Source organism: Crinia signifera, chromosome 9 (assembly GCF_055691185.1).
Source record: "Crinia signifera chromosome 9, ASM5569118v1, whole genome shotgun sequence".
Taxonomy (NCBI): Eukaryota; Metazoa; Chordata; class Amphibia; order Anura; family Myobatrachidae; genus Crinia; species Crinia signifera.
This window is the reverse complement of record NC_139225.1, coordinates 78,359,538-78,431,626: the sequence shown is the minus strand read 5'-3', so window position 1 is coordinate 78,431,626 and position 72,089 is coordinate 78,359,538. Positions and strand designations below refer to the sequence as shown.

At 43.0% G+C, this 72,089-nt stretch overlaps 2 protein-coding genes and 1 pseudogene across 2 annotated transcripts; all 3 read left to right on the top strand.

Annotated features, from left to right (window-relative positions):
* Window positions 1-23,956: 23,956 nt before the first annotated feature.
* On the top strand, window positions 23,957-35,126 carry LOC146036881 (homeobox protein CHOX-CAD-like). Its single transcript, XM_083160733.1, has 5 exons — window positions 23,957-24,001; window positions 26,046-26,072; window positions 26,549-26,957; window positions 33,366-33,511; window positions 34,830-35,126. The coding sequence occupies exons 1-5, from the start codon at window positions 23,957-23,959 to the stop codon at window positions 35,067-35,069; spliced, it is 867 nt and encodes a 288-aa protein (XP_083016859.1). The 3' UTR covers window positions 35,070-35,126.
* Window positions 25,297-25,432, top strand: LOC146039994 (U2 spliceosomal RNA; annotated as a pseudogene).
* Window positions 35,127-59,047: 23,921 nt separating the features above from the next.
* LOC146036880 (homeobox protein CDX-4-like) lies at window positions 59,048-67,366 on the top strand. Its single transcript, XM_083160732.1, has 3 exons — window positions 59,048-59,462; window positions 66,710-66,855; window positions 67,160-67,366. Exons 1-3 carry the CDS (start codon window positions 59,048-59,050, stop codon window positions 67,364-67,366), a joined length of 768 nt encoding a protein of 255 aa, XP_083016858.1.
* Window positions 67,367-72,089: the final 4,723 nt, after the last annotated feature.

Sequence of the window (72,089 nt, the reverse complement as noted above, 5' to 3'; positions counted from 1 at the left end):
GCACCCACCAAAATTCCACCAGAATCTGAGCTGCAAAATCCAAAAATCACTCCTTCCCTTCTGAGTCCTGCCATGCACCCAACTGGTATTTTTTGGTCACATGTGAGGCATTGCCGTACTTGGGAGAAATTGGGGCACATATTTTGGGGTGCTTTTTCTCCTTCATACCTTCTTAAAATGAAAAATTTTGAGCCAGAACTGCATTTTTGTGTAAAAAAATGTAATTTTTCATTTTCACTGCCCACTTGTATCAAAATTGGTGAAACCCCTGGGGGTTTGAAATGTACACTATACCCCTAGATGAATTCCCTGAGGGGTGTACTTTGCAAAATGGGGTGACTTGTGGGGGGGTTCCACTGTATTGGTGCAACATAGCACCCACCATTCATTCCACCAGAATCTGTGCTGCAAAATCCAAAAATCACTCCTTCCCTTCTGAGTCCTGCCATGCACCCAACTGGTATTTTTTGGTCACATGTGAGGCATTGCCGTACTCGGGAGAAATTGGGGCACAGATTTTGGGGTGCTTTTTCTCCTTCATACCTTCTGAAAATGAAAAATTTTGAGCCAGAACTGCATTTTTTTGTAAAAAAAATGTAATTTTTCATTTTCACTGCCCACTTGTATCAAAATTGGTGAAACCCCTGGGGGTTTGAAATGTACACTATACCCCTAGATGAATTCCCTGAGGGGTGTAGTTTGCAAAATGGGGTCACTTGTGGGGGGGTTCCACTGTATTGGTGCTTGGGGGGTCTTGCTAATGCGACATAGCACCCACCAAAATTCCACCAGAATCTGAGCCGCAAAATCCAAAAATCACTCCTTCCGTTCTGAGTCCTGCCATGCACCCAACTGGTATTTTTGGTCACATGTGAGGCATTGCCGTACTCGGGAGAAATTGGGGCACAGATTTTGGGGTGCTTTTTCTCCTTCATACCTTCTGAAAATGAAAAATTTTGAGCCAGAACTGCATTTTTGTGTAAAAAAATGTAATTTTTCATTTTCACTGCCCACTTGTATCAAAATTGGTGAAACCCCTGGGGGTTTGAAATGTACACTATACCCCTAGATGAATTCCCTGAGGGGTGTACTTTGCAAAATGGGGTGACTTGTGGGGGGGTTCCACTGTATTGGTGCAACATAGCACCCACCATTCATTCCACCAGAATCTGTGCTGCAAAATCCAAAAATCACTCCTTCCCTTCTGAGTCCTGCCATGCACCCAACTGGTATTTTTTGGTCACATGTGAGGCATTGCCGTACTCGGGAGAAATTGGGGCACAGATTTTGGGGTGCTTTTTCTCCTTCATACCTTCTGAAAATGAAAAATTTTGAGCCAGAACTGCATTTTTGTGTAAAAAAATGTAATTTTTCATTTTCACTGCCCACTTGTATCAAAATTGGTGAAACCCCTGGGGGTTTGAAATGTACACTATACCCCTAGATGAATTCCCTGAGGGTTTAGTTTGCAAAATGGGGTCACTTGTGGGGGGGTTCCACTGTATTGGTGCTTTGGGGGTCTTGCTAATGCGACATAGCACCCACCAAAATTCCACCAGAATCTGAGCTGCAAAATCCAAAAATCACTCCTTCCCTTCTGAGTCCTGCCATGCACCCAAATGGTATTTTTTGGTCACATGTGAGGCATTGCCGTACTCGGGAGAAATTGGGGCACAGATTTTGGGGTGCTTTGTCTCCTTCATACCTTCTGAAAATGACAAATTTGGAGCCAGAACTGCATTTTTGTGTAAAAAAAATAATTTTTCATTTTCACTGCCCAGTTGTACCACAATTGGTGAAACCCCTGGGGGTTTGAAATGTACACTATACCCCTAGATGAATTCCCTGAGGGGTGTAGTTTGCAAAATGGGGTCACTTGTGGGGGGGTTCCTAACTTTTAGCATCTTATGGTGCCTAGAAACCTACATGGTGCCTAAAAAATAATCTCATAAAAAGGAGGCTCCAAAATCAAGTAGGTGCTCCTTCTATTATGAAGCCTGTGGTTTGGTCACCGTGCACACTAGGGCCACATATAGGATATTTATGAAAACAAAAGAATTGGGGGAATCAATTTTCAGTCACATTTCTCTAGTAAAATGTACTGTGTTCCTTAGAAAAATGTATTAAAATTGCAAATCTGCAAAAAAAAAGAAATTTAGAAATTTCACCTACACTTTGTTTTAATTCCTGTGAAACACCTAAAGGGTTAACAAACTTCCAAAATGCTGTTTTGAATACTGTGAGGGGTGCAGTTTTTGAAATGGCATCATTTATGGGGGTGTCTCACATACAAGTCCCTCAAAGTCACATCAGAACTGAACTGGTCCCTAAAAAAATCAGTGTTTGAAATTTTCTTGAAAATTTGAGAATTTGCTATTCATATTGTAAGCCTCCTAGTGTCCCAAAAAATTAAAAGGAAGTTGAAATAATGATGTCAACATAAAGTAGACATATGGTCTATGTTAGTTATTAACTATTTTGAGTGGTATGATTATTTGTCTCACAAGCAGAAAATTTAACATTTTGCAAATTGCTAAATTTTCCATTTTTTTACGACATTTTGGTATTTTTCACAAAAAAACACAGACTGCATCGACCCAAATTTACCACTAACTTGAAGTACAATGTGTCACGAAAAAACAATCTCAAAATCACTGGGATAAGTAAAAGCAAAAAAAAGGGTACTTATGTAGTATCTGGGCTGCCGATTTTTTGATTGTATGCCTTAAGTTAAGGCATACAATCAGATGCGATGCGATGCGATATCGCATCGCATCGCATCCGATATCGCATCCGATATCGGATGCGATGACCCGATTTTTCCATAGGAATCAATGTTAAAATGATTCCTATGGAAAAATGGGTCCTTTTCATACCCCTACTATCCAAGTGGGCATGGAGTTGGATATAAACCTGTGGCGAGCGTAGCGAGCCACCGAGCCCGAAGCGTGGCGAGCGAAGCGAGCCCCGCGAGGGGACGGTATTCGTCCCCTCGCGGGGCTCGCTTCGCTCGCCACGCTTCGGGCTCGGTGGCTCGCTACGCTCGCCACAGGTTTATATCCAACTCCATGCCCACTTGGATAGTAGGGGTATGAAAAGGACCCATTTTTCCCATTGAATTCCATGTTAAAATGGACTCAGTCCATTTTAACATTGATTCCTATGGAAAAATCGGGTCATCGCATCGCATCGCATCGCATCGAATCGCATGGTCGCATGCGATGCGATGCGATCTCCCGATCCGACCCGATTTAGAAATCGGCAGCCCAGATACTACATAAGTACCAAAAAAAGTTATCCCCACTTAAGTGAGACATGTCAGATTTGAAAAAAAGGGCTCTGTCAGGAACGCAAAAACTGGCTCTGTCAGGAAGGGGTTAACAGCCCTTGCAGTAGAAAAAAAAAAAAAACACCTTCATTTTATTTTCATTAAAAAAAAGGGCAGCTCCCCTGGTCTGATATGGGACACATGGGGCACCCCTGGAATTATACGGCACACATGCGGGCACCCCAGGACTGATACAGGACACATGGGGGCACCCCTGGACAAATACAGCACACATGTGGGCACCCCTGGATGGATACAGCACACATGTGGGCACCCCTGGACTGATAGTACTGTTAGCCAGTGGAAACAGCAGATTGGAATTATATACTGCAATAAATACTGGTAGCCAGTGGCAACAGACTGGAATTATATACTGCGATAAATACTGGTAGCCAGTGGAAACAGCAGACTGGATTTTTATATACTGTGATAAATAATACTGGTAGCCAGCGGCAACAGCAGACTGGAATTATATACTGCGATAAATACTGGTAGCCAGTGGAAACAGCAGACTGGATTTTTATATACTGTGATAAATAATACTAGTAGCCAGCGGCAACAGCAGACTGGAATTATATACTGCGATAAATACTGGTAGCCAGTGGAAACAGCAGACTGGATTTTTATATACTGTGATAAATAATACTGGTAGCCAGCGGCAACAGCAGACTGGAATTATATACTGCGATAAATACTTGTAGCCAGTGGAAACAGCAGACTGGATTTATATACTGTGATAAATAATACTGGTAGCCAGCGGCAACAGCAGACTGGAATTATATACTGCGATAAATACTGGTAGCCAGTGGCAACAGCAGACTAGAATTATATACTGCAATAAATAAAATACTGGTAGCCACTGCCAGTGGCAACAGCAAACTGGAATTATATACTGTGATAGGTACTGATAGCCAGGGGCAACAGCACACTGGAATTATATACTGCAATAGGTACTGGTAGGCACTAGCCAGTGGCAACAGCAGAGAGCAGACTACAGCAGACACTAGGCAGTGCAGGGCAGGCAGTGGCACTAGCAGCACCAGTGGACTATCACACTGTGACTGACTATACAGGAGCAGACTCAGCAGAGGCAGGCCCCAGCGCAAAGGAGAGACAGAACACAGCACCAGTCATCCTTGCAATGGTGATGTCTTGATCACTGAGCAGAGACACAGTACACAGCAGCACGGGCCCCAGCAGGGACCACACACAGCAGCAGCACACCCTTCCCTACCCTTCTCCGAGATTGGAGTGAAGATGGCGGCGCGAGGTTGCGGAATTTAAGGGTTCCGTGATCTCGCGAGAATCCGACGCCGGGCGATGACGTTTTGCCTGTGCGCCCGGATTCGAGTAAGGCGGGAAGCGCCGAGCGCTGCTCGTATCCGGGCCCGGATTGATGACGTCCGTGCTGGCTCGGATCTGAGGAATCCGAGCCCGCACATCTCTAGTTTTTACCGCATTTTGATATGCAGCAAAACCTGCACGGCGGGTTTTTGCTGCGGGGGGGTATCACCAGCAAGATAATGTGACCCACGCTGCCCCGCACTGACCACTGCCGACTCGTGCCGACCCTCCCTCACCTGTGTCCGGGCAGCACAGCGCTGTGCTGCCCAGACCTGTGACCTCCTCCTCCCTGCACTGAAAATCATCTTCCGGGTGCAGGGAGAAGGAGAGCCCCCCCCCCCTGCAGCAGCAAAATTAGCCGGGTAAGGGAGGGAGGGGGAGCCGCCGGGACCCGCCGCGCATCGCCGGCTCACCGCAACGGACAGCTCTTAACGCAAGAGCTGTCTTTTGCCATAATTATCGCATATTTTAGTTAGAGTATATTTGATAATTATGTTAGCGGTAGCTGGCAATGTGCGGCGGTAAGGGGGCGCGGATGTTACAGCATCCCCCCATATTCTACAGCACTAAGGAGAACATTATGGGCAGGATGCACTAAACATTGCCAGTACATAGTGATCGCATAAAACATATGTGATTAGGGCAGCTCTTCCGATAAGAGCTGTCCTATGTAATGCTTGCCCATCATTGAACTTCCAGGTCTGTGGCTCATTCGTAAAGTGACACCAGCGGCTGTGGGGCTGAGAGGGATCCATGTTGGATCCTTTACCCAACACTGTGAAGAGAAGTCCATGGGCTTCTATGGGATAACACGAGCCACAGCAGCCATTACCCTTCGCAATGGAGCCCGACATGCAGGGTTTAGTGCATTCGAACACATACAAACAAAGGTTCTAGTTTTTTCCCCCCGTAGAACCCAATTAACCTACCAGTAGGCTTTTTTTTCTTTCTTTTATTTTTATAAGTAGGGGAAAAATATGGAGCACCCTGAGGAAACCCAGGCAAACATAGGAAAATATACAAACTCCACATTCAAGGGGGAATCCTATTCCCCGTGAACAGTTTGTCAGTGTGAGTATAGTGAGTGCACAGTACCATACTTGCCCCCACTCCCAGAACAGAGGGCTGCATGAAACTGGTGTTATCAGGAGTCACATCTCAATTTTTTTCCAATTTTGGACATGGGTAAGACCATGTTGCACAACTCTATATCACGGTGCAAAAATGAAGTTGCTCAGTATTTGTGTGCTACAATGAACACATTTACATTTGCAGACAGTATTTTTCCTGCATGTAAAAACAAGTTTGCATATTCATTGCCACTTTATTTGCTAAGGTAGGAATTTGCGGGTATGGGTAAACACCAGAACCGTCCGGACCACACAGGGAGGCTGTAATCTCCCCTTCCCCATGTCCCTGGTGACACAGCCCCCGGACAAGACACCAGACAAGATACCCCCAGACTGGACACCCCTGACTTAAAAGTGCAAATTCTAGCACTACAGATGGTGTAATGGTTAACATTACTGCCTCACAGCGCTGTGGTCATGGGTTCAAATCCCACCATGGCTCTAACTGTGGCAGAGTTTGTATATTCTCCCCGTGTTTGCGTGGGTTTCCTCTGGGTACTCCAATTTCCAACCCAAAAAAATACTGGTAGGCTAATTGGCTCCCAACAAAAATGAACCCTAGAATGTCTGTGTGTGCGTGTACATGTGGTAGGGAACATATATTGTAAGCTTCACTGGGGCACGGACTGCTGTGAATGATCAAATATTCTCTGTAAAGCGCTGCGGAATATGTATGCGCTATATAAGACACTGTTAATAAATAAATAAAATAAGTAAAAACTCTGTATATCCGGAGCTTGTAGTGTCCGGTGTTCCGGGGTCTTGTCCGGGTCCTGTTTTTACTTAGTGCCAGAATTTGCACTTCTTAATTGTATAGTATCCTAACTAATTAACCCTGCTGTCTTAAAGTGCACTATTATCTGTGTAGTAATCCAGTACACACAAATCCCACATGACTTTCTCCGGATATCTTAATTGTCCTTTCTACAGCACAGGATTATAGCAGCAATTCTGACTTCAGACCACAAGTTTCATACCACAGAGGCAGACATACTGCTGTGTCATACTTACTGTTATCAGTAATGTGGATGATTTACTTCAAGATTATCTATTTGACAGGTGAAGTAGTTCATTAATGAGGTCAACGTTATCGGAAGTGCAGTTGCTCACATGCACTTTGATCCCCAATTGAATCCCTGCTAATATTCAGACACACAAATCAAAGTGGAAGGCCATTTTCTAATTTATGAACAATTATCATCACTTCAGATGGATGTAAAGGCGTGCTAAAACACAATTTAGTTAAGCGAAAAGTGCCTTAAGATACGGTAGTTATGGTGATGAACTAGTCTACCTTTGTAATTATATCAAATGACACATATATAATTTATCTTTACAGCTTACTTTATCAAGTGTGTTTACAGAATCAGGATGTGCTCAGCTGTCATTTACTAAAACATCTAGAAGGAATGAGATATACCATATGTATATACTGTTTATATATATATATATATATATATATATATATATATATATATATATATATATATATATATATATAAGGAATAAACAGACTGGCACTCCGGGGTCTTTTTAACAAGCGTGTTGTCACAGCAAAGAAACCAACGTTTCGGGGGTGATCCCCCTTTGTCAAGGTGTACAGGTGAGATCACCTGTACACCTTGACAAAGGGGGATCACCCCCGAAATGTTGGTTTCTTTGCTGTGACAACACGCTTGTTAAAAAGACCCCGGAGTGCCAGTCTGTTTATTCCTTATCTACACCCCCCCGACGGGGCACCAGGGCAGCTGAGTGCTAGTGGAGAGTGCCGGGCCGACACCACCCCTATATATATATATATTTATATATATATATATAGACCACGGGGCGGACTGGCACTCAGTCCTACAAAGAGTATTTGCTGCGGTGCCTTCCAATTTAATTGGTAGATCTCTTATGGCGGCACTCGTAGGCTTTGTAAAAAAACTTTTTTTATATAAACATGCAAAGTGCAAAAGTAAAAATGCTTTTCTGTATGTGTCAAAGAGAAAGAGATGTAGTTCCTCTTGCTGCCAACAGATGCCAATGTTTCAGTTACACACATATATACCGTGTTTCCCCGATAATAAGACACTGTCTTATTTTTTTCAACCAACAAAAAACACCATAGGCCTTATTTTCAGGGGAGGTCTTATTTTAATACGGTACACATTGACAGCAATCCTCCTTTAAAACATGCCCCAGTGCTCCTTGTAAACATGCCCCCAGTCCTCCGTTAAAGAGAGGGAACGTACCGTAACAGCCTCCTTTACACACCTCTCCTCCTCTCTCAGTCTTAGCAACGCCAGCGCTCCGTGCTCTGCTGCAGCCGCTCTGCTGCAGCCGCGTGATGTGCGCGGCGACGTCACACCGCCTCCCGCAATGCATCCCTGGGACCGGGAGCAAAGCGGCATCTGTAGAAGCCGGTGGTCTCTAAATACCTCAGAGGTGACCGAAGATCACCTAGAGGTTAGCCGAGGTTTAAGGGGGCTAGTATTTATTGTTTGGAATCCATTGCTTAGAAAATTTAATCGGCCTCAGTTTCGGGGGAGGTCTTATTTTGGACACATGTCCAAAATCTGGGGTAGGTCTTATTTTCGGGGGGGAGGTCTAATTATCGGGGAAACACGGTATATATATATATATATATATATATATATATATATATATATATATATATATATATATATAATGTACAGATGGTTCCACTGGACAGCCGGGCAGCAGCCCAGGGGGGGAAAGCGGCGGCCCGGCCATGTGGGGTATAGTAGACAAATGTGGTCCGGCCCACCGGGAAATCGCCGATTTTGGTATATCCCATCAGCCCAATCCGCCCCTGGCGTTATGGAACCCTCTAGTGGAACCATCTGTATGTTGTACCTACTTAAGTGAAGACACCTGGGCTCCTGACTACTATATTTTTGAGTGTCAGCTTGCAGCACCAGTATATATATATATATATATATATATATATATATATATATATATGTATATATAGATATATATATATGTCTATATATATATGGGAAAAACAAAGAAAAAAGGTGCGCTCCATGGTGCACATAAATGACAGATTTATTTAGGTGACAAATAAACTCCAAATAAAAAGTATAAGCCCCACAGTCTGGGACATAGTGAAGGGGAAGGAGAGACGCGCTATGCGCTCCCCTCCCCACCCCTGGGAAGCAGCAGCAGCGGCGGGGGGACTGTCCCGGACTCTACTCTCCTCAGCAGCAGCAACGGTGAGTTGTGCTGCTGCTGGGATATATTCTGGCACTGTGGGGGCATATAGGTCTGGCACTGAGGGAGGCATATATGTGGCACTGTGGGGGCATATGTGTGGCACTGGGGGCATATGTGTAGCACTGTGGGGGCATATGTGTGGCACTGTGGGGGCATATCTGTGGCACTGTGGGGGCTTATTTGGCACTGTGGGGGCATATATGTGTGGCACTGTGGGGGCATAGCTGTCACTGTGGGGGCATATATGTGTGGCACTGTGGGGGCATATGTGTGCACTTTGGGGTCATATTTGCCACTGTAGGGGCATATTTGTGTGGCACTGTGGGGGCATATCTGGCACTGTGGGGGCATATTAGTCAACGTCATCAGTTGTGCGGCAGCGGCGCGTGGGGAATAATGTGTAATAGGCATTATGTTGTGGAGAGTATTGTGTAATTGCCACCGTAATATGGCGTAATATGTAATTGTCATCACAGTGTGAAGCATAATGTGTAATTGTCATCACAGTGTGCGGCGTAATGTGTAATTGGCATCACGGATAAAAAGTGTATAATGATTTAAGTAGCCTGTCATTGTTTGGCCTTGATCTGTGAGGCGTACTAGGTCACTGTGTGGCCTTCAGCCCGCCAACTTAAGTGCAGGAGGACAATGACAATACCTGCGGTAACCAATGTCTGGACATGCAGGTTGCAAAAGTGAGATATAAGGTAATTGTTTTCCTGCTAGACCACACCCCTTATATTAAGCCACACCCCCTTTTAAAATAAACCACACCCCCTATTTCCGCGCACAATTTCTTCTGTGTAATTTTATGTATTTGGGGGGGGAGGGGGGTGTTATTTCTTTGCCCTGGGACCTAAATTGTCTAGAAACGGCCCTGGGTGACACCACAAGATATTGTACATCCTCACTAATGCATCTGACAAATTTGGATGGAAGGTTGATACCTACAAGTTTCCGCTCATTACATATGCATGGTGCGGGGACCCGCTCATTAAATATTCACTGCACTGCACAGAACGGGTCCCTTTGTTACATATGCAGGGGGCAGGGACCCGCTCATTAAATATTCACTGCACTGCACAGAGCGGGTTTTTTCCAACTACTGTATTAAATGTAACTGCAATATAGTTAACTTCATCGGCATGATATTGTAAGTGAAACGGGTTCAATGTGAAAGGTGCAAAAACTGTAATTAAACTGTAATATACTGTTTACAACATGCTATGTGAAAGGGGTTTTACTTGCTCTGACGCGTTTTAAGGAACGTACTAAAATACAGGGTCTAAGCAGGTTTTGCAATGTGAAATCAGCATAAAATGCAATTTGACCCAATTTCATATAATGCTTCGATCAAAACATTAAAAACAGTAAACAGTAAAAAAAAAATTGTGTTATATAATTATAGAAGATTCTGATGTGAATGTAATATTTAAAATAAGAAGTGAAATCACATTTCCCTTAAGTCAGTCATGCAAAAGACAAAAGGAACTGTGATGTCATATGGGCATCAAACCACAAATAGCCAGCCCTGGCCAAACGGGTGGGGTCTGTTGAGGTCATAGTGATGCCCAGGGCAGCCGAGAGGGGGGGGAGCGGGTACTAATTACCCAGGCCCAGGCTTGCTGGAGGGGCCCTGCAGGGGCCCTGGTACGACCCCTCCCTTACCCCTCTGTCCCTCCCAGGTAGCAACAGCAGCACACTTCTACAGCATGTGCTGTGCTGACGGCAGACTCAGCATGAGTGTCTCACTGACAGTGTGAGAGGTCATGCTGAGCCTGCTGTCAGCACAGCACATGCAGTAGGTGTGTGCTGCTGCTGAGATTACAGTTTTTAGAGTTTTCTTTCACCCTCCTCTTAACATTTTGGGGGCGTGGCCTAAGTGCGGGAGGTGCCCACACCTCCCACACTTAGGGCACGCCCCCAAAATATTACCAGGGCCCAGCATTCCTCTCGGCTGCACTGGTGATGGCATAATGAGGACTGCCTAGATCAGGGCTGTACTGATGCTGTCTCACTCATTCACCTCATAGGACTTGGGCAGTGCGGCAGAAGGACATTCTGTACTCACATAAGGTTAGTGACTGGACAGAGATGAGGGCAGATTAGTGCAATGCGGCAGACTCAGAACACGACTACTGTAATATGTGATTGATCACCTGACCGACAGGACAGTATTGGATAAAAACAAAATCTCCCACCTAAGGGGGCAGTACCCAGGCACGGTGCATGGCACTGGAGCGCCTCAGGCAGGGAGGCGCCCCAGGCAGGGGGGGCACCCCAGCGCTCACCCGCTCCATGGGGGGGATGCGTCCGTTGGCGGGGGGGTGTTCGTGGTGGAAGATGCGGTGCGGGGGGGTTAGAGATGCGGCAAAGGCCCCAGCTCCGAGTGGGCTCCAGGAGGGTCAGACGCTGACAATGACCAGCACGGGGGCATGCGCCAGGCAGGGGCGGGGACGCGTAGGGGCGGCTCACTTACCTGCTCCCAGCTCCTTTTTTCCTGCTCTACAGTCCTCAGCTGGAGCTTTGCCACTGCTCACTACCGCCCTCAAGTGGCCAGCGCCCTAGACAAATGCCTAAAGCTGCCTAGTGGTGGCGCCGGCCCTGGCAGTACCGTACTAAGCAGCCACTAGGGCTGCACCTGGGACACCTAAGGGTGGTGTCTGGATGGGGCTGAATAAACCCTGTATGGAGCGGTTAGGACGTGTCACAAGGCACTAAGGTGTCCTACTATGCTGCATCAAGTCCCCATACTGATCCCTACTTATTAATGTGCGAAGGTGGGAGAGATGTATATTGTGCTTTACGTTACTTTGTTATTATCTGATACTGTTGTTATAGTTATATAATAGTTTGGGCTCCATGTAAGAGTGATACTAAATTCTGGCAGTGATTAGTGTCAGGGTGATACGCAGGAATATGCCGCTAGTATTTACCATCAAATACACTATCTGTCCGGCAAGGACCAGCGGTGTCCCCTCCTCCGCTGCGTCCTCTGCTGTGTTGCTGGCAGCCTAATACTGCTGGCAATAGGTTACTGACTGATGTACATACATGACAGCCGTCTGTGTATGTGTATAGAGCTCAGACCCGGTGGGGACATAGGAAACAGAGTTAGAGCTGCCATAAATATATATATATGTATATCATTGCAGTCCTAACCCCTTATAGAGACGAGTCCTAAAGGGATTCTGGCTGTTTCTTACATGGAGTCCTAATACCAAGTGCTAGGGTTCTCTCTTCCCCCTCTTTCCCTCTCGCTCCCTCTCTTTTCTCCCCCACTTCCACATATCTATCTATCTCATTTTCTCTCTCTCACTGTGGACATGTGCGTGCCCCCCAAACCCCCCCCCCCCCCCCCCCCCCAGTGCCTCAGGTGCGTTCTTAACTGTGTAAATGGTCAAAGTGCAGATTTAGGGTGACAGAAGGGATGACGGGTTATACAAGGTTAAAGGGTGGATGGTTTGAGCAGGGCAGCCGAGAGGAGTGCCGGGCCCCGGTAAAATTTTGGGGGCGTGGGCTAAGTGTGGGAGGTGTGGGCACCTCCCGCACTTAGGCCATGCCCCCAAAATGTTTAGAGGAGGGTGAAAGGAAACTCTAAAAACTGTAATCTCAGCAGCAGCACACACCTACAGCATGTGCTGTGCTGACAGCAGGCTCAGCATGACCTCTCACACTATCAGTGAGACACTCATGCTGAGCTGCTGTTGCTATCCGGGAGAGTGGAGGGAGGGGCCCCTCCAGCAAGCCTGGGCCGGGTAATTAGTACCTGCTCCCCCCCCCCCCCCCCCACACACACTCCTCTCGTCTGCCCTAGGTTTGGGCAAACTCTGCAAAGTCTTTTAAGAGACTAGAGAGACTGGCAGTCCGTCAGCCATGGGTCCCCAGAGGTTTCCCCCACAGGGGGTTTTCCCTTTCCTTAGTGCTGATGGATGACTCTACATGGGTCATGTGGCTTCCGCCATCATGTTCCTCTTCTAGGACAAGTGTGTAAGAGTTCTGGAACAATTCCCTATTTTATAATGCAGAGTGAAAATAATTAGGGATGTGCACCGGCCACTTTTTGGGTTTTGGGTTCTAAATACCTTGAGGTTTTGGGTTCTAATGGGTTTTGGCAAAACACCTCCTAAGTGTTTTGTGTTTGGATTTTTTGGGTTTGGTTCTGATTTTTTTGTTAAAAAAGCATAAAAACGGCTAAAATCACAAAATTTTTTTTTTTTTTGCTCCTACGCTATATTAACCTCAATAACATTCATTTTCACTCATTTCCAGTTCTGAACACCTCACAATATTGTTTTTAGGGCAAAAGGTTGCACCGAGGTGGCTGGATAACTATGCTAAGCCACACAAGAGAGCGGCACAAACACGTGGCTCATGTAAGAGTGGCATTGCAGCGGTAGATACGGCAGTACTAGGCACCAGACAGGTAGATACGGCAGTACCAGGCACCAGACAGGTAGATACGGCAGTACTAGGCACCAGACAGGTAGATAAGACAGTACTAGGCACAATACAGGTAGATACGTCAGCAATACAAGTATTGTGCACCAGCAGAATTTATAATAATTTATTTTATTATTAGGTACTGCTTGGCAGTGGCACTCAGTGGCACACGTCAGTGCACCAGCAGCATGGAATTATTTTTTACAGTCCCACACAGCACAAGTATTTTTTTTTTATTAAATTAGATATAGCAGCCTAGTATGTAGTTGTACTACTAGGTAGGTACACTTAGGCAGTAACACTGCCAGTGGCAACAGTGGACTGAGTAAATAATACTGGCAACCTCTATTCACAGTATTCAGTGCAGGCAGCACCAGTGGACTATATATAATCATACCCTCCAACAGTACCGAATTTGCCGGTACAGTACCGTTTTTAAACGGTCTGTACCGGCAAAATTCAAGTGTACCGAATGTACCGGTTTTTCTGCCCGGGCCCCGCAATGCACCCGTTCCCAAGGGTGCATTGTGGGTCAGACAGTCACAGAAGGAAACGCTTACCGTGCCGGAAACGTCACACCAATGAGTTTAGAAAATGATAGATTTTCTGTCACCGCTGAGCAGACATTTTCCCGAAGCCAGGAACACCAGTTGGCATAGCCTGTGGTCTTTAATAAAATGGCCAGTGCCATAGTGTCCGCATTGTGAATAGGAGACATTTCTAAGCAGTAGTTTTCATTCTAGTTTTTCTAGCATCATGTGACCGGTTTTTATCCAATCAGTAGCAGTGGATTCCTACTATAAACAACTCTGCTGCTTCCCAATCATGTTACCTGCTGCTGCCGCGATGCCTAAGCAACGGGCACGCACGCGCAGAGAACACATAACATTGCCATCGCGCACGCCACCCGGAGCCACCGTATATCCACAGTAACCAGAGTGCATACACAGTATGGAGGGAGCCCCCATGAGAGGCCGCCCGGACTTTGCCACGTTACTATGGCAACCAGTGCACTGACGCTACCACGCCGCAGTCACAGAGTGGCATCACATGCTCCCGGCCTCCTTGCACTGCCTATGTTACCTAGGTAACTCACACATGTTTTAATGACATCTTATTCACACGCCATATGTACATGCCTGCTAATATTAAGTAATATAGTACAGGCAATTGTGTGTGCTGTGCGGCTGATCTGGTAAGACAGTCATGTGGATACTGTAGTTACTTTCTCAGTCATACACAAGTTTTAATTAGCTTAAAACCTATTGTATATTTATATAAAGTGCATTCATATAACAATCAAGTTTTAAATAAAAATGAACTAGAAGACAAATAGTGTTCTGATAAATACCCTTTACAGGTGGCAAGAATTTCCTATATGACCCTGATGCACTATATATAAAATGGGGGGGTTTGATCGGAAAGGGGGCGTGGCCACACGCGTGCACACTTTCCCATTACCACGCCCCTTTTCGAATGTGTACTGATTTTTGCCCTTCATATGTTGGAGGGTATGTATAATTCAATTAATTATTAATAATATAGCAGCCTAGTAGGTAGAGAAAGTAAACTACTAGGTAGGTAGGCAGGCAGGCAGGCAGGCAGTAGCACTGCCAGTGGTCACCACAAAAGGTAGTTATATTACACACCACCAGAAGTTTTATGCAGTGCACCAGCAGAATTTATAATAATTAATTTTATTATTAGGTACTGCTTGGCAGTGGCACTCAGTGGCACACGTCAGTGCACCAGCAGCATGGAATTATTTTTTACAGTCCCACACAGCACAAGTATTATTTTTTAATTAAATTAGATATAGCAGCCTAGTATGTACTAGGTAGATACACTAGGTAGGCACAGCAGTAGCACTGCCAGTGGCAACAGTGGACTGAGTAACTAAATAATACTGGCAGATTCAGTGCAGGCAGCACCAGTGGACTATATAGAGCCGTCCCTAGCCTAAATGACGCCCTAGGCAAGATTTTGGCTGGTGCCCCCTAGCACCGCCACTAGTTCCGCCTCTGACCCTGCTCCCCTTTCCCAGCACCATCAACCCTCATCATAGCAGTCATCATTTTGGTGCTCCGACCCGCAATATTTTAAATAGAAACAGTGCACACATTCGGTGCGCAGCCCAAACAGGGGTGTGTTCTTGCTGGAAAGGGGTATGGCCACACAATAGTACCCCCAATTCAAATTATGCCACACAGTAGTGCAACTTTATTCACATTATATCATGCAATGATGTCCCTTATTCACGTTACATCACACAGTAGTACCACTTTACCTTATATACATTACACCTCACATTATACCCTTAGAAAAAAATCCTGAGAAAAAAATGTATTTTAAGCACCTCTATGGCCACACTGCAACCCAGCACAAAGCAGTGTGTGCTGGACAGAGGAGAAGAGCTGCAGCTGCTTCTGACACTTAAGGGGAGGGGCCCGGGGCCCCCACTGGACCCTTCCATCAGACTTTGGCCTGGGTAATTTGTACCCCCTACCCCTTTCTCTCTGCATCCCTGATAATACCACACAGTAATGCCCCTTACACATGGCACACATTATTAATGTCCTTATAAACATAATGCGATTTACACATTATGCCAACCTTTATTAATGCCCTTATACACATGACACACATAATGCCTGTTACACATATGTCGCTAACACTGTGACCTCTGCTTGGATACAGATGTTTCATCATACATCTTGCCTCAATAGGCCATGCAGCTCCTGGCCAGTTCTGCTAATGTTGGGTGCCTTTTTTTGCTGAAAAGTCATCTTATTTGCATTGTTATGTGACCAGGACACACAAGGAGCTTCCGGTGATTAAAATGATATGTGGCATGCCTATATTCTGTGTGCGACTATGGCTGTACCTGCATACGGAATGCTATGTTACAGTGATTTCCATGAATACATATGCAGATACAGCCTCACTCACACACATAATATAGGCATGCTGCATATCATTTTAATCATCAGAAGCTGCTGGTGCCCCTAGGCATTCCAAATGCCCTAGGCAATTGCCTAGTTTGCCTATGCCTAGGGCCGGCTCTGGCGACTATATATAATATAATTAATTATTCATATAATATATATTGCAGCACAGCACCAGAGGTAGGCCCCAGCACAGAGACAGTAGTACTACAGGTACACAGTTAGACTGTCCTCCTTGCTAGGGAGAGCCCACCCTAAGCAGAGAGGAGAACAAAGTACACAGCAGCACTGAGGGAGACAGCCCCAGCGAATAAAATCATTACAGCACAGCACACCAGAGGTAGACCGCATAGAGGAGACAGTAGTACTACAAGTACACAGTTAGACTACACAGCAGCATTGAGAGACAGCCCCAGCGAATAAAAAATATTGCGTTCAAGCTCAAGCTCACGTTTAAGCCCCAGCAGCAGCACCAACACACTCTCTTCCAACCCACTACTAGACTGGAGTGAAGATGGCGGGCGCAGCAGCCGCAATTTAAAGCCTCGCGAAATCCGGCGCTGGGAGATGACGTTCTGACCACGCGGACGGACCCGAGTCAGGCGGGAATCTCCAAGCGCTGCTCGGAACCGGGCTCGGAATGATGACGTACGTGGGGGCTCGGATCTCTGGAATCCGAGTCTGCACATCTCTAAAAATAATATATACATTTTACTTAAAATAAAAGTTTGAATTTATTTTTTAAATACATTTTGTGTGACTTTGTCTTTATTTATATTAATAAATGCTCCCAAAGGTCAGGAGGTCGCAGTGAGGGCTGGTGGGTAAATGAGAGCAGAGGTGGTAATGAAAAGTAAAACAGGGATGGGGAGGCTGAGAGGATAAAGTTTCAGTTTATGTAGAGTACAGGGACAGGTGTGATATCTGCAGGCTTACACCCTGATCACTGAGGTGGCAATACAAATGGGAGGGGCTTATGGAGTAATGATGAGTATGGATCAATGCCTCTGACTAATATGTGGTCAAGGGTTGTTAGGGAAACATTATATTTGTATGTTTTGTATGTGAATAATGCAAGTCGGTCATATGATATATGGGTTATTAACTCCTGATAAATAATAATACATACAAATTAGTAAAAAGAAGATTTAAGAAAGAAGGAAGAGAAAGTATTTTTCTCCAATTCAGCACAAGACACATTACAGATAACATGAACATATTACAGAAGTTTAGGTTTTCAGAGAATACAGAAACAATGAATAAAATAAAAAGGTGTGACAGACATTTTGTGTTATCAATTCCAATGATTATTCCTCCTACGCACATTGGGATTAGGAGAGATCATTGCTAAATTATCAGAAACAATCACTGCTCTTTCTACACAGGAGAGTCCCAGGCGAGGCGGCCATCAATGTGCAATTAGCAATACATGACAATAGGACATGAAATAAGAAGCAACCTTTACCCCTTTCACATCGCACGTAATTACCAGGTTCATGACAGTTTCTTGCCGGTTCGACCCGGTAATTGGTGCGATGTGAAAGGGGTTACCGGGTCCTGCAAAGCGGTAGCAACACGGAAATATAAACTGGTAAAAGAGAAGGGTTCTTACCGGTTCGTTGTCATGTTGCTTTGCGGTGTGAATGGGATAATAGGGTCGAGCGACCCATTTCCCGTTCACGCCAATGGAGGAGGCAGTGCTTGGAGCAGCGCCAGCTCTAAGCGCTGCCTCCTCAACCACCCCCGATGATGCTCTGCCACGCCCCTTGATGACATCAAAGAACCGGTAATATTGCCAGTTCGCTGAGGGGATGTGAACAGACCAAAATGCAGGGTCACACCGGGACTGAACCGTTTCAAAGTCCCGGTGTGACCCTGCATCTTGCGATGTGAATAGGGTGTATAACAGGAGTTCTACCGCTTACAGAATAAGGAATATGATCTTACTTTCTGTACCCACATTGCTCCTTTACACCATTTTAAAGATAGCTGAAGGGAAAATATCAAACGAGGTTCCAGTCACGGTCAATAATCTGACTGAAAGTAAAAAAGAAAAAACAATATTAATACTGTGTCACATTTGGAAGATGTTAAACTCTGAATTGCATACAATATAGGCATGAGCCCACGTGGATTGCTGACAATAATAATAATAACTGTGGGCTGTGGTAATGGTTCCTGTGATACAGACTGTTCGGTAGGTTGCGTATGTTAGCAGACTAGCGAACAGGCAAACGCTGCCTGGCCGAACATCTGCCCCCCACTTGAATCCCCTCGCATGTGGCCAAACGGGAGAGAAATCATTCGATGGTCGCACACCATCAAATGCTTTCATTGGGCGATGCTGCTGGAGCACAGCCACCTCCTGCACTGTATGTGTGTAAGAGTGGTCAGCAAAACAAAGCTGTTGGAAGCATACGGCCAGTGAGCCTGATTCAGATTTGGATGCTATGTATGCATGTATGTATGTATGTATGTATGTGCAGTTGCTGATTCTTGTGTATTTATATCTGCAACAATATGCAGTCACCATGTGCAACTGTGGTTGATGTCATACAGTTAGGATTACATGTGCGCAGTAAGCGTTTTCCAGCACCTTCATGCATGCGGAATAGCAAAGCAAAATTTCTGAGCAAATATCAGTATATGGTCCACCTCTGAATCAGGCCCATTGACAATGGTAGATCTCTGCTAATGACGTGAACTAAAAGTAGATCCCGTGTCACAAAAGTCCGGCCACCCCTGCCATATTGGAATCATCTATAGATCTATAGTCATCCACATATACAGTAGGTTTCTGAACCTCACTAGAGATGAGCAACAAGCCCTCACTGCCCTCAGTAAACAAAGGGACAACATCATTTGGGGGACTGACAAGAGTGGGGCTATTGTGATCATGAAACCTACTGACTATAAGGTTAAATGTTACCGTTAAGTATCTGATATTGAAACCTATTGCACATTATCTGATGTTTGTATAAATGTTTACTACACTGTGTATTTTGGATGTTCTAAAGCACGTGCCCAAAACGTCAACAATAAATGGATTGTTTTTCATTTGCATGAAGGGCCGGAGTGCCGCCTTCAACTTTGGCTCCCAATACCTAAAACTGGCTGGGTGATAGGCCGGGGATTGTGGGGGTTACTTTGCAGTGTATTCTTACTGTGAGACCTGAGGAATTGTCATGCTGTTACCTTGTATGCTGACTACCTGCTACAAATAAAGAACAAAACTTTTATTTTATCCAGTCTATGTGGTTCCTTGTCAATATATATATATATATATATATATATATATATATATATATATATATATATATATATATATATATATATATATATATATAGTAACAGGGTCAGGGTAACAGGTACCAGGGTCAGGGTAAAATGTCTGTTGATTTGGTGAAATTAGCCTCAACGTAAATCGTAGGGTCAACAGTAATTAGGTCGATAATCAATAATCGATTGAACAGGCAAAGGTCAACACATGAAAAAGGTCAACATGCATTAGGTCAATGTGGTCAAAAAGGACATGACATGAGGTTTTTAAAAAGGACATGGACATGAGGTTATATGTTTTTTTGTGTCTATGTCGACGTAAGTCGACATGGACACTGTACAAGTGTACCACTTTGGGTAAACACCTTTTTGTGCATGTTGACCTTTTCCACGTCGACCTATTGCTTGTTTTGATCTTTTGACAATTTCGACCTACTGCTTGTCAACAATTTTTCATGTGTCCACCTTTTGCCTGTCAAACAATAGTGGTCGATCTATTGGTTGTGGACCTAATTACTATGTATCGACTGCATCCCGTCTCAACTCCTTATACTGGGCAGCAAGACAAATCATCAGAATAAAATACCGTCCCAGCTGTCAATGACTAAACGCAGGAGAATTCTGGGACTGTAAAAAGGACGAGTTTACCAAACACAAAATCAGATTTCTCTCTCACAAAGGGGCCTATTTATCACTTAATATTTGTGGCCACATCAAGAATCTTCAATACCTGCTGTGGATCACAGCAGGTATTGAAGATTCTTGATGTGGCATAGGTTTCTGGGCTACCACCATTCTGAGATGGCGGTAGCCCATTGAAGCCTATGAGCTGCAGACAGCACTGTCAATGGGGTAGTGTGGTCAGCAGGGTCAGCGAGGGTGTTCAGCACTAACCGCACATGCGCAGATTATGGTGTGGCTGAGAGACGTTTTATATTGTAGTGAGTGCCAATAGATGATGTTAGGCACGTCTGATTAGCACCACCTATTGGGCGTGTATAACACTGCCCATTGCATTGGGTGTGCCAGACACAACCCTTTGATGGCGCACCCCCTAATAAAATGTGCTGTGCATGCTTATGATGGCAACCAAGCATCGGACCCCTTATCCAGTTTTTACTTAAAGACCAAAATCTTTCAGCAAATCCAACACAATGGGCCTGATTCAAGCCTCACATCGCAAGGCAGCAATTTTGCAGCGGCCAGCAATCAGGTAAATGTTGCTCCGCTAGAGTGAAAACCGTCCTTGCACATTAATGTCCTCACTGTCGCTCAGCAAATATGTCCAAATCCAATCATAAGCAGCTCCCCATCCAATCATTTCCCTCCTGATTGTAGGGTCACTGAGTAGCTAGGGACTTACACAGCGGTGATGAAGTTAGCTGACATCACACACCCTCCCCTAACACATTTGGGCATGCCTGCACTTATTCTAGCACTCCTGCATTTTTTTTATCGGCTGGTTACCACCCACAGTGCAGAAAAAAAGGAGCAGGCTTTCATCACTGGACACGCACCACACATACACATACAGGATTCCACCACACTCACCATTCCTTGGAATGGGGTGCACACCTGCATGCATGCAGTGGCCTGTGACCACATTGCTTAAATAAATGAGAGCCCAGTACTCACCATAGTAACTCCCTCACCTTAATGCTCAAATAATGAAATAATGAGTATTTATACAATGAAAAGTAACCAGAGCTACAAGTGTGTCCTTAACGATACAATAATCGTTTAGATTGTAGATATCTTTTTATTGTAGGAATAACTATTGAATTTACAGCCACAGTTGGACTGTCTAGTTTGCCAACTGCTGTCAGTAGGCGCAGGGTTAATTAGTTATTTTTACTAAATACTGGGGTTTTGGTTAATGGATTGATCAATGCATGGAAGTCCTACTATTAAACCCAACCTTTTAAGACCTGGCAACTGCCTGTGGTTGCAATATCCCCAACTGTACTCTGACTATGGTACTAACCCTGTCACACATACCCAGATGCAAGTGGGTGTAAGTGGTAAGAGTACACAAACCTGCATTGAGGCCTCTTTGGGGTAGGTAGAGATAAATTTCATACAAGATCCGCTACAGCAGTGGTCAGGGAACAGGGGTAAATTATCCCAAATGGGGTAAAAATAAATGTCGGTACTTGTTTCCTAGCACGGCGCCCACGATATTAAGGTGTATGGCATCTCATTGCATCGCATGCGGGCGTATGGCATGCGATGCGATTTTAAATTGTATAAGCCCCTATATGATTTTTAATTGTATAAGCACCCTAATGGGTGCTTAAAATGTTAAATGCACCCCCACGCCACCCCCAGTATCGACGTTAACCCGAAGCGTGGCGAGCGCAGTGAGCCTGTAAGGGGCAGCTGTACGCGTCCTCCGGCCTTTTCATACCCCCACTATCCACGTCAGCGTGAAGTTGATTTTATATAGTGTGGCGAGCGCAGCGAGCCAACGAGTCCGAAGCGTTGCGAGCGCAGCGTGGCGAGCGCAGCGTGGCGAGCGCAGCGTGGCGAGCGCAGCGAGCACCACCAGGGGACGCACATTACTTCACATGTATTCCGCGTCCCCACACGGGGCTCGCTGCGCTCGCCACGCTTCGGGCTCGGTGGCTCACTGCGCTTGCCACACTATATAAAATCAACTCCACGCCGACGTGGATAGTGGGGGTATGAAAAGGTCGGAGGACGCGTACCGCCACCCCTCGCGTACCGCCGCCCCTCGCAGGCTCGCTACGCTTCGGGTTGGCGTTGATAGTACGGGTGGCGTGGGGGTGCTTTTAACATTGTAAGCACCTATTACGGTGCTTATACAATTATTTATCTTATAGGGGGCACATTTAACATTGAAAACACCCATTAGGGTGCTTATACAATTTAAAATCGTATACCATTGTATATGCCATACAATGGCATACAATTCGATGGTATACAATTTAAAATTGTATAACATCGGCTAACATCGCATCGCATACCATTGTATGCCTTATGGTATGCGATGCGATGGGCGCCGTGCTAGGAATCAAGTACCTAAATTTCCTAGGGGTAATGGATGGTCACGCTGCTGAGACACAGTCGGGCATGCACAGGGCAGCAACTACGGGGGCTGCCGGTTGCCACGCAGACTCGGAGCCGACAGGTGTTCCTCCAGTTCAGATAGCGCATATTTTACCCATTTTATAACCCAGGGACTCCTTTTTATTGTATGAGTGCCACGTCACATATCTTTCTGGGCGATGTGCGCAAAGGAGGGTGGAGAATGCGGACTGTGGACACTGCCTGACCTGCCTCATGGTGAGTAGTGCATGCTGCAGTGCCACTCGTCTGCTGCCCCCAGAGATGGGCCGACACATCTGACCAGGTGGGAGAGACACACTGGGAATGCACACTACGGCTAATGAGGAGGTAGGGAGGTATGTGGCTTCTACTCGGCCAGCCTCATTGATGCTCTCTCTCTCTCCCCCCCCTACCCGGCCGCTGCCTTTGCTATCCACACTACCCAAGGTGGCTCTTCCTACAGGAGGATGGCCGGGTGAGACCTTAAAGATGGCACCGCAAATGGCTGCCTAGGAATTGTGCAGGTTTGCCGACCCTACCAGAATTTGCGGGAGTCTCCCGAAAATCGGGTCCTTCCTCCCGGCCCCCGGAAGGGTGGGCAACCCTCCCGGAATCAGGGGGACCCCCACTGAGCCCCCCGATCGCGGCATTTATATGCCGCAATCCGCGGGTCTCAGGGGAGGGGGCGGAGCTAAAACGGCACAATCGTGACGTTTTAGCCCCGCCCCCTCCATGGATATCAGTTATTCCTGCTATTTGATGTAATGGGGGTGGGGCTTAATGATGTCACAGTTAAGCCCTGCCCCCAAAACTCGTAATGCGAGATTCCTCTCCGGGCTTCTCCCGGAGAGGATTTTTTTTAAGTCGGCAACCCTGGAATTGTGCACTCAGCAATATGTATCCCGTGTCTCCTGTGTGATAACTGTACTGTCCCTGCTACAAATGTGCTGTCCCTGCTTATATTGTTACCTACCTGGCTGTGGCAACGACCAGTGGCACCGCTGATGGCTGCCTAGGTGCTGTGCAGCTTGGCGGGCATGTGATCCCCGCTAGTAATGTCTTAATGCTCTCAATGTAATGTGTATAATATCTCAATGGAATGTATGTAATGTCACACACCCCCCCCCCCCCCCATTTCATCCCAGCTTGATGCTGCACTGTAATCCACAAAAACTTCCTAGTGTGCGCAAGCATACATGGCCAATAAAGTTGATTCTATTCGGTACTATAAGTTGCAACAGGTGAGATACTAATACGATATAACATGAGAATATTTCATCCTTGATAGTCAAAATATATAACACAAGACAGGTTGAGTTGAATACTTCTCAATTTATTTGAAAGTATAGAAAGACAACAAATTGTGTTGATAATAAAATATACATAGTGTGAGGATGTATGCTCACCTGAGACATATAATATTTTGAAATTGTTAATATAACATTGGTAAGATATATGTTATTGGAATGCCTAACTTTGACATTGTCATGTATACAATTCTTGTATAACTTCTTTTAAATGACAGAAAAACTCAATAAAAATCATAAAAAAAAAAGTTGATTCTATTCTATTCTAGGCAATGCTACCTGCATACCTCCCAACTTTATAGCCGAGTAAAGAGGGAGGCGCACGGGTGAAATTAGGGGGCATGGCTTAGCGACAAGGGGCGTGGTCTACAAATATCATCATTTCTGCAAGGCCACTCCCCTGTTTTCACAACTGTGGGGGCTTGACCAGTGGCTCTATTAGCTGCTGGCCAGCCCCCAGCCTCTCTGCTCCAGCAATAGACGCTGTGTCTATTCGCCGGGTGACAGTGGGGACTCCCAACTGCCCCCCCCCCCTTGCTGTGGGACACTGCCAGCCCCGGGGCAGGAAACGGGAACGTCCCCAAAAACCGGCACGTTCCCGCGAAAAGTGGGACAGCTGGGAGGTGTGTACATGCAGTATGATGCCCAGGTCATAAACCCAGAAGTCCACACACACACCGCAAAGAATCACTCTTATTGGAAGATCTCTTTGCATAAACTACATGCATACGCAGTTTTTTATATGTTTATTGGGGTTTTTTTTTTTAAATGTCACAAACAACACCACAACATCCATTCAAATGATTAAATGATATGACAGTGTCTATGCAGCAAAGCATACATTTCAAAATTCACATCACATCGGAGAGGAAGTAACAATTATAGTATGGAGTATATCATTGTTGGTACATTTGTTAGTTCCGTGACGAGCAAAAATTAAAGCACTGACATTTAATAGGGATAGGGAAAGTGAAGGGAGGGGGGAGAGGGAGGTAAGGAAATATTTATTTGTACATAACAACACATTTCGTCTGTATTGGAATATTCAGTTGGATTTATTTTCTTTGCAAACATCTGTGCAATCCTATGGTATTTTGAATGCATACTGTAGCTTATTACATTATGGAGAGGGTCTCCATCAGAGGCCCCCACCATGCATCAATACTAGTGGAAGAATATGGGCATCATATTTTTGATAGTTCATGATACGGGTAAGAAATTGAAGTAATGTCGTTTCTCGGCTTTTTGGCTAAGATCAAGTGTAGTATCTGTTCTTATCAGTGGGTATGGACTGGCCTCTGGCAGAGAATAGAGAAAGGCTGGACTGAGTAGCTGATCTGATGGGCGGAGGGTGTGGGACCCCTCATGCCTGGGAGTGGTGAAAAGTCTGGCTGAGTACCTTCACCTCTGCCAGTGGTAGGAGGTGTTGTTTCCGTAAACCCACTGGTAGGGGAGGGGGGGGAGAGACACTGGGCTTTAGTAGTTTGGCTCTCTTGACGGGGTTCGTAGCCCCTGAAGGATGAGACAGCGAAAGGCTCAGTCTAGTATCCATTCCCAAGGAGCGGAGAAAGGCCGGGACTGAGTAGATGGCTCCCATTCCAGAGGTTCATAGCCTCTGATGGGGAGACCGCAAAAAACCCAGCTTAGTACCTTAACCTATGGAGCCGGGCCCCATAGCAATTGCATCCCCTGCACCCGCAGTAGTTACGCCACTGTTTACAGTCAATAAAAGTATATCACCAAGCCATTGTCTCCTAATCTGTTCATTCAATTTGGAAGCGGATGGAATTATGAGTTATTATATAATAATTTGGTTTTAAATTTTCTTTTTTTCAAACTTATCTATAATAGAGTATAGTTTATCTATTTGGGTGGTAGGAGGGTTTTGATGCATACGCAGTTAATAAAGCTGCTATGTGTACAGGAAGTGGTGGGATGTATCACATTCAAAATGTGATGTTTGATAAAATCCATCCAGTGTCATGTTATTTTTATATCATATATGGTATGGAAAATAACATCATTAATTCATTATTTCCAGTAGAGCGGGCAGAGTGGGAACTGTGGTATCAGGAATGGGAGAGAAAAGTACTCAGATTACCGTAGTATGGAATAGTCTGATATGAACATCAAGGCATGTGGAAAAGTTTATATTAAGGCTCTAGACAAAAAGGAAGCACTGAAAGTAGCAACAAGGTGATGATACTGGGACATCCAGCCTTTCATTTGAATGCAAATGTATTTGGGGGGCAGGCAGTTATCTCTAACATCAGACAGGGCCTTAGTAAACTGTTACTGCCAGCACCTGGTCACACCATTGTTAGACATGTGTAGGAAAGAGACTCCAGGGCTAGTAGAGGTCATTTATAGATAGAGCAAAGGAGGAAAAGAAACAGGGGTCATTTTAAGATTTCTAAAGCTAAGGATGGCCATGGAAGGACTGGTACAGCTATGAATATCCAATGTGGGCATCATTTTGAGTTAAAAGACGATAGCATGTATCCACTTTCTGTAAGATCGACAACCAACAACCATACGGGACAGAATTATGCGTCCAGTCAACCATATTTTAACTACGTGGCATATCACCATGTTCCCGCTATGGACAATCAAGCACAGTCTTGTGGAGCTTGGGGATCACAATATGCATCACCTCGGGAGGACTGGAATACTTACTCTGCCTCACCCTCAAACACAAGTACCCTACAGACGTCAGACTTATCTCCCAGCCAATTCCCTTACAGCTCTTCTGGCTATAATTCTCCAAACCCTTCTGGATTTGGGATTTTACATTCAGCAAATACAAACCACACAGTTGTGCTTTCACCCAGCGCTCAAAGTCAGAATTCTTATGAGTGGATGAGGAAAACTGTCCAGTCTACATCTACGGGTAAGTGACAGTAGGAGGCCGCTTACTGTGCTGCTGTGACACGTGCAAAACTGTCTTTTATTTCTTTCTGATTGGGAAAAGGTGTTACTTTTAGTCTGTAGATAAAGAACAAATAGTACCGTTTTATAATGCAATGTTATACATATTACAACTGCTCAGAAATCACATACAGCAGAGTATTCGTCTATGGTTTATTTATATAGTTCCACCATATGAAGCGTTCTGAAGGACATCATATAATTATAATAATAATAATAAACTTTTATAAAACCGTGATCGTATCTTCAGAAAATCTAAATAAAACACACACACACTTCATTTTATTTAACATTTTTTATTTCTTTCTTTTCCTATCTACCCAAACCATAAATGTGTGGGTCACAGGTGTTTTTGAGTATCGCATCCATCAGCATAATATGTAGCCCATACTGCTGAGGAAAAGAATATCTCCCGATACACTACACAATTTGTGTGGCTGAGTTTTCTTTCCATGGAAAGGGTTGCATAAGGTATAAATCACGGTAAACCTATGTGTCCCATTATGGATGTACACTGACACTGTATTTAAGAAGGTAGAAAATGGTTTCCATACGTATCACAACTGAATGCACACTATTACAACAATACTGAAAAAACAACCAAATTGAAGGCATCCGTTTCTAACACAAAATGTACAAGTGCATGCCCCCATCTGTCAGAGGAGGTACAGTGATATTATAATATATAGTGTGTTTAACTTGCTCTGATATGCAATTCCACCTCAAATGCAAAATTAGTGTCATTCTGTTGGAAATTGTAATGAAAGTGCTTTGTCAAAATGACAGATGATCTGTGATTTTTGCAGCAGGGTAAAAGACTGCAATTTCTTTAAAGGCAAAAGTCTAGTTAGATTGAAATCACGTTGCACATATCACCATGAATGGTCAATTTTGCCAAATAACTTTCCATTACATTTTCCCCTGGATAGTGTAACATATCAGTAGAACATACAAGTGACATTGCGGGAATGGAATGATTTACAGCTTACAGAATTATAATAGATGTATAGCATAAAACAAATCAATAACTAACTTGAATAACAACTACTCACTGGTCAGCAGTATAGAAAATATTGATATAAAGAAATATTACAAATAAAAATATATATTTTAAAATATTTAAAGATGTTAATGAACATGCACCAATATAGTAATAAAGGCAATCAGCTTAAAAAATCTTAATTTTAAATAGTGAATTAAGAAAAGTGTATATAAAAGGACCTTATTCTGGTTGACTCGCAACGCTGCGTATACGTAGCCTTGCGAGTCCACCAGATGCCGCCCTGCGAATGCCTGGGCTGCCGCTCCTCATTTGCTCGCAATGCTTGTTCGCCCGGCATGCGAATGGATGTTTTACATAAACATCCATTCGCAGGCCAGGGGGAAATAAATGTATTTGGAATAGTGGCATGACACATGCTTAGTAGTATAAAGCACATATAATGATCACAAAGGATTACCCATAAGATAATAATACGTTATAAGAGAATGCTAGGATTCTGAATGTTCCGCCCAGAACATACCAAAGTACATTCCGTGTGCTTTAAAGAAATTCCTAGATATGAGCCGAGGAGAGCAGGAGGGCCTGGGGGTATGGGGTAGAATGTATTCCAGTGCACATTGTACAGGTGCGCAAGCCTCAAGTGGCCAAGGTCCAGGGAAAAAAAGAAAGAAGGAAAGAAACAAATATGTATTTTTAATTGCTTTTTTGTAGCTATATAACTGATATGTTTAACGAATGAGTGAAATCAGTCTTGGGACTCAGGTAATTCAGGTATTGTCTGTATTGTATCCAGTATGTCACTACTGTGCCACAGGGGTCTATGTAGGGTTACCACCTTTCCCCTTTTAATTTCGGACACATATTAATTACACAGGTTCTGTGGAAGTTTAAAACCAGGTGAAATGGAGTCTTGAAGTCAGCCAGCCACAGAACCTGTGTAATTAATATGTGTCTGGAATTAAAGGGGAAAGGTGGTAACCCTAGGTCTATGTACTATGCCTTGGAGAGAGAGATAAAGTACTAGCTAATCAGACACTACTGCCATGTTACAGGCTGTGTTTGGAAGATGACAGGAGCTGGTTGGTTTGTACCTTATCTCTGTCCACTTAGTACATAGACCCCAGAATGCTCCTGGACATGCACTCCTCCACTGAAGAGAAATATGGAAGTGCAAAGTGGGTCCAATTCAAACTATACAGGACCTGATGGGCCCCTAGCAATGCTCCCTATTCATTGCTTTGTTTTATATCAATAATCAACAAAAGGAAACCTCATTTCTGCCCTACAACACTAGACTCACCACTGTGTCCAATAGGACCTTCACTCAGCCTGTATCCTGTCAGCCGGTGGAGACATCTGCTCCGTCCTCAGCAATGCCGCGGTCTTGCACTTTGGTGGCAAATTATGAGCATATTCTAAGTAGGGGTTGTACTCTGGAGTTGGCCCTTTGTAATGTACCTATATCATGGTTATATACAAACCAGTATAGAACATTATTAATATTAATCTTCTATTGTGAAATATTAGTAAAATATTCCCGCAATGAGACTAATTCTGAGATGCACGCTGCTATGGCAGCTTTGGCGCCTTTTTCCATAGTTCTGCGGTTTTACGCTGATGCTAGTAATAGACCTGCCCTACAGGCATGCGTCTGACTGTGCAAAGACTAGGATTTATAAATAAATAAATCAAATCCATGATCATGTGACACAGAAGCAGGCCCGATGTGTGCATTCTAATGCATGAAGGCTAACTGGGTAAAAGTAAATAAAAAAAAAACAACTTGTTAAATGTTTTAATTAACAAATGCAAATGTAAAAAGTATTTAAAAGTATATATAATATAAATCACAATAATAAATCTAAACTCGATGGGGACTACTAAACTTCTATCCACTCAGCTTCCCTCCCAATAAGCAGGATAGATATAATGCTGCACTGTAATGTAGTCTGGCTTGCCGATCCTTGGGCAATAATGGTGAGCAGCACCATGTCCCAGGCAGAATATTTTTTGTGGGGGACCTAGGAAAGCTCCTGGCTTGCTTAATGAAACTAAACCTAAAATAAACCTACACATGGGGTGACATTGCTGAGCAATGTAGATCGCTCAGCAAGATCGCCCAGCACACATCACTGCACAGCAATGTGTCAGCGCTGTGTGCCTAGCGATCTGTCAGGGCCAGTGTTCTAAGGTGAGAACACTGGCCCTGTCGTGGGATTAACTGGATTTATCCAACATGCTGGATATTATTTGCAGGGCGATAGCGATACGCGGGGCTGCGCATCGTTATCGCTATGGCCCCTAGATCGCTTAGAAAATGCCCCTACATTGCTCCATGTGTAGGGGCCATAGCGATAGCGATGCGCAGCCCTGAAATCGCCCCATTAGGCATCAATACCACTGCATATCTGTGTGAGAAAACACATTATGTATTTATTTATTAACAGTTTCTTATATAGCGCACACATATTCCACAGCAATTTACAGAGAATATTTGAACATTCACATCAGTCCCTGCCCCAGTGGAGCTTACAATCTATATGCCCTACCACATGTACACACACACAGACATTCTAGGGTTAATTTTGCTGGGAGCCAATTAGCCTACCAGTATATTTTTGGACTGCGGGAGGAAACCGGAGTACCCAGAGTAAACCCACGCAAGCACGGGGAGAATATACAAACTCTGCACAGTTAGGACCATGGTGGGAATCAAACATATGACCTCAGCATTGTGAGGCAGTAATGCTAACCATTACTCCATCTGTGCACATTACAGAATAACCTGGAGCCATAATGGCGGTCCTGCAAATTTCCCCATCCCCCTTTTTTAAAATGAATTTAAATGTCATCCCTACAGCAATAATTGTACAACACGCACTCTTAAACAAGCACATATTTATATCATCATGCTAGTCATCTAAAAAGACAAGCATTGATACAGAACTAATAATATGACCATTTCTGCTGCAATGGGTGCATGCTTACAGGTTAACTATAATGCAGAATGCAAAGCTAGAGGTGAGAATGCCAATTTCTGCATAGGCTTCAATAAGCTGAATGCAAAATGCAGTAGACAGAAAGGCTGCCTGGTCTTCTCATGCTAATTGCCAATGTTTTCTAAGCTAGTTGTGAGGTCTGTGGTTTTGTGGCTGGCCACATTCTCCATGGTTATAAGGCCTATCTGTCATACTGAGGTAGGAAGACTTTTTCACACTTCTTCTCCTTTGGCTTTGATATGCAGCTTTGTCTTCCCATATCCCCTTTTCTCCTGAGGTTATACTGCCGGAAAGGGTGAAGATTTTCACAGCAAATAAAAGAGACCACTTGCTTTTATTGCCCTTGGAAGACTTTTATGGCCAAAGGTTAAGACACATATGATTTTCTTACATTAAACCTTAATGTTTAGTTCTTCACAACATATTTTGTTTGTACATTTGCTATTACCTGCATTGAGGAAAAATGTTTAATTTATTTCAATATAGCCTATAATACCCCAGCTTCCAAAGTTCCTTAAAGATAAATACAGCTGGGAAAGCCATAAAGTTGGGGGTTGAGCATGGGAAGAAGTGAAGCAAAATACATTGGACCGTACTCTACAATAGAGACTATTATACAGAGAGTGTCACAATAGCACAACAGGTTTTTTGGATTGACACAAAAGGAGTCTAAGACTAATATTACCAACATGTTTGGGAAGGTGCAATAAATAAACACTGAGCAATTGACCCTTTTCAAGGATATTTCCCAGAGAGTGGAAGTGATTTCTGCACAAACCAATAGGAAGCGCAAGTATGCAGAAAAGGATGGTACACATTTGTTCCAGTGAATAACAATAACTGCTTAGATACTGTCCCAGGTCATTACAGCACCAACATAGAGTTCAGTGCTCTACATCAAATGATTTATTTAGCATAATTAAGTATAATGGCGTGTATATGTATGTGTCTATATATATATATATATATATATATATATATATATAATGCAGCAAACCAGACAAGGACAAGCAATATCTCTGCAATGTTCAATGAGAGTTATCCAGACAATTCTTATTTTTTTGCAAACTGATTTTTATTAGTCATAAAATGAGCATACAAATACATAACAGTGGTTGCCATGCATTGAACAAATCTGAAATATAAAATATCGACTTTTATAATTCAACCAATCAATTACTTATTTATTTTGTTTATTTATAAATAAATAAACAAATATGGGGGTGGAAGGGAGAAACAGAAGGGGAAGACAAATCAAGCAAGAAAATAGTGGAAGGAGAAGGTAGGAGTTTGTCATCGTGGCACAGAACATTTTTTTATTGGCTATGAAGAAATATTTCAGATCACTTTTAGCTTAATCTCACTGTACTTTCCCTAACATGAAAGGGAGTCTGACAACACTTTACAGTTCCTGCTTGTCAAAGATGTTCATTGATAAGATCACCTTGTAGCTCCTTTGTCTCCTATCAGCTTGAAATTAGCATCTCAATAGAATTTACAGAACCAATTTAGACATCTTTGTTCCTCTGTATGATTCCAAACTTACTTCAAAGAGAATTAGGAAGGATCAAAAGCAATAGCACATGTAGGTAGTGTTGTATTTGTTTGTTATCTTCACAGTTGTGTTTTGCTTTGTATCTTTGCTTTTTTTCCCCCCTTGAGCTGTTCACATCCTGTCTTAGTAGTGTACAAAAGTCACCTGGAGGCAAGTCTCCTAAGTACCAAGAGTCACCGATTCCTTATGTAACAAAGCAGTGACTAATGCATAATGGCAACGTGCATATAAATGTATGGGCTCCAGAGAGGACCGGCTGACCTTCTGGTGCTGCTACTTTTAGGTGCTTCAACGATATTTCTTTAAATGGCCTGTAAAACATACTCTCACGTGTCGTGTATACTTTTCTGGATACATGACAAAAATATAAAGTTAGGTTAGATACAAAAAAAAATACACGTTTGTACAAATAAATACAAACAAACAAACAAACAGATGTCTACAACAGATGGAGCAGCGATCATCTGTAGTGCTGGTGTTGAAACGACCTGTCTCGGTGTGCCGCTTGCCAAGACAGAGACATGGGAGTGTCACACGCATCCATTGGCAGGAATGGGGCACGCGAGCGTCTCACATGCATGCGCAGCAAGAGCCGCTCAGATGAGTGCGGCTCCCTCTGTATCTTTATATAATGAAAGCATTGAGTCAGGAAAATATCTGCACATATGGATGAAATATTCTGCAATACCATCATTTGCTGTTTAGCTATTGTAGCAACCTCAAACTGTCCTGAAATGTTTTATTATACAGTATTTTAAAATGAATTGTCACATTAATATGATGATTAATAAAACCATAATTCTGTTCATGCAGGCAAGACAAGGACAAAAGAAAAATATCGGGTCGTGTACACTGATCATCAGAGACTGGAGCTGGAGAAAGAGTTTCATTACAGTAGATACATCACCATTAGACGGAAAACGGAACTGGCCGCTAGCTTAAGCCTTTCTGAACGCCAGGTAAGTTCCTAAGAGACTTTCACAGAAAACACAATGTACCATTCACATAGTTCTGCATTCCAAGTCTTTACATCATCTGATCTCATGTCGAAGTAATTGCAGTGGGGTGTGCTTATCCATACACATGTACATATCGGACCAAGTGATGTTCTTCTCATTAGGAGGGGAAAAATGTGTCTCCAGCAGGACCTTTGGTACTTGGGTATTATCTGGGCGCCCATCGCATCGCATACCACTAATTAAGGTATGCGATGGGATGCGATGGGATGCAATGGGACCCGATTTCCGGGCGCACAGAGCCACACTGTGCGATAAAATATCGCATCGCATCGCATGCCATTACAAATGGCATGCGATATTAAATTGTACAGGCACCCTGATGGGTGATTACTATGTTAAATGCACCCCCATTGTTAACACCACCTCCACTATCAACGCCCACCCAAAGCATGGTGAGCGCAGCGAGCCCGCGAAGGGGCAGTGGTACGCGTCCTCCGACCTTTTCATACCCCCACTATCCACGTCGGCGTGGAGCTGAATTTACATAGTGTGGCAAGCGCAGCGAGCCACCGAGCCCGAAGCGTGGCAAGCGTAGCAAGCCCCGCGAGGGGACGCAGATTACTTGTGAAGTAATCCGCGTCCCCTCACGGGGCTCGCTGTGCTCGCCACACTATCTGAAATCAACTCCTCTCCGACGTGGATAGTGGGGGTTTGAAAAGGACGGAGGACGCGTACCGCTGCGCTCACCACGCTTCGGGTGGGCGTTGATAGTGTGGGTGGAGTTAACAATGGGGGTGCATTTAACAGGGTGCCTATACAATTAAAAATCGGGTCCAATTTGGTCGCATCGCATGCAATCGTATGCAATCGGATCGCATGCGATGCGACAAAAACTATGTCGTACGATGGAAATCTTGGGAGCCCAGATAATACACAAGTACCGGACCTTTCTAATGATGGCAGGAACAAGCTTGTTGTAATCTTGACTCTTGGTTCTCAGTCTGATCTAGCACCACTCCTACTAAATCACATATTGTAGGGTAGAAGAACGGTGATACCATAGGAGTGGGATAGTATTTAGGTGGGAGTTATACAGTGGATGCAGGAGGAAGCACAAGTACTTGGAGTGCAATATATAACACATTACACTACTCTGTGCAACCAGTGACTCTCCCCAATTGTTGGAGAGGCAGAACTGAATATAAGCACATGGATGGCTTTGCAGATATTAATACCAGAGAGGGGTAATTAAATGATAACAACATGTCTATATAATTGTTGTCACTTCACAGACATTCTTATTCTTATGTCCTTGTAGGTAAAGATCTGGTTCCAGAATCGCAGAGCCAAAGAGAGAAAACTCTTCAAGAAGAAGATGACTCAGTTTGAAGGAGCAGGCTCTCTGCAGAGTGATTCCAGTTCAGGCAGCCCCAACCCACTCTGTGACTCTCTGGTGCATACGGAGATGCCAAGCTCTTTATACCAAACACCACAACTTGCACACAACTTGAACAATGGCTTACCACCCAACTGCATTATACAGCAGGTCACTGTGTAAACTGGGATATACTGTATAGCAAAGTCACTACAACCAACCTGCATTCATTAAATTACCGAAGAGGCTCGTCTTGGTGCTGTCCTTGTGTATAAAGGATATTGCTTATGCACTCGCATGATTGTGGCTGGTATACCAAGAACAAAGAAACAAGAGACAAGTCCACAAAGCCACATGCTAAAGACATGGATGCCAGTAATAACGTAATTGACAAAATCCATTAAAAGTGTTATTGTTACAACTTTTAAATCTAAATGAGAGGATCTGAATCCACAGTAGTGGATGACAAAGTAACACTTTATACAAATTACAACTTTGGAAATCCGTCCACCCAAAGTTTATGATATGACTACTTTTGAGCATCCTGACCTTTACTGGAAGCGTGCGAATTCTTTAAAGCGTTTTATAGAACTATCAACAATTGAAAATCCATAATATACATTGGTATGACATTGCTTTTTTTTAAACTAATCAAGAGAAATATATCAGATTTAATGTGTGTGTGCCTGCACTGTAAATGTTTCCAATTGTACTAATTACTGAATCTTCTGAAAGCATCTCATTTAGTTAATTTGGGGACCTCAGTTCCATAGTTTGTGAGAACAAATATGGTTTTGCTTTTTTTGCAATTTCACAAACCCAGGTATACTTTCTTACAGTTATAAATGTAACATTAATAACACGGAATTAGTACGAAAGGAAAATAATGTTATATATTCTAAAGCAGTGGTTCTCACCTCAGTCCTCAGGACCCCCCAACAGTTCACGTTTTCCAGATCACCCTGCAGGTGCACTCATTATTCACTGATGCATTTTAAAACATCCACAAGTGGGGCTAATTACTTCACTTGTGATTGTGTGTGGAGACCTGGAAAACGTGCACTGTTCGGGTATCCTGAGGACCGAGGTTGAGAAGCACTGTTCTAAAGCAATATTTAATTTACTCTTATCCAACATTTTTCTTAAAAAAAATGAATAAAAAAACAAACAAATCAAGCAAAATTTGTACTTTTCTATAGAATCCTTTATATTAATCATAACAATGGGCCTTATTTTAGTTCACTCTTTCTGACAAAATCCTTCTTAGATGGGCAAAACCATGTGCACTGCAGGTGGGGCAGATGTAACTTGTGCAGATATAATTAGATTTGGGTGGGGTTTTACTTCAAAGTGAGATCTATATTGCAGTGTAAAAATAAAGCAGCCAGTATTTTCCCTTCACAGAAACAAAATAACTCACCCAAATCTAATTCTCTCTGCACATTTTACATCTGCCCCCCTGCAGTGCACATGGTTTTGTCCATCTAAGAAGGATTTTGTCAGAAAGAGTGAACCAAAATAAGGCCCAATGTTCTGTAAATATTCACAGTACTGTTGATGTCTACTAGCTGCTAACATATTATAGGGTAAATGTGTGTATTGACTATTGAGGTGAACTGTGAATGGATAATTAGGTTTAATATCATGCCATTAATCCACTCTGCATTGGAGTGCTAATTCTGGGACAAGCTTTGTTATGTACAAAAATAAGAATGGAACCAATGGTATGGTATTGTAGGTAGGTTGTGTCTTTAGTCAAGTCTACTCCCTTGTTTTCCATAATTCTGCCATTATAGAAAGAAGTGGAAACTTCTTTTAAACTCAAAGCGATTTTAAAGCCCAGGATTCTTAGGGGGGTATTTAATCTAGGAACACTGCTGTCGATCCCTGTCGACAGCCGTGATCCTGGCCCGTTTGCGGTCAGCCCGACAGCTGAACGACAGGCAGGATTCAACATGAAGGGGGCGTGGCCACGCAAACGGGCATGGATTGGCTATCTGCGGCCGGGATCGCAACAATCCACGGCCGTTATCGGTAGAACGGGCCTGACAGCTTCTAAAGTTGGGCCCGTTCTACCATGATCCCGCTTCAATGCTGTCGCTAAAGACAGCATTGAATAGGGAGCGGCAGCTATTTCCACCGTCGGAAATAGCGGTGGCATATTGAATACCCCCTTAGGTTCTAACCTAGTGTGTGCCTAGGCTAGGGTGCCCCGGGTTGGGGGTCCAGAAACAAAACAAACTATTTATGCACAAAGTGATAGGCAAAACCAGTGCTGGTCGCTGGCAATCATAAATCGTATGGACAATTAGAATCACAGCTACAGTATGTTCCCTATCAGATTACTGAACCTGAGGGTGACCATTAAGCACAATATACTTTATTTTTTTTATTTATCCATAAGGAACTTTTTGACTAGGAGTGCCTTGAACAAATACTGATATTCTAGTGCGCCCTGGTCAAGAAAGTTTGGGAACCACTGTTCTAACCTACTGTATTAATACCCCCTTTCCCATTACACAAATTGTAATTTCCTTTTATGTTTTATGTACCAGGGAATAACATATTTCATTTCTACAGGACCTAAAATGACCTAATCCAGGTTTGCCTACTTTCAAAGTTTGTCAGCAGTACTTCGGGGAGTGGGGCCTGATTCAGACGTCATCACCAACCCACCTCCACCGGTACTGCAAATCCCGCAATTTTGCAGGTCCGGGAGGGTGGGCAACCCTGACCTAGTCTGAGTTTTAGTGCCTAAAATTACCTATTTTGACTGTTAGAACCTAAAAAGACCTAATTCTGTTACTTAAGTTGAAACTATATAAATTTAAAGTGGAGATGTGTGCAGTGAGTAGTTTTCATATGTAATTCATATACAGTACAGCTGTTTTCATTTTACAGCCTCGCAGTGCAGTGTAAGCAGCGAGATGTATGCCCAGGGCGACCTAGAACCCCATACCTCCCAACAATCCCGATTTCAGCGGGACAGTCCCGATTACCGGGTCATGTCCCGCTGTCCCACCCGCAGCCGGAGGTGTCCCGCTGCGGGGGGGGCAGTTCGGAGCCCCCCCAATTTGACAGAATAGACGCTGTGCGCATGGGGACATGGCTCATTTGCATAAGCCACGCCCCTCATTTGCATACGCCGCATGAGTGTCCCTATTTCTGCAGCCGGAAAGAGTGTCACCCATTGAAGGGTTACCCCAAAGTACGGGCTCCTTCTCAGTGATAGGAGCCGGGTGATGCACATAATGTCACATTGTTGTAGTCTGCACTGCAGACATACAGTCTCTGGGAGCAGCCAGAATCTCCCGGACCCCCAGAGGTATTGACAGAGATCAGTACACTTAGCCATGCCCCTCCCATGTATCCACATCGTGTTCCTTGAAGCCGCGGGATAGGGTAATTTGTTCTACAGCATCTGGGTCGACAAGCATTGGGTCAACCCCAATTAGGTTGACATGGGGATAGGTCAACATGGTTCTAGGTCGACATGGTTCTAGGTCGACATGGGTCAAGGTTGACATGGGTTTAGGTCGAGAAGTCATTAGGTCAACACAAGTATTTGGTCGACAGTGTCTAGGTCGACAGTCAAAAGTTCCACATGGGATTTAAACTGTTTTTTGAGCCGACATGTGCCGACAGGCCGTATTTGATGCCCTACCATCCACTAGGGTGTGGTGGGAGAATAAAATAGTGTGCCGAGCGCAGCAGATGCGGTGCACTTTAAACTGTGTCCATGTCAACTGTGTCGACATTCAGGTAAAAAAACAGGGGAAAACCCCATGTCGGCCTTTTGACTGTCAACCTATACACTGTCGACCTAAGGCTTGTGTTGATCTAATGACCTGTCGACCTAAACCCATGTTGACCTAGACCCATGTCGACCTAGTGGTGTTGACCTAATGCTTGTCGACCAAGATTCTGTAGACCAAATGATCCCAACCCGAAGCCACAAGGCGTGGAAGGGGTAAGTGACGCCACAGCACATCTGTAATAAAAGCGCAATATTCCAAACAGAATGATATGTTGCATGGTTTTGTTTTGTTTTCATGCAATGCATACATTCTAAACTGACATTTTGAAAACCTATAAAATCCTAAAACATGGATTGAAAAAAAAATGTCCTTTTTTGGATCCTAAAAATCCAGGGCTAATGCTGCCCATACACACCCAGATACGGACGTGCTTTCCGTGCTTTATTAGCACGGATCACATCGCATTGCCTGTGCACACGTTGTGCATGCAATGCGATGCAATGTGATGAAAACTAAGTACAAAAAGTATGTGCAAGCACATACTTTTTGTACTGTGCGATGAGGTGCCGCGGGAGCGCGCACCTCAAAGCACACATCGGACAGCCCGCATCGCAGCGTGTATGGGCTGCTTTAGTTATTTTTTTCTGACATGGAGCAATTTAGGGGGGTATTCAATCCCAGGTCACGACTGTCAATCTGTCCCCACAGCCGTGACCCTGACCCGTTTTCATTTTGCTCGACAAGAAATCGCCAGATGGGATTCAATGTCCTGCTTCATGATCAGCGAAAAGGGGGCATGTCCGTGGATGGTTGAGATCCGTCCGTGATCGCAACAATTCACGGCCGTAATCGACAAACGGGCCTGACAGCTTTCAAAATTGGGCCTGTTCTGTCGATCTGCCTCTTCAATGCTGTTGGACAAGACAGCATTAAATAGGCGGCCGCCACTATTCCCCCATCGGAAATAGCGGCGGAGATTGAAAAGCCCCCCTTAGTTGTAAAACCAATTGCACTGTCTTGTTTTGACACAAATACCAAGCAGATTACAACTAGCTATCTCACATACTGCCTGTTCCAGCTGCATAGCCTCATATTACCTCATCTGGGTTATCCTAGACAGACCAGACTTGCCTGTGCATGTCTTATGTATACAATTATTTTAGGAACTTGTTTCCTAGATACTTGCCTACTTTTGAAAACGAGTTTCAGGGAGATTATAGTTGGTAATAGAATTTTTCACAGCGCCCCATTGAGGGGGTGTGTCATGCTCCACCAAAAGGGCGTGTCTTGTTCCATATATGGAGAGATTGTGAAAAGAGATTGTGCACGTGGCACCTAGAAGCGTGGATGTGTATTGCTACATCTGAGAGGAATCAATAACTTGTATCCTAATGTAGATGAGCCTCAAAGCAGTTTAGTAAGAGCTACTATACTTGGTAAAGTGCTGGGAAATGGCGCTGATGATTGCAATGTAAATGTATCTATCTCTCATTCCTTTTTTCCCCAAAAATGTAACAGTGTAAATAATGTGGGCTAGGTGAAATGAGGAAGATTGCTAGACTAATGAGGGAGAGAGGGAGATTGCTGCTATTTCAGGGAGTCTCCTGCAGAATGCAGGAGGGTAGGCAGCTGTGGTTTCCTAGCCCGGCGCCCAGATTTGCTACGTATGCAAACGTAGTCAAATCCAATAACGCATAGTACTAGCATGTGATGTGATGCAATGTGATGCAATTTTCACTAAAGAATGTTCTTAAATTATTTATGGTACATTAATCAAATTTGTTAAGTAAATTAGTTATTATTAGTTAATAAATGTCGTCATTACTGTGTCAGCTGTATGACTGTGCAGGTGTGAATGTGTTCCTAAAACACCAGCACTATCCACGCCACCCCGAAGTGTGACGAGCGCAGCGAGCCCCGCGAGGGGACAAGGATTATGTTACATGTATTCCGCGTCCCCTCGCGGGGCTCGCTGCAAATCTGTGAGGAAACCTGCAAAACATGCACCGTGTGGGGTCCTGAGGGCCGAGTTTGAGAACCTGTGTGTTATATTGTAAATAAATGTAATAATTAAATCTGTCAGCATTATCCAGAAGTCCTTGAAATATTGGCAACAAATATGTTTAGGATCTATGTGGCTGATTCAGGATAGTTCCTAGCGATACGAATTTGGCCCCATCCCTGCCATAAAGCCATAAATCAAAATTGATTTCCTTTTAAGAATTAATTTAATATTTTTTGTTTTGTTCCCAAGGTCCCAAAACTGCATTAAAATGCAATAAAGTGCAATCTTCACACATTTCCTCTTCATGCATCCTCTTCATCCCCACTTCTCAAACATGGCAGCATCCGCTTCCACTGCTCTCCTGCTATAATTGTCTCTCTCACTGATCTTATAAGATTTCTCACATCCAGGGGTGCTGACAGGTCGGTCTGGCCTTGGTAAAATGGAGGGGCATGGCCACCGGGAGGCGGCGTGGCTATGCCATGTGGGAAAAAAATGTAATTTGTGTTACACAGAGAGAGAGGGATGACAGGCTGCTGCTGCAGCTGAGCTGTCTCTCTCACCAACTCAGCACACAGCACTGAGCAGCGTGCGCTGAGCTGGGGAGAGAGGCTGTGCTGAGCCGACAGTCTGTCATCTCTCTTCCCACGACCCGGCTACCTGCAAGTAGGTAGGGGAGCGGGACACGGGCTCCCCAGCAGACCTGGGCGTGGGTAAAAGGTACCCCCTTAACACCACCGCTCACATTTCCAGCCCTGTTACCTGCCTTCACAACTAAAATAACATTAACTCTCCAAAAGTACAATAAAATCCATGTGCAACCAGACATTAATATCAAATTTGTTAAGTGAAAACAGCTGAATCTTCATCCACAGCTCTAGGACAGTATGTTATGTATACAGGTATAATTGTCATCTGTAATTCATTATCTCTCTCTCTCTCTTTTTCACTATCTCTCTTTCTGCCTTCTTGATATCCCTTCATTACAAATAAGACCATATTGTATATAAACAAAAAATAAGTGATTTTGTAAAAGCTATGTCATTATATATTTAAGGTCCGTCCGACGGACGGGTGAAATTTTTGCTTATGCAATTCTCAAAAGTTTTGTAAAGTAAAAATGTTGTTCATTTAATGGACCCTTATAGGCCATTAATCTCTCCGATGGTATGGCCGGAAATTTCTCAGGCTGAGCTGTGCAGGAGTAGGCTCTCCCGAGACATTTCAGGGCATGCCACTGTAAAGAAAGGGTGCACCAGTGGTGCCTCCAGCGGTGAACCACTGGTGTACTACCATCCCCCCTGTCGCTTATTCTCCCCCCGGTGCCGATCATCCCCATCACCGCACCGTCGCCGATGTTCCCCGTCACTGCTCAGGGTCGCACGAGGAGGTCCGGCCTCGCTTGGCTGTTTATGAGTTCGGGCGTCCAAACAGAAATGCCCAAACTGATGAACAGCTGACTGCCCGAACACCAGAGCGCTCCCGAGCCCCCAAAGCAGCTCTGAATTTCTCCAAATTGCCGCAAGCAGCTGAAGGCAGCAGCAGCCCCAGGAGAGCAGAGGCTGCAGCAGAAGACAGCGGCTGCCTTTTCTGTGGTGATTAATTCTGGGGCAGGACAAACCTGCCCTGGTAGGTTTGTTGTGCCCCTGGAAAACACACCATTCAAGGAGTTAAGGGTCCACTTAAAGGAGTCTGTTTATTGTGTTATATTCAGTACCGTCGAGAGGGGGGGGGCAGTACTTTTTACCCAGGCCCAGGTCTGATGGAGGGCCTGGGTCCCACTTCCCCCGCTGCCGAGACTAGGCATAGGGAGTAGAGAGCAAAGGCTACTGCAGCAGCACAGCCTCTCTCCCCGGCTCAGCACACATTGCTAAGTGCCATAGCTGCACCCCCTGCAAATTTTATTTAAAGGGGTGTGACCACACCCCGTTGGCCACGCTTCTCCCATTGGCCACGACACTTTTCAGAGGCCCTGTTTGTATTTAGAAAGTCATAAGCTTTTCAATGACATATCACAATGCATGAAAACAATAGAAATAGCATGGACCCTTATGACAGCACCCTTAGGGGTTGTCCGATTTAACCCATCTTCGAACTTAGATTCAGGGCCGGCGCTACCCACTAAGCAGAGCCTGCAATGCAGGTAGGCGCCAACCTGGACAGGCGCTGTGCCTGCTACTTGTTGTGCCTGTAAAACAGCTGACAGGCTGCAGCAAGCTAAAGCAGTGAAGGAGAGATCCCAGGCTGTTTTATCCCCTCAGAGGCAGACAGTGTTACTTGAGGTGTGGTTAGATGCTTTACAATGAGCCAGAAAGGCTAAAAGAGGATGGACTGACTGCAGAGGCAGGTGGTAGGTGTAATGAGTGGGAGTACAGTGTTTAACACAGGTACCCCGCTGCAGCTGTTGATTGTAACCTGTTCCTCAGTGCTCTCTGTCCTTTCTGCCAGGATGTGTCCCTTCCCCACTATGGAGTCACAGGAGCATTACCTAAATCTAGGACTGTGAAAACCGGACCCGGACTAAACCCCAGACCGCCGGACTGGACAACGAAATTTGCAGTCTGGAGCTTGTAGTGTCCGGCCCGGGGGGGTGTCCCGTCTGGGGGGTGTCTTGTCCGGGGGGGTCCCTATGATAACTATCATCAGGGACAAGGGGAATGGGAGATTACAGCCTCCCCGTGTGGTCTGGACCGTCCGGTTTTTGCTACATGCCCGGACCATACAGGGAGGCTTTATTCTCCCCCTCCTCCACTCCCTGGTGACAGGTGTCACAGGCAGCCCCCCGGAAAGGACACCCCCTGGACCGGACGCGACAAGCTCCGGACTGCAGATTTTGATGTCTGGTCCGGCTGTCCGGGGGTCTTGTCCTGATCCGGTTTTTACCTATACCCCCTAAATCTCCAGTCCCACTAGCTCAGCAGGTTTCTCTCTATCTTCATTCACTCCTCCACATGTTGCCCCGTCCCCAGATCCTTTTCTACAGATCCTCCGTTCTGCTCCCTGCTTCCTCTGCTAGAGTGCAGAGTCAGAACAAGTTCCCCAGTTGTGCCTCTGCTTCTACCTACCCCCCTTCTATGCAGTCCCATTTGCCATACCTCTGCTCACTCTCCTACAGTCTGCACATTTTTTTATGTTCTACAACTGAGCCCCTATATGTGTATCATGATACTTCTCACTTCTCCCTATGCCATCTGTAATCTGTACCTCTGCCACCCCCCCCCCCCCACCCCTTTGCTCCTTTCCCCATTCATACATTTGCTATCCCCTTATGTGTGCCCATGCCTCCCCTCCCACCATCCATGGCCAGTGGCTAGATTAATAAATTAAACTGAAGCATGGCAAGTAAGCACACTCTACTATTAATAATTTTATATATATATATATATATAATTGCAGAGAGTGACGTTACTTTGATCCTGTACATAATACTACTTAAAGGGCACCAGACCAAGGACATTTTTTATAATTGGGGGTGCCAGTTTTTGTTCTGGGTGAAGTGAGGGTCTGTGTTGTATTTGTGGTGGGATGAAGGATGGGTTTGTATTCTATTTGTTGTAAGATGATGGGAGGCTCCATGTTGTATTATTTGTGGAATGTGGTATTTGTTGTTGGACGGGAGTATTTGTTGTGGCCGAAGGACAAAATTGTATGTGATGGTTTGTGGAGGCATGTGCGGTAGACATGACGTGGTCCAAGTGGCATATTGAGGCCTGTGGTGTTGTTTAATTGGCATGTGGAGACCAGCAGTTTGGTCTGAGTAGCATGTGGAGGCCTGTAGTGTGGTCTGAGTGGCATGTGGAGGCCTGTAGTGTGACATATGGAGGCCTGTAGTGTGGTCTGAATGGCACGTGGAGGCCTGTAGTGAGATATGAGTGGCATGCAGTGTGGTCTGAGTGGCACGTGGAGGCCTGTAGTGAGATCTGAGTGGCATGTAGAGACCTGTAGTGAGATCTGAGTGGCATGTGGAGTCCTGTAGTGAGGTCTGAGTGGCATGTGGAGGCCTTTAGTGTGGTCTGAGTGGCATGTGGAGGCCTGTAGTGTGATCTGAGTGGCATGTGAATGTGTTCTACCTCTCCCCATCACACTTTGCTTCTCCATATCACCCTCTCCTTCCTTTCTCCCTCTCCATGTCACTTACTGTCTCTTCCCAGTGTCACCAACTATTGGTTGTCACCCATTGACTCTCCCCATTAGGATTTTTGCCTTTCATCTATTGAGTGTTACACACTGCCTCTCCCATTTGTAGGAGGGTGCAAAATTATAGTTTGCGGCGGGGGCGTCGAACACCCTAGCACCGGCCCTGCTTAGATTGTTCCTTAAGATGATAAGGTAGTGTGCAAAGTTTGAAGACAATTAGTTAAAGAGTTCAAGAGTTATTGTGGAACATCCACACACACACACACACACACACACATACATACACACATACACACAAATATCATTCAATTATACTTATGTAGATGCCATTATATATATCAGATTAATAAATCTTCTTAATGCAGGGGTTCCCAAACTGTGTGCCTAGGCACCCTGGGGTGCTGCAAGGCTTTTGTAGTGGTGCAGGGAATGAGAAATGTATTTATTGTCAAAGTAATAAGCAAAAGCAGTGCTAGTGGCTACCAAAAATAAATGTGGACAATCAGGAGCACAACTGTGAATAACCATATAGCTGAACCCAGGCCAGGCCACTAGAAATGTTGGGGCCCGGGACTGACCTTCAGTCCGGGCCCCCAGCGGCACAGCACCCCCCGCCCACATGCACGCCGCCCCCCACCCCCATTACTTACCAGCATCCAGCAGCAGCGGCGGCATCTCTATCTCCCTCCTTCACGGACCGGAGTGCACACTGCTCAGTGCAGCGTGCAGAGCGCCAAGCCCCTCTGTGTCCTAGGCTTGGCGCTCTGCAGGCTGCCGGGTTGGGGAGGCCCGGTGGCGGGGTGCGGGGGGAGGGTGATCCGTGCTGCTGGAGGCAGCTGCTGGGCCCCTCCAGAGGCCGGGGCCCGGGACAGCTGTAACCACAGCACCCCCCTGTCGGCGGCCCTGGCTGAACCTAAGTATGATAGGTTCCCCATTTACTTTATTAAATATTTTTTCCAAATTTAATTTTTTGTTTTGTTTTGCGTGGTGCCTTAAAACGCAATGCTGATACTCTAGGGCACTGTGATTTAATAAAGTTTGGGAACCACCGGTTAACTGAGTTCTTAACTTGAACAGTTTCAGTCCAGTAATTAGTAGTTGTTGGTGTATGTAGACTGTCCTAAACAACAATATATTCAAGTTTCCTCATCAGAACAGCAAGTATCAACCTGGTCAGCAAAATATATTTTGTGTTATTACTTTATGGTTATTGGTTGTTATAATATCAATGGTATAGGATAGACTCCAAAACCCTAGGATGATTTTTGGGGTGCTGACCAAGATGGGCAAAAGTTTGGACACATCGATGAAGCTGATGTATACAGTTACATATACATCAGTAATATTAGAATCACAATGTTACATTATATATAGTGTAATATAATGCCCCAATTCAGATTATGCCACACTTAGTGCCCAGAATTAGAATGCTGCACATAGCACACTCAGCTCCCCCTATGCCACATAGTAGTGCCCTTACTCACGTAATGCCAAACAGTAGTGCACACAAGTCATGTTATGTCACTAAGTAGTGCCCTTTATTTACAATAAACCACAGAGTAGTACACCTTATTCAGCGTGCAGCAGGACCCTCCAACCTCTATGTCTGTCTATTTTACCCAGTTTGTTCTTTCAGTGTTGTCATCAGTTGTAAAGCGCTACGGAATCTGCTGTGCTATATAAGAAATTGTAAATCTCATGGTGATAGTGGTAGCGTGCGCACCGGTGACATGCGGGGCCTGGACGGCGTGGGGCCTGAGTTGCCATAGTGTTCTGTGTCCTGTCTGGGTCTGGCTGGACACGCTGGCTGGTGCATGCTGCACACACTTCCTGCTTCAGAAACCTGTTGCCCCCCCTGGCGGCGGCCATCTTGTTGGTTTCTCCTATCAGGCTGCACTGCCAATTTCCATTCAACCAATCACAGTGCAGCTCTCCCTTCAAATACTGACTTGCTTGGCCAAACCAGCAGTCAGTACAATGATGTCCTTATGCTAGGCATCTGACTCTCCTTGCTGCTGGTAGCGCTGCTACTTCTAGTTCCAGAGACTCTATCTGGTATCCTGTTACACCCGCTGTCTTCAACCATCACATCGCAGACCCCTGCTGCCGCCTTAACGGACCGGACAAGGTTAGCCCCCCAAAGGGGTCATCCTTTCTCCAGCCTGACGGTTATTACTCTGCGATCCCTCCTGGTTAGCTATTAGGGTTGTCAGCATACCCTTCCCGGATTCTTCCAATCATCCAACCATCCAATCATCCAATCATACAATCATCCAACCATCCAATCTTTCATTCAATCATTCAATCATCCAATTCTTCAAGTTTTCATTTATTTCTTCAAACCTTCAAGTCAAGTCATCTCTTCATCCCAATCACCTGCAAGCTCTACAATAAGTATTGCATATCATTGACTTTGTTTACTCATTATTTACAGTATTATCCTTGTGCCATTCCTCATCTTCTGTACCATAGTATCTTTATTAAAACTGGTTTTTCTTTTATCCAATTGCCGTCCTCCCTTCTGTCGTCTATTCAAAAACCATATATCAAAGCACCTAGCCTCCATTTCACTCCAGCCGGTGCTACCGGAAACGTGACAGTGTGCCACTTATTCATGTTATGCCAAACAATTATGCCCCTTAATTACATGCCACACTGTAGTGCCTATTATTCATATTATGGGGGAATGTCTGGATTTTTGGGCTAGTCGAAAAATCTGGACATTCCTATTCAATTTTTTTTCCGCCGATGCAGGTTCAACCTGTTAAAAAATCAATCTGAATTGGCAGAAAACAGTCAAAAAAGGATGCATTTTCGATTAAAACAGGTGGATTAATTTGCCAATCCATGTTTTTTCCAACAGTGCTGATTTTTCTGACAGTCAAAAAATCGGCACTTGAATCAAATAGGTTGAATGTAAAAGTGCAGATTTTTTAACTGTCAGAAAAATCAGCACAGATTGAATACCCCCTAAGCCACAGTAATGCCCTTACATTATGTTACAGTAGTGTCCCCTGTTCACATTATACCATAAAGTAGTTACCCTTGTTTCCATTATGCCATACAATAGACCCTCTTTGTCATGCTATGCCAAACAGTAGTGTCCCTTACTTACCTATTCATGTTTGGTACCCTAATAAGAACCACCCCTTTCTCCATTTTTGTTTCCTGAGAATCCTGGCTACCCTTTAGTCAACGGTAGCCATCTTTCAGCAGCCTGCTATGGGGAAGCCATTTTATGTCAGCCCTTGCTGCTCAGCTAGATCTCTCCTGGCTGTAGGCTAAAGAGTTACCTACAGTATGTTACAACACAGCCCTGAATAATTATAATTGTACCAACCATGGATGTAGATGTAACACCTAAAATTGGCAATGTGAATGGATAACAATCACAGTAGCTAGGGGCACAGCTGCAAATGTGGGGACCATCAGCTGGGGATGGGTGGTAACGTGGTACCTCACTTGTCAAAACTCAAAGGATATGGGTTATTTTACCAATAAGCTGTATGTGTGGGCCCTTGTAAAAATGTGTACATTGGATCACAAATGTCCTTCATTCTTACTTCAACCTCGCAATGGACTCAGATTAGGTAACTAGAACCAAGCTTATCCTAATGATGATCTCTCACCAAACTCACCTTAGACAGGGCTGATAGCTGTTCCCCTGCTAGAAACACAAGTACTGACCGTCTGAATCCCGACTGTCGGGCATACTGCCCCTTACACTGCCGCTAGCACTACCAGCAATACCTTTTACCAAAGACTTTTGCTTTTTAAAACTGTTTTTCAAGTGCCAATCAATCAGTTATGTGTGTTTTGCATTGTTACTTGTACCAGACCATTGTCATATCACTACATACCTGTGTCATCCATTAAAACTGAAATAGGCAGGAGATTATGGTGTGGCTGAGAGACATTTTCTATTGTAGCGACTGCCAATAGATGATGATAGACATGCCTGATTGGTGCTGTTAGACACACCCAATGGGCAGTATTATACATGCCCAATAGGTGGTGCTAGGCACACCCCTAATAAAATGTGCTGCGCACACCTATGCTGTATGTACTATCCTTTCTGTAATGCCTACAAATTATCAATGTTTAGTTATTCACATCAGTCCCTGAACTAGTAGACTTTACAGGCTTACTTTTCTGCCACACAGACACATGATAACCAAGACATTATTATGTGTAGGGCATCAGGGGAGATACTGATGACGGAATCATGATCGTAAGCATGATGGGGTGTCGTAGAATTTGGATGGGGGCTAGTTGTTTTAGGGTTAGGCACTAAAAAGAGTGGGATAAGGAGGGAAGGTTAGGCTGTGGGGGGGGGGGGGTCTTGGGTTTAGGCACTAATGGGGGGGATTAGGATTGGATTAGGTCAGAACACCTTTGCTTTATTTCCATTCAGGGTGTCCTTAGCTTAGTGACAGGCATCAATCCCCATGTATAGCTGTGTTAAGGGGTGTACACATGGGCTGTAGCAGGGAGATCTTGACTAAGTGATTTTTGCTTAGTCAAAATCTCCCGGCGGCCATCCCCAGCAGCAGCCCGTGAGTACAGCCAAATAGACACAGCCGTGTCTAGTCAAAATATTAATAATATAAACTCTATTTGGCCGACTTTGGGGCCGCCCATCGCTACCGCCGCTGTGTACACACAGGCCGATTCTGGGACACATTCTAAGCGATTTTGACTATGTAGTCAAAATCGCTTAAATGAATCGCCCCATGTGTACACGGCTATAGTGAGGAGAGAGCTATATGTAGGGATGCCACAATATCCCTTTAATACGGGACACCTGGCTAATTTCAAGCCTGCACTAGTTTTAATCAGTCACAGAATATAGGTGTCGCGGATTAATGGTATATTATGGCAACCATAGCTATATGTGAGATGTAGCATGTCATGATGTTAGTAGGAGCATGGAGCCTCCCAGAAAGCCACTAATTGGTTGTTAGACATTGAAAGGAGCAGGATTCCCCCCAAAATACCCACAACGTTTCTAAACTGAAAGAGGATATTGTGGAGTCATAAAACCACCTTTAAATTAAACAATGGTCACACATTTCACTTTTTCTAACTGATAAAGGCCCATAAACCCTGCTTGTTCTGTTTTTGGTGGGTCAAGCATTTAATAAAACTATTAAAATACTACAGAACAGTTTCAAGCTGTGTTTACCAAGTGAAAACAAGGCATGGGCAAATGTTAAAGCCTTTTATTGCCACAATACCGAAATCACATCTGTACCTGTCCCAATTATCTACAGTCTATTTGCTGCAAAAGGACTGAACTTCTCCATCTCTTCCAGAACACGTGAGTAACAATCTCATATCGCATTTTGCATATAAATCCCCTGATAATGAGCAGGAACAAATCCACCATTGACTAACTTACAAGTTTAAAGCATGGTGTTGTCTTGACCTTACTGTGGGCATAATATGGTGCAACAGGCATTACTGTGGGGGGGGCATAATATGATGCATAATGGGGCATTACTGTGAGATGTAATGTGAATAAGGGAAACTACTGTGTGGTGGAATTTGAATTGTAGGTACTATTGTGTGGTCATGTCCCTAACCCTTTGTTTTTGGTGGGCACTTTCCCTACCAAAGACATATGGGGGGGGAGGACCAATAAACACAGAGCACCAAAATGTGTAGTTATGGATCTGATTTGGTGTACAGTACTCCTGCTTAAAATAAATTCCTATTGAGTACAATATCTAATCCTCTACTGCTAAACTTAGAGCTTGGCCTTCCATTTTCTTTGTGTGTGACCCACACCAATGAAGTGCCAGCTTAACCTAACAGAACCAACCAAATACCAAATGTCTGACACATGTATTTTAATAAAGATAATAATGTACCCTTATATGTTTGTTAGAGCAAAGTCTAAGAGGTAAGAGGAGTGAGAAATAGTATGGAGAGGAGGAGTCTATAGCAAGAGTTATGCTGACGCTGAGATGGGGCCTGGGTGCTTTCAATGTCAGAGCCTATTTCTAGTCCTAATCTGGCCACTATATAGCAGTGTGGCATTATGTGTATACTGTGTGACATTATTTGTATAAGGTGCACTACTGTGTGGCTTAATGCGTATAAAGGGCACTACTGTGTGGTGTAATGTGATTAAGGAGCAATACAGCGTGGTGTATTGTCAATAAGGAGCCATATGGTTGTTATAATGTGAATAATGGTGACATGTGAGGTTTAACATGTATAAGATTGGGTACTGCTGTATGGCGTAACATGAATAAGGGACATTAGAGTGTGATATAACATTAATAAGGGACTCATAATATGTAATGTACATAAGGTTGCACCACATTGTGGCGTACTTTGAATTTCTGGTACAATTGTGTGGCAACGCTCCTTTCCAGAAAGACCCCCTTTTTTGGGTGTGTGCCCTGTCCCTGTTTAAAAAAGGAGGAATGAGGGTGTCAATGCTCTTGCTGGCATAGGGCAACAAAATGTTTAATTTGTGGATGAGGATTGCTATGGAGTGAAAAAAAATTGGTGTATCAGTCTGCTTTGATCTGGGTTATGGGTGATGTGCTGGGATATGGATACACGGTCAGAGGTACTGGGTCAGAGGTGGAACTTTGGGGGAGCAAACCAAAATCTTGTCTAAATGATCAAATTGGTTAGGGCTAACTCTGGTGACATGAAGTAGTGTTTTTGACATGATCACCAGTGTTTTCTAGATGAAAACCTCTAGGTGTAATTTAATCTGCAATACAATGCTCCTAGTGTAAAAGTAGGTGTCGACATGCTCTATCAAATGCTGTAACAACTTTGATATCCTACTATTGTTTTCCATAATAGCATATTAGAGCAAAAAGCACAATAAAATTCTAAAATAAAAAAAATAAAAAAGTAAATGAGAGAAGTGAGAAATGTAACCATACACTCTGCCAAACTTACCTGATTACAGTCAGAATGAATGTACAGGATCTACAAATCAACTACAGTCATGGTATTTAGGTAAATTATTCTAGTGTAAAAATAACTTTGGGATTTTGTTTAATAAAGTTGCATTATTTAAACAAATGTCAGTTGAGTGGTGTTTTACACAGATATGTAATACTTTTCTTCCATATGGTAACAAAAACGGTATAGCCGCAGTATTTGCCGTAAACAATCCATGATCTGTAAGTAACATTTGCTACTGTATAGTATTTTCAGTATTTTATTGTTAGAACAGTTGCAGTTTCTGCCATAGGAAATATTGACATGCAGGGGTTAAAAAATCAACAATTTCCTTAGTATCTCAAAGTGCCTGGACTCTGTAACACAGCCCAAGGTTTAAATAAAAAGAAGACTTGGAATATGATTTATGGCTCCATAGATCTAGTATAAGATTAGTTAGAAAAGAGTCATCGTGATATTTACCTCTGAAGAACAGGTAGAATTGCTTATAATGTGAACTGCGTAAAAGTACAATTGCTAATTGTGTAATCAAGGGCTTTATTCAGACCTGCTCTCTAGGCTTCATTTATTTTCAGCCTAGCGAGCAGTAAACGGCGCCCCGCCGCATGCACGCCCCCCGCCGCCCGAATCCCCGCACTACCATGTGAGCAGATGTGTACCCTTACTCATTTCTGTCCAGGTGTATGAAAATTCACATCAGGGGTCAGGTGCTCTGATGGGATGGGAGTCCATCCTAGCAATGTGTGAACTAAAGTGATCGCATCAGAGATCACTTTACTTCATGCAGCATACATACTGCATGATAGTACATACACCAGTGGTTGCTGGTGGGATCCCAATAGTCCCTCTGCCAGTGATATATTTGCTATCTGCAGCAAAACTTTTGGCTAATTTCCCACAACATTTGTTTAATAAATATGCCCAAAAACATAACTGTAACATGTGAGTGACTTTATGCAGAAGACGGAGCGGCAGGATCCATTCACAACTCATACCCAGGCTGAGGCTGCACATGAAAAGTAAGAAGACATTACAGGGTATGGGCGGGATGCACTAAGCAAAACATGCAGTAAAAACCCTGTTATCAGGGTATGGGCGGGATTTATTTAAGGTAGAATAATGGGTGACACATACTAACACTTACCCATTTAACTGACTAATTTTTTACCCATTTAACTGACTCATTTTTTAGCGCATCCCACCCAAACCCTGTTATCAGGGTTTTTACCGCATTTTGATATGCAGGAAAACCTGTCCGCAGAGTTTTCGCTGTGGGGAGTATCGCCAGCAAAAGCGGGCGATACCTCATAGAAGCCTATGGGCTTCTTAATGTGACCAAGCACCACCCTGCATGGACCACTGCTGTGCCGCACGACCCCCCGCGGACCCTCGCTGACCCCCCACACCTGTATCTGGGCAGTACAGTGCTGTGCTGCCCAGACCAGTGACCTCCTCCTCCCTGCACTGTACATTCTCTTCCAGTAGTGTCAGCGCCAGGTAAGGGAGGGAAGGGGAGCCGCCGGAGACCCGCTGCACATCGCCGCCACAACACAAAGGGCAGCTCTTAATGCAAGAGCTGTCCTTTGCAATAATTATCGCATATGTTAGTGCATATGCGTTAATTATCTATCCAGAAGCCAGCGATGTGCGGCAGACTGGGCCTGCGGCATACAGCCCAATATTTTCAATTGAACATGGTTGTAAATGGAACAAAAGATATATTAGTGGCCACCTGCGCCCACCAGGAATTGCCGCTAGAAGAACCACAAAATTGGGCTACCAAACCCAAGACTTATATGTAACACAGCAGGCGTGGTTCTCCACAGCGCTATTCACAGGATAAATTCACAAATGGAAAGTATCGTCCACACAGGTATCCAGGACACAAGGGAAAAAGAGGGAAAATCTCTATGTTAGATGATCTCTCAGGTTTTTCTTCAAATTTACAGGGTGACTCCCCGACACAACTCACCTAGTCAGACTAGGAGATTTTCCCATAAAGGTATCTTTAACTTCTTAAATCTGTAACATTCATATGGACATAAACTCACCCAGGGAGAAATCCCTATGGTCATCAAAAGGTTCCTTTAATAAAAACTTCACTGGAGCACGTACAGTTCATCAAACAAGGTCCAATTTATTGTTTAAAAATGGAGACACCACAACTTCACAACCACAAAGCCAGTCACACCCTGATGAAGGACTTGTATATTCAAAATGCGTTGGTGTTGAGAAGACTTGCTACTGGGGACCCACATCTTCCTGTCCCGGATACCATCTTTTGGACCTACTGTCATTCTGGTGCCTCATTCCGGGTGAGAAGACCGGCTTTGCGGTTGTGAAGTTGTGGTGTCTCCATTTTTAAACAATAAATTGGACCTTGTTTGATGAACTGTACGTGCTCCTCTTTTTTCCTTGTGTCCTGGATACCTGTGTGGACGATACTTTCCATTTGTGAATTTATCCTGTGAATAGCGCTGTGGAGATCCACGCCTGCTGTGTTACATGGTTGTAAATGGGAGTTTGTGAGGGGGTGCTGCTAGGGAAGATGGCAGGAGGAGAAACAGGGAGATGAGGGATAAAAGGTGAGGAACATATGAAGCTGGAGGTGAGAAGGGCGCAGGGTGGGTTGACTCCCAGAGGAGGAGCCAGCCGACAATCAATAGCGGTTTTAGGGGTTTTCATGTGTATTTTTTATTCTTAGTTTAATAATGCCTAGTGGCTTCTATCCTCTGCTCCAAGAGACCATTCTTCAGAGGCGGAACTACCATTGGTGCATCAGGTGCAGTGCACCGGGGCCCCTAAAGGACTAAGGGGTCCACTGCCACCCCTGTCACTCTCTTCCTGTCACCCACTGTTTTTCCCTGTCCCCCCTGCCTCTCCTTGTCACCCACGGATGTGTTGAATATTGTGACCTTGGGTTGAGGTTGAGATGGGGGGCTCAAAATATATTTTTTGCACCTGGGCTCACTACTCACAAGATCCTTCATTGCCATACTGTATTTGTTTTATACCATAATGCCTCTAATAATAATAATAATAATAATAATAATAATAATAATAAGTGTTACCACATGTGTTAGCCCATCAGTGATAATAAATATGCCTCTTCGAATCAAAGCGTTAAGATAGAAGTCATTGGGAAAATATACATTTGACATATTCCAACTATTGGAAAAAGCAGAAAATGGTCCTGTTAAATATGTCTGGATTTCACAAAGATGCCATGACATTAAACAACTGAATTGTCTTTATTTAAGGTAGAATTATGGGTGACACCAAACTACTGTCACTTACCCATTTAACTGACTAATATTATTTAGTAACAATTACCTCAGCTATTTTAACTCTTTTTTGGTCTGACAGACAATGGAGGTTATTCTAGCCCAAACGCAGCGCTGCTTGTGGTTTTAACGCAGCTTGCAATGCCACCCGCCCCCTCCTCACTCGGTCAGGTCCCCGCACGGCTGCGAATAGTTGCTTTGCTTAAACATCCATTTGCAGCCAAGGGATTTGATGGTCGCCGACCATTGAATGATTTTGAATGTAAACGCAAAACGAATACACTCTCTGGTGTCTTAGTTTTGCCTGCACCCGTAATGGAAACAGGGTGGGCAGCTGACATCCAGTGAAGTCAGCTGCCCTCCCCCGGCAGCTGCATCACTGTCGAAACCCAATGGGAACACCCACCGTTTTCATGGGAAACCCATGAAACACTGGGCGTTCCCGTGGATGTGTCCGCCACCCTACAAACGGACTTGAATAAGGTCCAATGTCTACATCGACATATGTTAGGTTGACAATAAAAGGTTGACATGTGCAAAAGGTCAACATAGAAAAGGTTTATATTGTGCATCAAATGGTCAAAATTTAAAAAAAAAATGTTGAACCTTATCATACTTTATCATCCACACGGGCTCTGACTGGGAACATTAGAGTCCTCATAGAGATTAATAAATCACTATTCTGATTATTCTAGTATGCTTCATTAATGCTACAGTGAACGTAGTTCATGAGCAGTGCATCATGGGACATTCCACAACAAAATAAAGGTGAATAAGCCTAATTTGTCAACTTTTTGTTAATTTAATAGCAATGGACCCCAATTCAGCATGAGTTGTAGTTTTTTGTATATTGCACTCATGTTGCCACCATGCACGGACGCCGACACTCATGCTGGATTCCTCCCTGCAGTACGTTTACAAAAACTTGTAATCGCATAGCTAAAATGCAATCATTTCGCTATAAAGCATCCCGTTGGCACTTAGACTGTGGTTGCACATGCACAGATTACCGAAAATCACCTAATAGTTATTTTTGGTAAAATACATCTGATGCTGAAGTAGCCCCATATCCATAACAAAAATAACTGGTAATCTCTTGCTCACAAAAGCCCACACAACCTCATGTAGAGTAACCATGGGGATATCCAGCCCAGGTATCCTGCATACAGGCCTATGATTAAGATCAAATACAATTGGTTCTGTGAAGCGCTGTCACTTAAAAACTTAAAAAGCTGATTGGATGAGCTGTGTGCTACATTATAAATGCATCCACATATTACTATTTTTGTAGACACAACCAGATTTAACCAACTTCAATGCTTTTACCTTAGGCATATTATAGGGTGACAATAACTATATTTTGTTTACTGTGACAGCAATAAAGGCCACAGAGTAAACAAACCTACCCTTTTTGTAAGTCTATTCATGCTGTCAATTACCATCATGTAGTGTTTATTGGATAACATCCTGTTGGAGTTTTGAGGCCACCATGGGTTTGTTATTTTAAAGAGACAGAAGTATTTCGACACTCATTTTATTTTGTTGCCCATATAATCTATAGCTATAGCATTATGCCCTTTATTAAACCACATTAATTATACAGCAAATTAGTTATTGGACATGATGTAGTAATTGTGATATAATGCTAAATGGCCATTTGAACAGTCTGTAACCGGCCAGTTTTGTTTCTATTTCTTCTTAACAATTATTTATAGTGCACCACATATTCCGCAGTACTTTTCAGATAATATTTGGTCATTCACATCAGTCTATACTTGCCTATACTCTAGGATGGCCACTAACCTCCCAAATATTGTGGGCTTGATGCTGACTTGGTTTATACATTTATTATTTTTTGCATGCACGGTAATAACAGGCTGCTTATGCATGTAGCCCACAATGCAGGTCCACTTTATTATTGCACTGCAAATTAGATAAAACATCTTACACAACCCTCCCAAATCTAAACCTTATCAAAAATGTAAATCTCTACCTTATACACAGGGCTGCTGACAGGTGGGTGCTGTGGGTACAGCTGTCCTGGGCAGGCCCGGGCATCTCATTTTGCCAACAGCAACCCTCCGCTGCCTGCACTGCGCTCAGTCCTCAGCAGGTTCCGAAGCACAACCTGGCTTCTTCAATGCAGGAAGCCCGTGGCCAATTAAAATATTGCACCGGCTTTTGAGCCAATCAGAGTTTGTGTACTGTTAGCCAAGCAGAGTGGCTGCTGGTACACGAGCTCTGATTGGCTCACTCACCAGTGCTGCATTTTAATTGACCGCCAGCATCCTGCATTCAAGAATCCAGGCTGTGCTTCGGGACCTGCTGAGTCTGACGATAAGTGAAGGGGGGAGGGGGGGTATGGGGCTCCACGCACTGACAGCTCATCCACGGTGCCGGTGGGGAGGCCCGGACTGGAAATCAATTCCGGGCCCCAAAATTCCTGGCTGCAGCCCTGCGTATGCACAATAAAGACCACATTGCTCTAATTGTGTTGTGTTTCATTCAATTACCATTGACAGCATCTAATATAGAAAAAGGACCATTATAAATAAGAGGTTCCCAAGGACAATTCACAAACCCAAGAAATGGAGTCTACACACGTAGAATTTAGGGGCATTTTCTAAGTGATCTCACTAAATTGCTCCGTGTGTAGGGGCAACAGCGACAGTGATGTGCGGCCCTGCGCGGTGCTAACGCCCGGCAATTAAAATCCAGCATGCTAGATAAATATACTTAATCGCCAGTCAGAGCTAGTATTCTCACTGGAGAATATTACACTGGCAAAACATAGAGTAAAGGCAGTATAAACTTGGTCAATGGGTAACTGCAGGGGGGGGGGGGGGGGGATTAACATATATATACTATATACTATATATATATATATATATATATATATATATATATATATATATATATATACATACATACATGCCACATGAAAAGTCTGTGTTTGTCCCTCTGTACCTTACTCTGTTACTCTGTTGGACTGTAGGAGACCTCACAGGCTCAGTGCTGCCTCTGATTAAAAACCCTCCCATGATGAGGCTGCTGCTGCTACTGTCCTCCATGGGCCTGAGAAGCATATAATGAGCTCCACCAATCAGAGCTGAGCACAAACCTCTCAGCCTCTGACCTCTTGTGCAAAGTGCCAAGGGACTTAGCCAACTCCCAGTAATGCACTGCACACTTGTGCAGTCAGTGTGCCTTGGCACCCCATGCTCAGCACCATTAATCATTGTCACATTGGCAGATAGGTGAAGCTGCAGCACTACCCCACTCCCATGCACAAAACCTTTAGCTAAAAAAAGAAATATATATATATATAAAATACATGCCGACTACAGGGGGCCCCTAGCCAGAGGGGGGTCCAGGCCAGGGTACAGGGTACAAAGAAATGAAATCATAACAAATGTATTTATTTACAGTTTCTTATATAGCGCAGCATATTAGTTGCGCTTTACATGGAGACAAATGCAAATGATACTTGTTTATTGGTATGATCTGATAAAGCAGAGATAAATACCTTTAGCAGCATTAGTTCCTGCTGACACGTATTGCTCACTATTATTATCTACACTGAAATACATGTCACTATGGGTAATTAAATTAGCTATTGCTGTTTTACGCTAAAATTAGAAAGCATTAGAAAATAAACGGTATATTTATTTTGCATGGTCACAAATGATTCTTCTTACTAAATGTCTTCAGATTCCTACTTGAAGTCCTGTTTGCACCCTACCATAAATTAAATTGCTTTAAGGGCGGGGACTTGAGAATGGGACAACTGTGAAAAGGAAGCACTATAACCTACAGCAAGGTGGAGTTGGCTGCATGCTTCTTTTTCATTGCAATGCTAATGCAATTCCTAGGGAGGAGGCAGCAGTTTGTACATGAGAAGGGGCCAGAAACTGTCCAGCTATTGCTTCCAACCTCACAGCTGTCAACTACATAGAAGAGTCAAAATAACGAAAGGACAAGGAAAAACAAGAAGACCAGTGAAATAATTATGTCTGAGATTTACTTTGGCTGACCATACCAACAATGTATGTAAGTTACCTTGTGGATCAAGAAAACAGCATGTATCCTGGATGTAGGAAATACCCAAACGGCAGCTTGCCCATGCAGAATTTTCCAACAAATGGCCACTATTCAGATTACATGGCATATCACAATGTGCACAGCATGGACAGCCATGGCCATCCTTCCAACAATTGGGGACACCATTATGGAGTACCAGCAGAGGAATATAACTGCTATGGCCCAGGACCATCTGCCACAAATTCTGGATTATCTAATGGGCAGATGATGTATGAAGCCCATGACTATAGCACACTGCATCACTCTGGATCTGGTGTGATGCCACTTGATGCAGTAAATGTAGTACAAGTGTCATCCAACAACCAAAGACACCAATCCTACGATTGGGTTAGGAAAACCATTCACACGAATCAAGCAGGTAAGCTTTCATATATTGATCTCCCAATGTTTGGAATGAAACAAAGGGTTTTTACTTCAATATAGAAAATCTGATATATGTGACTACAATGTGTTTTAAAGAGAATGTGTGCTATGTCCGTGTTTGCGCGTTATTAATATTTACTACAAGGTGGTTTTTGCCCGTGTTATAAGAAATAAAGTGTTGGCTCTATGCCCCCATTTGCCTGGGAGACAACATGTAATATATATAATGCACTAATACATTGGGTCAGCATGTATTGTGCACGGTCCCAGGATGGCTCTCTCTGTACAGCGCGGCTCTCTTGCTATAAGGAGTCAATAAAGATGGCCCAGGAAAGAGCCCAGTACATGGCAAATACACTGTGTAAAATACTCTCTCCCCTGCACAGGCTCATGCTGGAATACAGACTTTTGTGCTAATTTGATCGCTCAAAAGACATAACAACAAACAAATAAGCATGGGCATAGGTTCTCTCTACTTCTACGTAAATGTTACTAGCACTATATTTATTATTAGCTAAATAAATGTAATCCGGAATTTTTTTTTTTAAATTCAACTGAATAATGTACATGATATTTTTTCAAGTTAAATTGAACTAAAACAAAAATGAGAGAAAGATAATGCACATTCAATCCAAGAAAGTCAGTTATAACTCAGCACAGTCCAGAAAACAACAGTGATTGGTACTGTAGTGTGGATCTGACAGTTACATCATAACAAATATTACAGCAGAGCACTGCGAACTGGCAGCTATGAGAAAGTTAATTTATCATTTTACTGTGGGGAAATAATTATGATTTGATACTCGCAATACAGGCATCGAAGTTTTTATCATTGTTCTATATGATAATATGAAACAAAGTGAAAACAGCAACATCATGCCCCACACCCACGTATAGCCATTGTCAAACTGTGGACAAATTAACATTGATGTTCTCAATAAATGACATTCAGACTTTATTTAGAAATGTAATGCGGTGAACACATGGTGCAATGTTGTGAATCGGGATCGGATCAAATGGCAAGCAAAACACATTTATTTGGACTATATTTATTTATTTATTTACAGTTTCTTATATATCGCAGCAGATTCCGTTGCGCTTTACAATTGTAGACGGTGATAAAACAAACTGGGTAACAACAGATAGACTTGGAGGTAAGAGGGCCCTGCTGCAAGCTTACAATCTATAGGATAATAGTACAGATCTCTACTATTTAGTCTTGCCTGCACAGTCTATTTCACTATTCGATTTACACTAAACGGGAGTGCACATCGGAATCCAATGAGTCTGAAAACCATCCGATGTCCATTCGATTTAGATTCAAGTTTGACTATATAGTGAAAATTGAACACAAAATCTCACTGCACAGCTGAAGTGTAATTGAGCGTTAAGAGTAGTTCTAATTAAATTCTTAATACAGTTTCTGAGATTTTTGTTTCCAGCAATATGTAACTATAATGGAATGAGATTTTATTACAACTAGAATTTGTACAATTTGCTGCAAAAGCATAAATTACTGGTTAAAAAATACAATTCCATTTACCTACAGTAGTCATATAGTACTTTGTGTACCAAGGTTTTATCAATTCTAAGCGTGTACATACAGAGCTGGTCGATATATTGCAAGCATAATTTGGATAAAGAATACAGTCCAGAGCAAAAAAAAGGTATACATCTAACAGAACATAACACAAACAACCCAAAAGTATAAAGGGAAAATTTGTAAAGAAGTCCCTGCAGTGAGGTGCATTACAAAGTCATTCAAATTGGATGTGCGCTAGAACTAGATTTATAACTACAGAACTGACTTCTTATAATTGGTAAAACCTGAGCATTTAGACAAAACATTTTTGAAACCCACTTAAATGACAGAATTAAAGAGACAATGTGTAATTCATTAGATGCAATCCATTGGGAAATCACTGAATTTTAGTAATGTTCTTGTATTTAAGTAGTTTATGGTATACTATGATAAAATGATTATGGAAGCTATGAATCCAGTCCAACAGAACATTGAATAATGTTTCAAATACACTACATCAATTAAAATTAAAAAGGAATATTCATGTACAAATCAGCAAGTTAATTCACAGATACAGTGAGCTATCATTATAGTGTGTACAAGCCCATAATTATTACAGACTTTCAACAGATGGAAAGATTTATCAGTTATGTAAAAATAATCTAATGTACAATGGCTGATATACTGTCCTTTTCAGGAGATCACTTCAATGAGAAATCAATAGTAAACACAACAAACTTGAAATCAGAGAACATCCATATCTAGGTGAGCCCGACCTCACCTTTAGTAGCGTACGAAAGAAAAACAATCTGTGGTGTGATTATACAGCTAGGACTAGAGTGTACATACTGTGAGCTGCAATATATATTACCTTTATCCAACCTTTATGTCTGACAACTCTACACTTATACTAGCTACATGTGCCCACTTCATAACACATTTACTGACAATGTGCAGCTAGCTGTTAGTAAGAGCTGTTCACTAGCCATTATTTAAATTAATAACTATGTGCATGCATTTATTTTAAAAGCTAGAAAACTTCAGGTAAAAGATAAGCACCCAATAGCCCTACTAAGAGATTTGCCAATTATAAATAGCAAACTAACTTTTACAAGTGAAACTTTCCCTTGACGAACTGTTTTCTCCAAAACCTAATGAAATAATGCAAATTATCACAGTAAATAAGTTGCCCTATATTCTCTTTTATTGCCAATTGAAGAGAAGCATTGAGCTTTATGGCCCTTTTACCATGTAAGCACCAGCCTGTGATTACCCCTCCTCCACATTCCTATTGTGCAATGAAAACAAATAGCAGCAAAGTCTGTTGCATTTTTAATCCTCAACTAATAAAAAGTGACACGCTCATTGAAGGTGGCGGACATTATTCAAGTGATCATGAGTTTATTGACAAAAATGGGGCCAAAGGCTAACATAGTATAGCCAATATTGTCTGTTAAACTGCAGTTTCAGTTGTCACTTGCTGAGCTGCTGTTGTGTCTTCATGATATACATTATATATAAATTATGGATAGATCTGAATAATGATTTGCATTTTATAGCTTAGCAGGAGGGACACAGCTCATTACTTGAATTCTTTATTGTAGGAGTCAGAAAGCGGTAACTCAGAATTCACAGGATTAGGTGCAATCGGCTGGATTACTTGGATATGAAAACACTTTAATCTTGCAAATAGGAATAAATGAATGATCTAATTATTCATACAATTCTCCTAATGAACCTGTATGTTACAAGAGAATAAATCAGCAGTTATTGCCGAGCAGTTATTTTTACGATCTTGTAAAACTGTAAAAATTAACGATCATTTTCACAGTTAGTTGCAGGGCACAGTAGTTACTTCATAAATTACATGCAGACATCGGACTCTTGTATGGTAGATGTACCAGCAGCAGTAGTTTTACCAGGACAATAAATCTCAAGTTTAACTTTGGTAATACTGCGGTTGTATGGCTGTAAATCACAATGGAAGCTAACATAGAGAAAATATGAGTGACAGATTAAGCATAACCAGTCATGCCAACCTGATTATTTTTGTAATTGTACTAAATTGTATTTATACGTAGTGCTCAAAACACTATATGAATCGGTTTCATTTGCTTGTAATAAAATCTATGTGACTGTAATGGACAAATAGATAGATAGACAGATAGATAGATAGATAGATAGATAGATAGATAGATAGATAGATAGACAGACAGACATGTAGATATACATATGGATGACCAGCGGTGGGGATGCCAACTGGGTTCAGGTAAGTACACTTACCCTCCCCTCCCCCCCAACCCTAACCCTTCCTCCCCCCAGCCTAACCCTAAACCTCCTGGCTAGTCATAACCCTAATCCATACCCCGCTTCCTAACAGGACCCCCTGTACCCGCAGCCTAAATTAAATCTAATACCGCCATCGCAGCCTAACCCTTATCCTCCCTATTGCCAAAAGCTACCCACCACCCCTTCCTAGCCTAACCCTAATCCACACCACACACTTACTTTCTGTATCTCGGCAGTCAGAATTCCAGTGCTGCCATCCTCATTGATGGGATTCCTGCGCTGGTCTCTGAACTAGAATAAACAGCAATGGGTAGAGAGGTCTATACCTAAGAGAAAGTTAGATATAGTTAATAAGTATGCACAATTGTAATAACAATTATGATAAGTGTATTTATTTATTTACAGTTTCTTATATAGCGCAGCATATTCCGTTGCACTTTACAATTGGTAATTAAACAAACAGGGTAGAAACAAACCGACATAGAGGTAGGAGGGCCCTGCTCGCAAGCTTACAAGTGTAGATGTAGTTGAGTGGTTGTAACAGCGGTTATAGATGTTAACACACCACAAAGATGTACTTTCTTGAACCAGCATACATAATAAACCACCATGCAGTATGGAGAGCAACAGGTCTTATCGATATTTTAACCAGTATTTATGGCCTGTGTTACCTGTCTCTTTTAGTATTTAGTGCAAGGAGTATGCTGTACATAAAGAAGTCCCGAGGACAGGAAGAAATAATATAGATAATAAGTAGTTAGTGGTAGAAATGAAGTGAGAAGAGATGCGGGTATAGATGGTAGATGGGTAGGAGAGCTGTAATTAATGGGCGAGAGAAGAGGGCTGTGAGAACAGGAGGGAAGAGGGCCCTGCTTTAATGTACGGCGCTGCAAACTACTTGTGACACCTTATAAATAAAATGTAATAATAATAATTATAGATAATGTGTCATATAAGGACTAAAAGCAACATTGAGAAGAAAAAAAGCACACACATTAGATGGCATGAAGTTGCGATTTGGAATGGTTTAATACATGAAGAGACTTTATTGATTAGTGAAAGTATAGTAAAATATATTACACTCTTTTATTTAACAAGGATCTGAGAGCTGAAGTTGGGTGGAAAATTCACATGTTTAGTTTGGATTGAATCATTTTGCCAACCCCTGTACTATATCTTTACTAATGACATATCATAAACCAAATTCCCGTAAAAGTGAACAGAACCCACTCTGTCCTACGGATTCCTAAACATCTGGACAATTTACTGACTATCTGTAAGTTTACTGACAATCAGAAACTCTATATTTGATTGATCCTCTGTGGTAATATGTGTTGTAAACTACAGATGTACGATACCTCCTGCAGGGACATTGCTTAGAAATGCTCCTTACTAAGCTTAGAGTCAGGCTTACAGGGGAAAAAAAAAGTTTTGAGGACAGAGAGTGGGAACAATATACTTTTATTTAATATCTCGTAATTGCTAAAATATTCCCATTAACAGCAATTCATCATAATTGACTGCAGCGAAAAAAATCTATGAAAAATATTTATTTTTGTTCCGAAACATAAATATAATTTTGTAGGTTAACGTATGAAATGGGGAATGTTGGATCGCTTGTTTCAATATTTCAACCTTTTTTTGTAGATGAAAGGAAGTCTACCATTTGTTTAAGGTTTGTACTTTTAAAGCCGATTGGTTCCTGAGTTCTTGAATGAGAAAGGGTTTTGTGATAAGATCTAAGAAAGTAATTGCTTTGTACCTTTTGTGTTCACTTTGGGATAAAAAAAAAAAAAAACACTGTTCTATCTAACAACACCTAGCAAGAAGACACAGGTCAAAAAACCTTAATTTCCTGGAAGTATTCCAGTAAAACAAGTACTTTCAGTTTGGCAGCGATATTTTTACAGTGGCTATAAATGTAAATGATCACGTCTTCCATTACACAGCTATGAGACTGCATTTTCTGTTCTTGTTCAGGAATATGTATATGTACAGTACATGAAAATGCCATAGTGTCATAGTGGTTAGCATTCATGTCTCATCACAAAACAGTCCACTCCATTCTTAATGAATCAGATTATTAATAAGTATGTTAAGAAACCTGAGTAGCCAAATATCTTTCAATTTTGGCACCCACATGTATTGATATTGATCCTTTCAGTTTAGTAGGAAGAAGGACATGTGTGGCTGTCATTATTAGAGTCATAAATGGCCTGTAACAGTCCAGATGGCACACATCCAAGAGGTGCTGTAGTGATCACATTCTATAACTATCACATTAATAGTGGGGAAATTAATGGGACCTTCTAACAAAAGGGAAAAAAACAATTAATAACTATTTAGCATCAAAAAGATAAGATCTGAGTTAGCATGGAATTGCTACTAAGAGATAACGTCAAAGTAGTCTAGTGGATTTATTTTTCTATTTATTAACTGAAGTGATATATTTTGGTGGATTAGTGTATATACAGTAACCAGGGCTTCAAATGGTCCTAGAGAGGTGGTAGAACTAAACTGCTCTGCCACCTATCCTACACCTCCTCCGATTAGGCGGAGCCAGGGTGCTAGGGTGTTCTGCACCCTCTGCAAATTATACATTTGCTTGCTACCTTCCATACTTTTATAAAAGGATAGCAGTCTCAAAAGGAAGGGGTGTGATCACACAATAGTACCTTGAAAGCCGTTGATATCGCTTCTGTGGCTGACTCTCCTTTCTAGCTGCACCATAGATGTCACACTATTTCTATTTTAAACAAAATATACATAACATACATACACACACATGCATAAATATAATCATGCTAAGAAGCACGCTTGAAGCAAATGCTTTGAAAGCTATAAGGCAGCTAATTGTACATGATTGCCTCTATGAGAGTGAAAGAGATGCAGTTTCACTTGCTGCCAACAGATGGCAGTGTTTTGGTGACCTAGGATCTAGGATACTAAAAGTAATTTAATTTATATAGTGCTCTTTCTCTAACAGGACTCAAGACACTTAAAAGGCCCTGGAGTCTATTTGCTAAACCTTGGAGAGAGAAATAAAGTGGACAAAGTACCAGCCAATCAGCTCCTCACTGCCATGTTTCGGGCTGTGTTTGCTAGTAGTAGCTGGTTGATTGCTACTTTGGCGGTTATTCTGATTACTTAGGTTTGCACGGTGGACCCGTGTTTTAAAACACATACACAAAATGGGCAGACTAATGCCATCACACCGAATTGTTTATATCATTCTTTCCTCTGAAAAATGAATAATGATTTGTATGACTTCAGTAACTGTTTTTTTTTTATGTTAAAATATATTCTCACCTTAATTTTAGCCACAATTTAGCAAAACATAAAGAAAAGTGTAATCTTTAACAGGTTAGTTTAAATATTTTAAAATTTGCAAAGTATTATATTTTGTGCTATTTTTCATTTGCATTGTATAGGAAAGACAAGGACAAAAGAGAAATACAGAGTGGTCTACACTGATCATCAAAGATTAGAACTTGAGAAAGAATTCCTCTCCAACAGATACATCACTATCCGAAGAAAATCAGAAATTGCGCTGAGTCTGGGTTTGTCGGATAGACAGGTATACAGCAAGTAATCACATCTCATGCATAAATTAAATTATTATAAGTACAAATTGAACAAAAAAATGTGATTAGATTTTAGATAAATGTCGCAAAGACAGACCTATTTAATATCTTACAGGGGTAACGTTTTCCAAGGAATAAATCCCTACTGATGCTTTTGTTGTAACAGTCTTTACAAAATATAAGATATTTGTATACACTCTAGAGTATATTTGCATAGATTTTTTTTCTAGTATTGTATGACCAATTTGCTATAAAAGTAGAACTAATATGTGTCATTTTTTTATTTTTTTATTGTAGGTAAAAATCTGGTTTCAGAATAGACGAGCAAAGGAAAGGAAATTAATAAAGAAAATTGGACAGTTTGATGGCAACATGTGCGCTGCCCAGAGTGACTCTGGATCTGTCAGTCCTGCAGATATGACGGCTTTGTCATACCCACAATCACACCCAATGGAAGGATTACATTCATTGGGCAACTTGCCACAGGTTTCTGTATCCCAGTGAACTGCAGGCTAGAACTTAGACAGAAAATCCTTCTATTGTAAGATTGGAAAAATGTAAAATGTGACAAAATGGCAAGGCAACTGAGCGCTTGCTTATGTGTCACCAAGGAGAGGAATCCTGCATGTGCTGCAATCGGACTGCATCTATTAAATGCGAACTCTGAGAAGAACCCAAGTGACAATGTTTTACTGTGCTTTCAACATTTTTGTAATCCCTTAATGAAGCAATGCTTGGAATCCAACAAGGAAATGAACAATCAAAAACATCCAGTAACCAATGCAACGTTTGATCTGTTTCATTATAACATGAAGTGCCTGATTCACAGTTGCACCCAATTCTGTACGGATCTTCACTATAACATGCAAGGACTATTTGTAGTTGCATACAATTCCGTACGGATCATTACTATAACATAAAGGTACTATTCATAGTTGCATACAATCTTTAGCAGACTGCACATGTGTCAGGGCCTGCACACCCAGCTTAGGGGAATTATGGACAATGAAGAGTCATACAGATCTCACAGGGTGGTTGGGATGTGGGCTTTCACACATGTGATAAATATCAACATGCCTACAGAATTGTGAGCTATTCAAAAAGGTGAACATCTCAGAGATCTGTTGGGTGTAATATAAGGGTGGGGTATTTTTGTGCTGATGGTAATGATGATAACTTTCACCAGTGGATATATGGGGGATGGGGCAGTGTAGTTCCACAGAGACTTTTGACTCTGAGGAGGGGCCTGACACACATTGCTGAGGTGCACAATGCTGTGAAGGCTGCATGCATTACACAGAGTGTACTCATGAAGGCACGAGACACATGGTATCAGAAATGTCTTGGACAATTTCTGGGCATTCCTAGAAGGTGACTGGGAAGTGACTACACAGACGCATGTAGATGGACCACCTTATGAGCATGTTATAGGAGTGTTGGTGAAAGTGGTCACCTAGGAGCTACTGTATACTCAGGTGGAGAAGCTGCACTTGCCGTAAGGCTAGTGCAAAGTTTAATTGGACAACAAATGGTGTGATCCGTATTTCAGCACCTATGGAGGATGATAGTTGGCATCTCAGTACTTACACATTCGGACTCCAGAGAAGTGCTTTATATCCACACCTGCATATAGCTACAGATGGGTAACCACCAGTAGATATGCTCGCATCCACCTCTGAATCAAGCCCATAGTATTCAATAACAAAAAGTATTTATATATGTTGCAGTAGGTTCCTAATGCATACAAAGTCTTAATGAGCAAATAAAAAAAAAAAATTCTATTATGTCAATATAGTAGAAAACAATCTTGGTACAAGAATACAGTGTTTAAAATTACTGATGTCCCATGACTAATGAATAAATAATAAAACACAATAATACCATTTGGAGCTGTGTGCTAGAGACTGATTATTAGCCTATCCCTAGATGTTTCTTTCTCATTTTACATCCAAAATCCAACATGCCAGCTCTTCTACATTGACAGAAGCCGTGTGCTGCAGTGTTATATTCTCCTGCAGCACTTGGCTCCTCTCATAGAGGAAGAGCCAGCAATACAAGCAGATCTACATGGGAAAACTGCTTCTCGGTGGATGCTGGACATGCCCCCGAAGTGATGTAACAGGAACCTCAGGGAGACCACCTGCTGATATTAAGCCCCACCCCTTTTTGAACAGGTGTGCCTCAAGCGTACAGCGAGGTACCTTGAGGGCGTATCAGGTGTTACTAGTCCTGGTGACACCTCTGTACACTGATGAAGGAAATGAAAATGAATGTGCTGTATATAAATAAGAATAGTATGAATAGTACAAAGAAAGAAAAGAAAAATAAAACCAGTTGAATTTGGAAATAAAAAGAAAGGGAGAGCAAAAGAAAGCTGAGGGTGCATTATGGACTTGCCAAAAACACCCTCCAAATAGACAAAGCAAAAAAACCTATTCCACAGATAGAACCATCCTCATCTAGCCCTTTAATAGCATTAAGTGAGCCAGAGCTGTTGGGTTTAATCATCTGCTAATCCCTTACTGTATTGCTCTATGTATTGTATTGCAGCTGAGAACAATACATGATAATAAGCCTTGGTGAGCCATGGCTCTCCAGAGAAGGCTAGTTGAAGAAGGCTCCATATGTATTTCATTATGGGGGTTTAGCATTCATGGTAGATTAAAGGAATACAGATAAGATACAAATATTAAGTATCCACAAGGGGCTATTTAAACCCATTTTCTAAGTGATCTGACTAGATCACTTAGAAATTAAGCACAGATCGCTCCTTGTGTATGAGCCCGAGCAATGGCCATGCATGGTCCTGCATGACGCCATCGCCTCGCTACATCTTGACTACATGTAGATATTTCATTGGATTACAACGTAGGAAAGGTATTTTTCCATTTCATTACCATTCATCACATTTTGTCCAAACATATTTAAGGCATGGGTTTGTAGGTATATTTTACCATTATTTCAGAGTTGCAGTGTAGAAGAGTTAGCTATGGATCCACCTGAATGTTTATTCCAATGATCTTCGTTCCAGCCCTCTCCAAAGCATCTGCATGTGTCTGAGGGACCAACAAATATGGATACTATTCCCCAGCTACTGTAAGTGAGCCTGCATCCAATCATTTACCTTTATCATTCTGCCAATGGAAACAATGAATGTGCCATTATATTAGGTGGCAGTAGGCAGGAACAAATAAGTTGTCATTCAACCATTAAACTGTATAATAAACTTTTTGTGGTTTGTTTGCATAAAATCCATAGGGGGAATTAAAAACCTGTGTGACACTGCAGGAAGATTGGTGGCATTTTATGTTTTCTGCATGTGGAGCATTATAGTCTACTAGTCCACACACATTATAATGTTGCCACAGGGCCGGATAGAGGGCCATAGGGTTCTGGCTGAAAATGATCAAGAGCCTATTATGAGAAGCAGAAGAGGTCTGTGTGTTTATGTGTACACCTCCTATAGTATTGGCCCCAATTTCTCCATAAATGTGTGTGGGGGAAATTGCTTCATTTTGTAAGGCAAATTGAATTACAATTTTACTAATGATATATGGCTGATCCGGTGGACAGCTTATGACTGGTCATCATCATGCTGTCTTGATGATGTACCTATTTTTATCTGGAGCTGGAGCTCTGTTTGCCCCATTTTTTATCTGGCCATAAGGCTGCAGGCCAGAGAGAAGCCAGAACAGGGACAGCCCACACATCCTATATAATAAAAGGCTAACACAGCTCCTCACCTCTACAGGGGGTTTTAAGCATCCACTAGACGGTGCCTGAGGAAGCAATTCAAGTGTTGCTTCGGGCATGCACAGCCGTTGGTGCTGACACTACTTTTATGCTGTTCCATTTTGATGGGCTGATGACTAATAACATATATATATATATATATATATATATATATATATATATATATATATATATAACACTTGACTGCTAGAATAAACACAACGTCGTAGCAGAGAATTAGCAGCAGCAACCAAACACGGTCATCAGATCAGATGTTCCTAACAGAAATTATGGAAGAGTGATCATGGGGTTAAAAATGTCCCATTTGAAGAAAAACATTTCTGGATACATATACATACACATTTTAAAACATACAATGATAGAAACACCCCATTCAATTAGAAAGATGGATTTAAACTCCATTGGCCAATAACAGTATAAAAGTTCCACATAATAAATCATTATGATTGTTGTATTGGGAATCCAGATAAAAGTGGCTTAAAATGAACCTCAGTGACCTGTCTAGTACACTACAAAAGATGCACCTACTCTTAGCCAGTGACATAGTGATAGCCCCTGCTGGTGGTTTGGAGGTGTGGTTGGACTGCAGGGGCTTGTACTAGAAAAAACATGTTTCACTACCAAAGTGTAACATACAGCAGTTTCATGGCGGCAGCCTACGCTGATAACGTAGCTTATGCTGCCACTGTCAAATTACACAAGTAAGGCAGCCGTTGGGCTATGCTATTAGTGTAGCTTCAAATGTAGTGTAAGCTTCCACAGTGAAACTAAACAAGTACTCAAAATTTTTACTGCGATCAGATCTGAATAAAGGACAAAGGGGGTTATTTTGGTTCACTCTTTCTGACAAATTCCTTCTTAGATGGACAAAACCATGTGCACTGCAGAGGGGGGGGGGGGGCAAATGTAAAATGTGCAGAGAGAATTCGATTTGGGTGAGTTATTTTGTTTTTGTGCAGGGAAAATACTGACTGCTTTATTTTTACACTGCAATATAGATCTCACTTTGAAGTAAAACCCCACCCACATCTAATTCTCTCTGCACAAGTTACATCTGCCCCCCCTGCAGTGCACATGCTTTTGTCCATCTCAGAAGGAACTTGTCAGAAAGAGTGAACCAAAATAACACCCAAAGTGAGGAAGCTCATTCTAATGAACAGGAAAAACCTTTTATATGTGCATGTAATGCAGTGACCATAATAGATGAGAGATGGCGGTCATTGGACGACTGGGGAAGATGGGAGGGAGTATGTATGAAAACATGGTTGATGTAAGGAGCAGTGGAGTTGGAGAGGGTCTTGTATGTGAGGATGAGGAGCTTGAAGAGGAATCTGTAGGGGAATAGGATTGGCAAGATGGCAAGAGGCAAAAATGTAAAAGGCAAAACCTGGTTGTTTTTAAATCCTCAGCTATTTTGCATTATCTGAAATGTTCTATAAATCACTTTTGATGCCTGATGTATAGGAAGAAGGAA

Excerpts from the sequence above, each read along its gene's own strand:
- LOC146036881 (XM_083160733.1), top strand. The coding sequence starts at position 23,957 with ATGGCCAATAAAGTTGATTCTATTCGGTACTATAAGTTGCAACAG. Across the intron at positions 26,073-26,548 it reads TTATTTTTATATCATATATG|TTAAAAGACGATAGCATGTA; the intron begins GTATGGAAAATA and ends CATCATTTTGAG. Across the intron at positions 26,958-33,365 it reads TGTCCAGTCTACATCTACGG|GCAAGACAAGGACAAAAGAA; the intron begins GTAAGTGACAGT and ends CTGTTCATGCAG.
- LOC146036880 (XM_083160732.1), top strand. The coding sequence starts at position 59,048 with ATGTATGTAAGTTACCTTGTGGATCAAGAAAACAGCATGTATCCTGGA. Across the intron at positions 59,463-66,709 it reads CATTCACACGAATCAAGCAG|GAAAGACAAGGACAAAAGAG; the intron begins GTAAGCTTTCAT and ends TGCATTGTATAG. Across the intron at positions 66,856-67,159 it reads TGGGTTTGTCGGATAGACAG|GTAAAAATCTGGTTTCAGAA; the intron begins GTATACAGCAAG and ends TTTTTATTGTAG.